The 72,089-nt window shown below is 46.0% G+C and overlaps 2 protein-coding genes across 2 annotated transcripts in view; both read left to right on the top strand.

Annotated features, from left to right (window-relative positions):
- LOC120997024 (WAP four-disulfide core domain protein 2-like) overlaps positions 1-4,505 on the top strand; it is a 15,596-nt gene extending 11,091 nt beyond the window's left edge. The window contains exons 2-3 of the mRNA XM_040426937.1: positions 3,113-3,256; positions 4,090-4,505. Of these exons, the coding sequence (XP_040282871.1) occupies positions 3,113-3,256; positions 4,090-4,238 (293 nt within the window). The 3' untranslated portion in view covers positions 4,239-4,505. The remainder of the gene's footprint in view (positions 1-3,112; positions 3,257-4,089) is intronic.
- Positions 4,506-43,846: 39,341 nt separating this feature from the next.
- Positions 43,847-69,885, top strand: LOC120997023 (auswaprin-a-like). The gene is made up of 3 exons (XM_040426936.1): positions 43,847-43,966; positions 60,301-60,444; positions 69,470-69,885. Exons 1-3 carry the CDS (start codon positions 43,876-43,878, stop codon positions 69,616-69,618), a joined length of 384 nt encoding a protein of 127 aa, XP_040282870.1. The 5' UTR covers positions 43,847-43,875; the 3' UTR covers positions 69,619-69,885.
- The last annotated feature ends 2,204 nt before the right edge of the window (positions 69,886-72,089 follow it).

Here is a 72,089-nt window from a genome sequence, read left to right as displayed (position 1 = left end):
GACCCGAGTGGTTTACACGCTGTGCCATCAGAGCCTGAAGCGAGGCATTAACGTTCTGAACCTTAGCACAACCTGCATGACCAGGCACCTGCATGGAAAGCATGAACTGCAGTGGAGTAAACACCTTAAAAACAAGGAAGTCACTCAGGCTCCCCCTGCTACCTCTTCTGCTGCTGCCGCCTCGGCCTCTTCTGCTGCTGCCGCCGCCTCGGCCTCTTCTGCTGCTGCTGCCGCCCCCTCGGCCTCTTCCTCCACCTCTGGAGGAACATTGGCACCTGCCGCCCAGCAAACAGAGGATGTACCACCAAACCACCACCACCTCCGTCACCAAGCATCTCAACCATGTCACACGGCAGCGTTCAGCTCTCCATCTCACAAACATTTGAGAGAAAGCGTAAATTCCCACCAGGCCACCCTCGATCCCTGGCCCTCAATGCCAGCATTTCTAAACTACTGGCCTATAAAAATGCTGTCATTCAGGCTGGTGGACACAGACAGCTTCAAACAGCTCATGTCGCTTGCTGTCCCACAGTATGTTGTTCCCAGCCGCCACTACTTCAAAAAGAGAGCCGTGCCTTTCCTGCACAACCAAGTATCCGATAAAATCAAGTGTGCACTGCGCAACGCCATCTGTGGCAAGGTCCACCTAACCACAGATACGTGGACCAGTAAGCACGGCCAGGGACGCTATATCTCCCTAACTGCACACTGGGCAAATGTAGTGGCGGCTGGGCCCCAGGCAAAGAGCTGTTTGGCGCACGTCCTTCCGCCGCCAAGGATCGCAGGGCAACATTCTTTGCCTCCTGTTGCCTCCTCCTCCTTCTTGGCTTCCTCCTCCTCTTCTTCCACCTGCTCATCCAGTCAGCCACACACCTTCACCACCAACTTCAGCACAGCCCGGGGTAAACGTCAGCAGGCCATTCTGAAACTCATATGTTTGGGCGACAGGCCCCACACCGCACAGGAGTTGTGGCGGGGTATAGAACAAAAGACCGACGAGTGGTTGCTGCCGGTGAGCCTCAAGCCTGGCCTGGTGGTGTGCGATAATGGGCAAAATCTCGTTGCAGCTCTGGGACTAGCCGGTTTGACGTACATCGCTTGCCTAGCGCATGTGCTGAATTTGGTGGTGCAGAAGTTCATTCGCAACTACCCCGACATGTCAGAGCTGCTGCATAAAGTGCGGGCCGTCTGTGCGCGCTTCCGGCGTTCACATCCTGCCGCTGCTCGCCTGTCTGCGCTACAGCGTAACTTCGGCCTTCCCGATCACCGCCTCATATGCGACGTGCCCACCAGGTGGAACTCCACCTTGCACATGCTGGACAGACTGTGCGAGCAGCAGCAGGCCATAGTGGAGTTTCAGCTGCAGCACGCACGGGTCAGTCGCACTGCGGAACAGCACCACTTCACCACCAATGACTGGGCCTCCATGCGAGACCTGTGTGCCCTGTTGCGCTGTTTCGAGTACTCCACCAACATGGCCAGTGGCGATGATGCCGTTATCAGCGTTACAATACCACTTCTATGTCTCCTTGAGAAAACACTTAGGGCGATGATGGAAGAGGAGGTGGCCCAGGAGGAGGAGGAGGAGGAAGAGGGGTCATTTTTAGCACTTTCAGGCCAGTCTCTTCAAAGTGACTCAGAGGGAGGTTTTTTGCAACAGCAGAGGCCAGGTACAAATGTGGCCAGACAGGGCCCACTACTGGAGGACGATGAGGATGAGGATGAGGTGGAGGAGGATGAGGATGAAGCATGTTCACAGCGGGGTGGCACCCAACGCAGCTCGGGCCCATCACTGGTGCGTGGCTGGGGGGAAACGCAGGACGATGACGATATGCCTCCCACAGAGGACAGCTTATCCTTACCTCTGGGCAGCCTGGCACACATGAGCGACTAAATGCTGCAGTGCCTGAGCAACGACAGCAGCGTTGCCCACATTTTAACGTGTGCGGACTACTGGGTTGCCACCCTGCCGTATCCCCGATACAAAGACAATGTGCCCATCTTACTTCCTGCACTGGAGCGTGATAGAAAGATGCGCGAGTACAAGCGCACATTGGTAGACGCGCTACTGAGAGCATTCCCAAATGTCACAGGGGAACAAGTGGAAGCCCAAGGCGAAGGCAGAGGAGGAGCAAGAGGTCGCCAACGTAGCTGTGTCACGCCCAGCTCCTCTGAGGGCAGGGTTAGCATGGCAGAGATGTGGAAAAGTTTTGTCAACACGCCACAGCTAACTGCACCACCACCTGATACGGAACGTGTTAGCAGGAGGCAACATTTCACTAACATGGTGGAACAGTACGTGTGCACACCCCTCCACGTACTGACTGATGGTTCGGCCCCATTCAACTTCTGGGTCTCCAAATTGTCCACGTGGCCAGAGCTAGCCTTTTATGCCTTGGAGGTGCTGGCCTGCCCGGCGGCCAGCGTTTTGTCTGAACGTGTATTCAGCACGGCAGGGGGCGTCATTACAGACAAACGCAGCCGCCTCTCTTCAGCCAATGTGGACAAGCTGACGTTCATAAAAATGAACCAGGCATGGATCCCACAGGACCTGTCCATCCCTTGTGCAGATTAGATATTAACTACCTCCCCTTAACAATATATTATTCTACTCCAGGGCACTTCCTCATTCAATACTATTTTTATTTTCATTTTACCATTATATTGCGGGGCAACCCAAAGTTGAATGAACCTCTCCTCTGTCTGGGTGCCGGGGCCTAAATGTGTGACAGTGGCCTGTTCCAATGGTGGGTGACGTGAAGCCTGATTCTCTGCTATGGGACCTCTCTCCAATTGATATTAGTTAATTTTTATTTTTTTAATTTTTATTTTAATTCATTTCCCTATCCACATTTGTTTGCAGGGGATTTACCTACATGTTGCTGCCTTTTGCAGCCCTCTAGCTCTTTCCTGGGCTGTTTTACAGCCTATTTAGTGCCGAAAAGTTTGGGTCCCCATTGACTTCAATGGGGTTCGGGTTCGGGACGAAGTTCGGGTCGGGTTCGGATCCCGAACCTGAACATTTCCGGGAAGTTCGGCCGAACTTCTCGAACCCGAACATCCAGGTGTTCGCTCAACTCTACTTGTGACACATCAAAATCTTTAATTACAGAGAAACCAGGAAGATGCCCACCATCTCCACAAATATTTTGTAATCCAACTCCTCTGGATCAGTGCGCCTCAGACACAGAATGTACAGGAAACCAGAAGTGCTGCAGGCTGGGATGCAATAAAAGTTGCACGGTTCCCATCATTGGTGAGTACAATAGAAACCAAATTAAACAAGTAGATGGAGCAGATTATTAGACAGGATTTGGCACCTGGTGCAGGAGTCTGACAGAGCGGTGGGTAACGGACCAGCTCCACCTGATCTGCCAAAACCTGCTTTCACACAAACACATCTCAGAGGTCTCAGAGGTCATCATATGATAGCTCCACAAGGTTCTCTGTGCTCATGTAGAAGTAATGTTTCTAGTGTCATTAAGTACATTTCTTTCAGGTACATAAATTATGTAATCTGTACTGATCCTGAGTTACATCCTGTATTATACTCCAGAGCTGCACTCACTATTCTGCTGGTGCAGTCACTGTGTACATACATTACATTACTTATCCTGTACTGATCCTGAGTTACATCCTGTATTATACTCCAGAGCTGCACTCACTATTCTGCTGGTGCAGTCACTGTGTACATACATTACAATACTTATCCTGAACTGATCCTGAGTTACATCTTGTATTATACTCCAGAGCTGCACTCACTATTCTGCTGGTGCAGTCACTGTGTACATACATTACTTATCCTGTACTGATCCTGAGTTGCATCCTGTATTATACTCCAGAGCTGCACTCACTATTCTGCTGGTGCAGTCACTATGTACATACATTACATTACTTATCCTGTACTGATCCTGTATTACATCTTGTATTTTACTCCAGAGCTGCGCTCACTATTCTGCCATTATCTTGATATCAGTGTCATTGATGTTGCTCTTCCAGTCACTCAGGATATGTAGTGTCGTTTGTTTAGGAAAAGTCTTTCTATAGTTATATCGGGAAATCTAATTAAATGACCATTTTTTTCTCCAGAGAAGCCCGGGATATGCCCACCACCCTGGTTCGTGTGCTCACCTGTGTCCTCTGATCGGCCACTTGGACAATGTGAAGTGGACAGTGATTGTGCAGGAAACAAGAAATGCTGCGTCAGAACTTGTACCCCAGAGTGCATCAGAGTGTAATAAGTGATGTGAGGCCGGCTGGATGCATCTCCGTCCCTCACAGCGGAGGACACATCGCTGATCAGCCTCAGTAATTCTCTCTTCTCGCGGCTTTTCCTTCTCTAGTTGCAGATAAACCTGGAGGTGATAGCGGTGAAGACACTCAGGGCCGGATCCGTTGCCCCAGGTGCTAAGTCTGAATACACCCCCATTAAAGGCAGATTTCTCCTCCTTCTCAGCGATCATAGTGACATTTATCAATGTAATAAAGCAGAAGATGAAAAATGAGACTGAGATGTATCATTGACCGTCCATTGTGATGCATTAAATTATTACCGGTGGCCGAGAAATGCAATTCCTGCTGATTGACCCTGAAATTAGACCCTGCAGTCTAGAGCAGGGCGAGGTCCTGGTGGTCAGAGGTGAGGACTGCGCTCAACCAGACTCATGTGCTGAACCGGTAAATACAAACAGAGCACAATGTACAAGTATCTGAAACAGCACAGAACACATACTAATACCTACATACAATGACTATATAACACCGCCATACTGTGACTGGATAACACCACTAGAGATGGTTCGACAAATTTCCCAAAAAGATTTGCTCTAAAGTTATTTGTGACAAATAGTGTTAAAAAAAACCTGCTATTTCCTGGCTGCAGAGAGCCTCTATAGGGGTGTAGAACACTGTGCCTGTATATGGGTGTAGAACACTGTGCCTGTATAGGGGTGTAGAACACTGTGCCTGTATATGGGTGTAGAACACTGTGCCTGTATAGGGGTGTAGAACACTGTGCCTGTATAGGGGTGTAGAACACTGTGCCTGTATAGCGGTGTAGAACACTGTGCCTGTATATGGGTGTAGAACACTGTGCCTCTATAGGGGTGTAGAACACTGTGCCTGTATAGAGGTGTAGAACACTGTGCCTGTATAGGGGTGTAGAACACTGTGCCTGTATAGCGGTGTAGAACACTGAGCCTGTATAGTGGTGTAGAACACTGTGCCTGTATAGTGGTGTAGAACACTGTGCCTGTATAGGGGTGTAGAACACTGTGCCTGTATATCGGTGTAGAACACTGTGCCTGTATAGTGGTGTAGAACACTGTGCCTGTATATGGGTGTAGAACATTGTGCCTCTATATGGGTGTAGAACATTGTGCCTGTATACGGGTGTAGAACACTGTGCCTGTATAGTGGTGTAGAACACTGTGCCTGTATAGGGGTGTAGAACACTGTGCCTGTATATCGGTGTAGAACACTGTGCCTGTATAGTGGTGTAGAACACTGTGCCTGTATAGTGGTGTAGAACACTGTGCCTGTATAGAGGTGTAGAACACTGTGCCTCTATAGGGGTGTAGAACACTGTGCCTGTATAGGGGTGTAGAACACTGTGCCTGTATAGGGGTGTAGAACACAGTGCCTCTATAGCGGTGTAGAACACTGAGCCTGTATAGTGGTGTAGAACACTGTGCCTGTATAGTGGTGTAGAACACTGTGCCTGTATAGTGGTGTAGAACACTGTGCCTCTATAGGGGTGTAGAACACTGTGCCTGTATATCGGTGTAGAACACTGTGCCTGTATAGCGGTGTAGATTACTGTGCCTGTATAGTGGTGTAGAACACTGTGCCTGTATATGGGTGTAGAACACTGAGCCTGTATAGGGGTGTAGAACACTGTGCCTGTATAGTAGTGTAGAACACTGTGCCTGTATAGGGTGTAGAACATTGTGCCTGTATATGGGTGTAGAACACTGTGCCTCTATATGGGTGTAGAACACTGTGCCTTTATAGGGGTGTAGATCACTGTGCCTGTATATGGGTGTAGAACACTGTGCCTCTATATGGGTGTAGAACACTGTGCCTGTATATGGGTGTAGAACAATGTGCCTCTATAGGGGTGTAGAACACTGTGCCTGTAAATGGGTGTAGAACACTGTGCCTCTATAGGGGTGTAGAACACTGTGCCTGTATATGGGTGTAGAACACTGTGCCTGTATAGGGGTGTAGAACACTGTGCCTCTATATGGGTGTAGAACACTGTGCCTTTATAGGGGTGTAGAACACTGTGCCTGTATAGTGGTGTAGAACACTGTGCCTGTATAGTGGTGTAGAACACTGTGCCTGTATAGTGGTGTAGAACACTGTGCCTGTATAGTGGTGTAGAACACTGTGCCTGTATAGGGGTGTAGAACACTGTGCCTATATATGGGTGTAGAACACTGTGCCTGTATAGGGGTGTAGAACACTGTGCCTGTATATGGGTGTAGAACACTGTGCCTCTATAGGGGTGTAGAACACTGTACCTGTATAGCGGTGTAGAACACTGTGCCTGTATATGGGTGTAGAACACTGAGCCTGTATAGTGGTGTAGAACACTGTGCCTGTATATAGGTGTAGAACACTGTGCCTCTATATGGGTGTAGAACACTGTGCTTGTATAGTGGTGTAGAACACTGTGCCTGTATAGGGGTGTAGAACACTGTGCCTGTATATCGGTGTAAAACACTGTGCCTGTATAGTGGTGTAGAACACTGTGCCTGTATAGGGGTGTAGAACACTGTGCCTCTATAGGGGTGTAGAACACTGTGCCTGTATAGGGGTGTAGAACACTGTGCCTGTATAGGGGTGTAGAACACTGTGCCTGTATAGCGGTGTAGAACACTGAGCCTGTATAGTGGTGTAGAACACTGTGCCTGTATAGTGGTGTAGAACACTGTGCCCGTATAGGAGTGTAGAACACTGTGCCTGTATATCGGTGTAGAACACTGTGCCTGTATATCGGTGTAGAACACTGTGCCTCTATAGGGGTGTAGAACACTGTGCCTGTATATGGGTGTAGAACACTGTGCCTGTATAGGGGTGTAGAACACTGTGCCTGTATAGGGGTGTAGAACACTGTGCCTGTATAGGGGTGTAGAACACTGTGCCTGTATAGTGGTGTAGAACACTGTGCCTGTATAGTGGTGTAGAACACTGTGCCTGTATAGGGGTGTAGAACACTGTGCCTGTATATGGGTGTAGAACACTGTGCCTGTATAGTGGTGTAGAACACTGTGCCTGTATATGGGTGTAGAACATTGTGCCTCTATATGGGTGTAGAACATTGTGCCTGTATATGGGTGTAGAACACTGTGCCTGTATAGTGGTGTAGAACACTGTGCCTGTATAGGGGTGTAGAACACTGTGCCTGTATATCGGTGTAGAACACTGTGCCTGTATAGTGGTGTAGAACACTGTGCCTGTATATGGGTGTAGAACATTGTGCCTCTATATGGGTGTAGAACATTGTGCCTGTATATGGGTGTAGAACACTGTGCCTGTATAGTGGTGTAGAACACTGTGCCTGTATAGGGGTGTAGAACACTGTGCCTGTATATCGGTGTAGAACACTGTGCCTGTATAGTGGTGTAGAACACTGTGCCTGTATAGTGGTGTAGAACACTGTGCCTGTATAGAGGTGTAGAACACTGTGCCTCTATAGGGGTGTAGAACACTGTGCCTGTATAGGGGTGTAGAACACTGTGCCTGTATAGGGGTGTAGAACACAGTGCCTCTATAGCGGTGTAGAACACTGAGCCTGTATAGTGGTGTAGAACACTGTGCCTGTATAGTGGTGTAGAACACTGTGCCTGTATAGTGGTGTAGAACACTGTGCCTCTATAGGGGTGTAGAACACTGTGCCTGTATATCGGTGTAGAACACTGTGCCTGTATAGCGGTGTAGGTTACTGTGCCTGTATAGTGGTGTAGAACACTGTGCCTGTATATGGGTGTAGAACACTGAGCCTGTATAGGGGTGTAGAACACTGTGCCTGTATAGTGGTGTAGAACACTGTGCCTGTATAGGGTGTAGAACATTGTGCCTGTATATGGGTGTAGAACACTGTGCCTCTATATAGGTGTAGAACACTGTGCCTTTATAGGGGTGTAGATCACTGTGCCTGTATATGGGTGTAGAACACTGTGCCTCAATATGGGTGTAGAACACTGTGCATGTATATGGGTGTAGAACAATGTGCCTCTATAGGGGTGTAGAACACTGTGCCTGTAAATGGGTGTAGAACACTGTGCCTCTATAGGGGTGTAGAACACTGTGCCTGTATATGGGTGTAGAACACTGTGCCTGTATAGGGGTGTAGAACACTGTGCCTCTATATGGGTGTAGAACACTGTGCCTTTATAGGGGTGTAGAACACTGTGCCTGTATAGTGGTGTAGAACACTGTGCCTGTATAGTGGTGTAGAACACTGTGCCTGTATAGTGGTGTAGAACACTGTGCCTGTATAGTGGTGTAGAACACTGTGCCTGTATAGGGGTGTAGAACACTGTGCCTATATATGGGTGTAGAACACTGTGCCTGTATAGGGGTGTAGAACACTGTGCCTGTATATGGGTGTAGAACACTGTGCCTCTATAGGGGTGTAGAACACTGTACCTGTATAGCGGTGTAGAACACTGTGCCTGTATATGGGTGTAGAACACTGAGCCTGTATAGTGGTGTAGAACACTGTGCCTGTATATAGATGTAGAACACTGTGCCTCTATATGGGTGTAGAACACTGTGCTTGTATAGTGGTGTAGAACACTGTGCCTGTATAGGGGTGTAGAACACTGTGCCTGTATATCGGTGTAAAACACTGTGCCTGTATAGTGGTGTAGAACACTGTGCCTGTATAGGGGTGTAGAACACTGTGCCTCTATAGGGGTGTAGAACACTGTGCCTGTATAGGGGTGTAGAACACTGTGCCTGTATAGGGGTGTAGAACACTGTGCCTGTATAGCGGTGTAGAACACTGAGCCTGTATAGTGGTGTAGAACACTGTGCCTGTATAGTGGTGTAGAACACTGTGCCCGTATAGGAGTGTAGAACACTGTGCCTGTATATCGGTGTAGAACACTGTGCCTGTATATCGGTGTAGAACACTGTGCCTCTATAGGGGTGTAGAACACTGTGCCTGTATATGGGTGTAGAACACTGTGCCTGTATAGCGGTGTAGAACACTGTGCCTGTATATGGGTGTAGAACACTGTGCCTCTATAGGGGTGTAAAACACTGTGCCTGTATAGGGATGTAGAACACTGTGCCTGTATAAGGGTGTAGAACACTGTGCCTGTATAGCGGTGTAGAACACTGAGCATGTATAGTGGTGTAGAACACTGTGCCTGTATAGTGGTGTAGAACACTGTGCCTGTATAGGGGTGTAGAACACTGTGCCTGTATATTGGTGTAGAACACTGTGCCTGTATAGTGGTGTAGAACACTGTGCCTGTATATGGGTGTAGAACACTGTGCCTCTATAAGGGTGTAGAACACTGTGCCTGTATAGGGGTGTAGAACACTGTGCCTGTATAGTGGTGTAGAACACTGTGCCTGTATAGGGTGTAGAACACTGTGCTTGTATATGGGTGTAGAACACTGTGCCTGTATATGGGTGTAGAACACTGTGCCTGTATAACAGTGTAGAACACTGTACCTGTATAGTGATGTAGAACACTGTGCCTGTATAGTGGTGTAGAACACTGTGCCTGTATATGGGTGTAGAACACTGTGCCTCTATATGGGTGTAGAACACTGTGCCTTTATAGGGGTGTAGATCACTGTGCCTGTATATGGGTGTAGAACACTGTGCCTCTATATGGGTGTAGAACACTGTGCCTGTATATGGGTGTAGAACACTGTGCCTCTATAGGGGTGTAGAACACTGTGCCTGTAAATGGGTGTAGAACACTGTGCCTCTATAGGGGTGTAGAACACTGTGCCTGTATATGGGTGTAGAACACTGTGCCTCTATAGGGGTGTAGAACACTGTGCCTGTAAATGGGTGTAGAACACTGTGCCTGTATAGGGGTGTAGAACACTGTGCCTGTATAGGGGTGTAGAACACTGTGCCTCTATAGGGGTGTAGAACACTGTGCCTGTATATGGGTGTAGAACACTGTGCCTGTATAGGGGTGTAGAACACTGTGCCTGTATAGGGGTGTAGAACACTGTGCCTGTATAGGGGTGTAGAACACTGTGCCTGTATAGGGGTGTAGAACACTGTGCCTGTATAGGGGGGTAGAACACTGTGCCTGTATAGTGGTGTAGAACACTGTGCCTGTATAGGGTGTAGAACACTGTGCCTGTATAGGGGTGTAGAACACTGTGCCTGTATAGGTGTGTAGAACACTGTGCTGTATAGGGGTGTAGAACACTGTGCCTGTATAGGGTGTAGAACACTGTGCCTGTATATTAGACGTGCTGTATAGAGAACACTGTGCCTGTATAGGGGTGTAGAACACTGTGCCTGTATATGGGTGTAGAACACTGTGCCTGTATAGGGGTGTAGAACACTGTGCCTGTATAGGGGTGTAGAACACTGTGCCTTTATAGGGGTGTAGAACACTGTGCCTGTATAGAAGTGTAGAACACTGTGCCTGTATAGAGGTGTAGAACACTGTGCCTCTATCGGGGTGTAGAACACTGTGCCTGTATAGGGGTGTAGAACACTGTGCCTGTATAGGAGTGTAGAACACTGTGCCCTATAGGGGTGTAGAACACTGTGCCTGTATAGGGGTTTAGAACACTGTGCCTGTATAGGGGTGTAGAACACTGTGCCTTTATAGGGTTGTAGAACACTGTGCCTCTATAGGGGTGTAGAACACTGTTCCTGTATAGGGGTGTAGTACCCTGTGACTCTATAGTGGTGTAGAACACTGTGCCTGTATAGGGGTGTAGAACACTGTGCCTGTATATCGGTGTAGAACACTGTGCCTCTATAGGGGTGTAGAAAACTGTGCCTCTATATGGGTGTAGAACACTGTGCCTTTATAGGTGTGTAGAACACTGTGCCTGTATAGAGGTGTAGAACACTGTGCTTGTATAGGGGTGTAGAACACTGTGCCTGTATAGGGGTGTAGAACACTGTGCCTGTATAGGGGTGTAGAACACTGTGCCTGTATAGAGGTGTAGAACACTGTGCCTCTATAGCGGTGTAGAACACTGTGGCTGTATAGGGGTGTAGAACACTGTGCCTGTATAGAGGTGTAGAACACTGAGCCTGTATAGTGGTGTAGAACACTGTGCCTGTATAGTGGTGTAGAACACTGTGCCTGTATAGGGGTGTAGAACACTGTGCCTCTATATGGGTGTAGAACACTGTGCCTGTATATGGGTGTAGAACACTGTGCCTGTATAGGGGTGAAGAACACTGTGCCTGTATATGGGTGTAGAACACTGTGCCTGTATAGGGGTGTAGAACACTGTGCCTCTATATGGGTGTAGAACACTGTGCCTGTATATGGGTGTAGAACACTGTGCCTGTATAGGGGTGAAGAACACTGTGCCTGTATATGGGTGTAGAACACTGTGCCTCTATAGGGGTGTAGAACACTGTGCCTGTATAGCGGTGTAGAACACTGTGCCTGTATAGGGGTGTAGAACACTGTGCCTGTATAGCGGTGTAGAACACTGTGCCTGTATAGGGGTGTAGAACACTGTGCCTGTATAGCGGTGTAGAACACTGTGCCTCTATAGGGGTGTAGAACACTGTGCCTGTATATGGGTGTAGAACACTGTGCCTGTATAGGGGTGTAGAACACTGTGCCTGTATAGGGGTGTAGAATACTGTGCCTGTATATGGGTGTAGAACACTGTGCCTGTATAGGGGTGTAGATTACTGTGCCTGTATAGGGGTGTAGAACACTGTGCCTTTATAGGGGTGTAGAATACTGTGCCTGTATAGAAGTGTAGAACACTGTGCCTGTATAAAGGGGAGAACACTGTGCCTCTATCGGGGTGTAGAACACTGTGCCTGTATAGGGGTGTAGAACACTGTGCCTGTATAGGAGTGTAGAACACTGTGCCCTATAGGGGTGTAGAACACTGTGCCTGTATAGGGGTTTAGAACACTGTGCCTGTATAGGGGTGTAGAACACTGTGCCTTTATAGGGTTGTAGAACACTGTGCCTCTATAGGGGTGTAGAACACTGTTCCTGTATAGGGGTGTAGTACCCTGTGACTCTATAGTGGTGTAGAACACTGTGCCTGTATAGGGGTGTAGAACACTGTGCCTGTATATCGGTGTAGAACACTGTGCCTCTATAGGGGTATAGAAAACTGTGCCTCTATATGGGTGTAGAACACTGTGCCTTTATAGGTGTGTAGAACACTGTGCCTGTATAGAGGTGTAGAACACTGTGCTTGTATAGGGGTGTAGAACACTGTGCCTCTATAGGGGTGTAGAACACTGTGCCTGTATAGGGGTGTAGAACACTGTGCCTGTATAGAGGTGTAGAACACTGTGCCTCTATAGCGGTGTAGAACACTGTGGCTGTATAGGGGTGTAGAACACTGTGCCTTTATAGGGGTGTAGAACACTGTGCCTGTTTAGGGGTGTAGAACACTGTGCCTGTATATCGGTGTAGAACACTGTCCCTCTATAGGGGTGTAGAAAACTGTGCCTCTATAGGGGTGTAGAACACTATTCCTCTATATGGGTGTAGAACACTGTGCCTGTATATGGGTGTAGAACACTGTGCCTTTATAGCGTTGTAGAACACTGTGCCTCTATAGGGGTGTAGAAAACTGTGCCTCTATATGGGTGTAGAACACTGTGCCTGTATAGGGGTGTAGAACACTGTGCCTGTATATGGGTGTAGAACACTGTGCCTCTATAGGGGTGTAGAACACTGTGCCTTTATAGGGGTGTAGAACACTGTGCCTGTATAGGGGTGTAGAACACTGTGCCTTTATAGCGGTGTAGAACACTGTGCCTGTATAGGGGTGAAGAACACTGTACCTGTATATGGGTGTAGAACACTGTGCCTCTATAGGGGTGTAGAACACTGTGCCTGTATAGGGGTGTAGAACACTGTGCCTGTAAATGGGTGTAGAACACTGTGCCTTTATAGGGGTGTAGAAATCTGAGCCTCTATAGGGGTGTAGAACACTGTGCCTCTATAGGGGTGTAGAACACTGTGCCTCTATCGGGCTGTAGAACACTGTGCCTGTAAATGGGTGTAGAACACTGTGCCTGTATATGGGTGTAGAACACTGTGCCTTTATAGGGGCGTAGATCACTGTGCCTGTATATGGGTGTAGTACACTGTGCCTCTATATGGGTGTAGAACACTGTGCCTGTATATGGGTGTAGAACACTGTGCCTCTATAGGGGTGTAGAACACTGTGCCTGTAAATGGGTGTAGAACACTGTGCCTCTATAGGGGTGTAGAACACTGTGCCTGTATATGGGTGTAGAACACTGTGTCTCTATATGGGTGTAGAACACTGTGCCTGTATAGGGGGGTAGAACACTGTGCCTGTAAATGGGTGTAGAACACTGTGCCTTTATAGGGGTGTAGAACACTGTGCCTGTATAGGGGTGTAGAACACTGTGCCTGTATAGAGGTGTAGAACACTGAGCCTGTATAGTGGTGTAGAACACTGTGCCTGTATAGTGGTGTAGAACACTGTGCCTGTATAGGGGTGTAGAACACTGTGCCTCTATATGGGTGTAGAACACTGTGCCTTTATACGGGTGTAGAACACTGTGCCTGTATATGGGTGTAGAAAACTGTGCCTCTATATGGGTGTAGAACACTGTGCCTGTATAGGGGTGTAGAACACTGTGCCTGTATATGGGTGTAGAACACTGTGCCTGTATAGGGGTGTAGAACACTGTGCCTGTATAGCGGTGTAGAACACTGTGCCTGTATAGGGGTGTAGAACACTGTGCCTGTATAGCGGTGTAGAACACTGTGCCTGTATATGGGTGTAGAACACTGTGCCTCTATAGGGGTGTAGAACACTGTGCCTGTATAGGGGTGTAGAACACTGTGCCTGTATAGGAGTGTAGAATACTGAGCCTGTATAGTGGTGTAGAACAGTGTGCCTGTATAGCAGTGTAGAACACTGTGCCTGTATAGGGGTGTAGAACACTGAGCCTGTATATCGGTGTAGAACACTGTGCCTGTATAGGGGTGTAGAACACTGTGCCTGTATATGGGTGTAGAACACTGTGTCTCTATATGGGTGTAGAACACTGTGCCTGTATAGGGGGGTAGAACACTGTGCCTGTAAATGGGTGTAGAACACTGTGCCTTTATAGGGGTGTAGAACACTGTGCCTGTATAGGGGTGTAGAACACTGTGCCTGTATAGAGGTGTAGAACACTGAGCCTGTATAGTGGTGTAGAACACTGTGCCTGTATAGTGGTGTAGAACACTGTGCCTGTATAGGGGTGTAGAACACTGTGCCTCTATATGGGTGTAGAACACTGTGCCTGTATATGGGTGTAGAACACTGTGCCTGTATAGGGGTGAAGAACACTGTGCCTGTATATGGGTGTAGAACACTGTGCCTCTATAGGGGTGTAGAACACTGTGCCTGTATAGCGGTGTAGAACACTGAGCCTGTATAGTGGTGTAGAACACTGTGCCTGTATATGGGTTTAGAACACTGTGCCTCTATATAGGTGTAGAACACTGTGCCTGTATATGGGTGTAGAACACTGTGCCTCTATAGGGGTGTAGAACACTGTGCCTGTAAATGGGTGTAGAACACTGTGCCTCTATATCGGTGTAGAACACTGTGCCTGTAAATGGGTGTAGAACACTGTGCCTCTATATCGGTGTAGAACACTGTGCCTCTATAGGGGTGTAGAACACTGTGCCTGTAAATGGGTGTAGAACACTGTGACTTTATAGGGGTGTAGAACACTGTGCCTTTATAGGGGTGTAGAACACTGTGCCTGTATATGGGTGTAGAACACTGTGCCTCTATAGGGGTGTAGAACACTGTGCCTGTATAGGGGTGTAGAACACTGTGCCTGTATATGGGTGTAGAACACTGTGCCTGTATAGGGGTGTAGAACACTGTGCCTGTATAGCGGTGTAGAACACTGTGCCTGTATATAGGTGTAGAACACTGTGCCTATATAGGGGTGTAGAACACTGTGCCTGTATAGGGGGGTGTAGAACAATGTGCCTGTATAGCGGTGTAGAACACTGAGCCTGTATAGTGGTGTAGAACTCTGTGCCTGTATAGGGGTGTAGAACACTGAGCTTGTATATCGGTGTAGAACACTGTGCCTGTATAGTGGTGTAGAACACTGTGCCTCTATATGGGTGTAGAACACTGTGCCTCTATAGGGGTGTAGAACACTGTGCCTGTATATGGGTGTAGAACACTGTGCCTCTATATCGGTGTAGAACACTGTGCCTGTATATGGGTGTAGAACACTGTGCCTCTATAGGGGTGTAGAACACTGTGCCTGTAAATGGGTGTAGAACACTGTGACTTTATAGGGGTGTAGAACACTGTGCCTGTATAGCGGTGTAGAACACTGTGCCTGTATATAGGTGTAGAACACTGTGCCTATATAGGGGTGTAGAACACTGTGCCTGTATAGGGGTGTAGAACACTGTGCCTGTATAGCGGTGTAGAACACTGTGCCTGTATAGTGGTGTAGAACTCTGTGCCTGTATAGTGGTGTAGAACACTGTGCCTGTATAGGGGTGTAGAACACTGAGCCTGTATATCGGTGTAGAACACTGTGCCTGTATAGTGGTGTAGAACACTGTGCCTCTATATGGGTGTAGAACACTGTGCCTCTATAGGGGTGTAGAACACTGTGCCTGTAAATGGGTGTAGAACACTGTGACTTTATAGGGGTGTAGAACACTGTGCCTTTATAGGGGTGTAGAACACTGTGCCTGTATATGGGTGTAGAACACTGTGCCTCTATAGGGGTGTCGAACACTGTGCCTGTATAGGGGTGTAGAACACTGTGCCTGTATATGGGTGTAGAACACTGTGCCTGTATAGGGGTGTAGAACACTGTGCCTGTATAGCGGTGTAGAACACTGTGCCTGTATATAGGTGTAGAACACTGTGCCTCTATAGGGGTGTAGAACACTGTGCCTGTATAGGGGGGTGTAGAACAATGTGCCTGTATAGCGGTGTAGAACACTGAGCCTGTATAGTGGTGTAGAACTCTGTGCCTGTATAGTGGTGTAGAACACTGTGCCTGTATAGGGGTGTAGAACACTAAGCCTGTATATCGGTGTAGAACACTGTGCCTGTATAGTGGTGTAGAACACTGTGCCTGTATATGGGTGTAGAACACCTTGCCTCTATAGGGGTGTAGAACACTGTGCCTGTAAATGGGTGTAGAACACTGTGCCTCTATATGGGTGTAGAACACTGTGCCTGTATATGGGTGTAGAACACTGTGCCTCTATAGGGGTGTAGAACACTGTGCCTGTAAATGAGTGTAGAACACTGTGCCTCTATAGGGGTGAAGAACACTGTGCCTGTATATGGGTGTAGAACACTGTGCCTCTATAGGGGTGTAGAACACTGTGCCTGTATAGGGGTGTAGAACACTGTGCCTGTAAATGGGTGTGAACACTGTGCCTTTATAGGGGTGTAGAACACTGTGCCTCTATAGGGGTGTAGAACACTGTGCCTCTATAGGGGTGTAGAACACTGTGCCTCTATCGGGGTGTAGAACACTGTGCCTGTATATGGGTGTAGAACACTGTGCCTGTATATGGGTGTAGAACACTGTGCCTTTATAGTGGTGTAGAACACTGTGCCTGTATAGGGGTGTAGAACACTGTGCCTGTATAGGGGTGTAGAACACTGTGCCTGTATAGCGGTGTAGAACACTGAGCCTGTATAGTGGTGTAGAACACTGTGCCTGTATATGGGTTTAGAACACTGTGCCTCTATATAGGTGTAGAACACTGTGCCTGTATATGGGTGTAGAACACTGTGCCTCTATAGGGGTGTAGAACACTGTGCCTGTAAATGGGTGTAGAACACTGTGCCTCTATATCGGTGTAGAACACTGTGCCTGTAAATGGGTGTAGAACACTGTGCCTCTATATCGGTGTAGAACACTGTGCCTCTATAGGGGTGTAGAACACTGTGCCTGTAAATGGGTGTAGAACACTGTGACTTTATAGGGGTGTAGAACACTGTGCCTTTATAGGGGTGTAGAACACTGTGCCTGTATATGGGTGTAGAACACTGTGCCTCTATATGGGTGTAGAACACTGTGCCTGTATAGCGGTGTAGAACACTGTGCCTGTATATAGGTGTAGAACACTGTGCCTATATAGGGGTGTAGAACACTGTGCCTGTATAGGGGGATGTAGAACAATGTGCCTGTATAGCGGTGTAGAACACTGAGCCTGTATAGTGGTGTAGAACTCTGTGCCTGTATAGTGGTGTAGAACACTGTGCCTGTATAGGGGTGTAGAACACTGAGCTTGTATATCGGTGTAGAACACTGTGCCTGTATAGTGGTGTAGAACACTGTGCCTCTATATGGGTGTAGAACACTGTGCCTCTATAGGGGTGTAGAACACTGTGCCTGTAAATGGGTGTAGAACACTGTGACTTTATAGGGGTGTAGAACACTGTGCCTTTATAGGGGTGTAGAACACTGTGCATGTATATGGGTGTAGAACACTGTGCCTCTAAAGGGGTGTAGAACACTGTGCCTGTATAGGGGTGTAGAACACTGTGCCTGTATATGGGTGTAGAACACTGTGCCTGTATAGGGGTGTAGAACACTGTGCCTGTATAGCGGTGTAGAACACTGTGCCTGTATATAGGTGTAGAACACTGTGCCTCTATAGGGGTGTAGAACACTGTGCCTGTATAGGGGGGTAGAACAATGTGCCTGTATAGCGGTGTAGAACACTGAGCCTGTATAGTGGTGTAGAACTCTGTGCCTGTATAGTGGTGTAGAACACTGTGCCTGTATAGGGGTGTAGAACACTGAGCTTGTATATCGGTGTAGAACACTGTGCCAGTATAGTGGTGTAGAACACTGTGCCTCTATATGGGTGTAGAACACTGTACCTCTATAGGGGTGTAGAGCACTGTGCCTCTATAGGGGTGTAGAAAACTGTGCCTCTATATGGGTGTTGAACACTGTGCCTGTATAGGGGTGTAGAACACTGTGCCTGTATAAGGGGGTAGAACACTGTGCCTGTATATGGGTGTAGAACACTGTGCCTCTATAGGAGTGTAGAACACTGTGCCTGTATAGGGGTGTAGAACACTGTGCCTGTATAGCGGTGTAGAACACTGTGCCTCTATAGGGGAGTAGAACACTGTGCCTGTATAGGGGTGTAGAACACTGTGCCTGTATAGGGGTGTAGAACACTGTGCCTTTATAGCGGTGTAGAACACTGTGCCTGTATATGGGTGTAGAACAGTGTGCCTTTATAGCGGTGTAGAACACTGTGCCTGTATATGGGTGTAGAACACTGTGCCTCTATATGGGTGTAGAACACTGTGCCTGTAAATGGGTGTAGAACACTGTGCCTCTATATGGGTGTAGAACACTGTGCCTCTATAGGGGTGTAGAACACTGTGCCTGTAAATGGGTGTAGAACACTCTGCCTCTATAGGGGTGTAGAACACTGTGCCTGTATATGGGTGTAGAACACTGTGCCTCTATATCGGTGTAGAACACTGTGCCTGTATAGGGGTGTAGAACACTGTGCCTGTATAGGAGTGTAGAACACTGTGCCTCTATAGGGGTGTAGAACACTGTGCCTGTATAGGGGTGTAGAACACTGTGCCTTTATAGGGGTGTAGAACACTGTGCCTTTATAGGGGTGTAGAGCACTGTGCCTGTATAGGGGTGTAGAACACTGTGCCTCTATAGGGGTGTAGAACAATGTGCCTTTATAGGGTTGTAGAACACTGTGCCTGTATAGGGGTGTAGAACACTGTGACTTTATAGCGGTGTAGAACACTGTGCCTGTATAGCGGTGCAGAACACTGTGCCTCTATAGGGGTGTAGAAAACTGTGCCTCTATATGGGTGTTGAACACTGTGCCTGTATAGGGGTGTAGAACACTGTGCCTGTATAGGGGTGTAGAACACTGTGCCTGTATATGGGTGTAGAACACTGTGCCTCTATAGGGGTGTAGAACACTGTGCCTGTATAGGGGTGTAGAACACTGTGCCTGTATAGCGGTGTAGAACACTGTGCCTCTATAGGGGTGTAGAACACTGTGCCTGTATAGGGGTGTAGAACACTGTGCCTGTATAGGGGTGTAGAACACTGTGCCTTTATAGCGGTGTAGAACACTGTGCCTGTATATGGGTGTAGAACAGTGTGCCTTTATAGCGGTGTAGAACACTGTGCCTGTATATGGGTGTAGAATACTGTGCCTCTATATGAGTGTAGAACACTGTGCCTGTATATGGGTGTAGAACACTGTGCCTCTATATGGGTGTAGAACACTGTGCCTGTATATGGGTGTAGAACACTGTGCCTTTATAGCGGTGTAGAACACTGTGCCTCTATAGGGGTGTAGAAAACTGTACCTCTATATGGGTGTAGAACACAGTACCTGTATAGGGGTGTATAACACTGTGCCTTTATAGGGGTGTAGAACACTGTGCCTGTATATGGGTGTAGAACACTGTGCCTCTATAGGGGTGTAGAACACTGTGCCTTTATAGGGGTGCAGAACACTGTGCCTGTATAGGGGTGTAGAACTTTGTGCCTTTATAGCGGTGTAGAACACTGTGCCTGTATAGCGGTATAGAACACTGTGCCTCTATAGGGGTGTAGAAAACTGTGCCTCTATATGGGTGTAGAACACTGTGCCTGTATAGGGGTGTAGAACACTGTGCCTGTATAGGAGTGTAGAACACTGTGCCTCTATAGGGGTGTAGAACACTGTTCTTGTATAGGGGTGTAGAACACTGTGCCTCTATAGGGGTGGAGAACACTGTGCCTGTATAGGGTTGTAGAACACTGTGCCTCTATAGGGGTGTAGAACACTCTGCCTGTATAGGGGTGTAGAACACTGTGCCTGTATATCGGTGTAGAACACTGTCCCTCTATAGGGGTGTAGAAAACTGTGCCTCTATAGGGGTGTAGAACACTATGCCTCTATATAGGTGTAGAACATTGTGCCTGTAATGGGTGTAGAACACTGTGCCTTTATAGCGGTGTAGAACACTGTGCCTCTATAGGGGTGTAGAAAACTGTGCCTCTATATGGGTGTAGAACACTGTGCCTGTATAGGGGTGTAGAACACTGTGCCTTTATAGGGGTGTAGAACACTTTGCCTTTATAGGAGTGTAGAACATTGTGCCTGTTTAGGGTGTAGAACAATGTGCCTTTATAGGGGTGTAGAACACTGTGCCTCTATAGGGGTGTAGAACATTGTTCCTGTATAGGGGTGTAGAACACTGTGCCTCTATAGGGGTGTAGAACACTGTGCCTGTATAGGGGTGTAGAACACTGTGCCTGTATATCAGTGTAGAACACTGTCCCTCTATAGGGGTGTAGAAAACTGTGCCTCTATAGGGGTGTAGAACACTATTCCTCTATATGGGTGTAGAACACTGTGCCTGTATATGGGTGTAGAACACTGTGCCTATATAGGGGTATAGAACACTGTGCCGGTATAGGGGTGTAGAACACTGTGCCTGTATAGGGGTGTAGAACACTGTGCCTGTATAGGGGTGTAGATTACTGTGCCTGTATAGTGGTGTAGAACACTGTGCCTTTATAGAGGTGTAGAACACTGTGCCTGTATAGAGGTGTAGAACACTGTGCCTGTATAGGGGAGTAGAACACTGTGCCTCTATAGGGGTGTAGAACACTGTGCCTGTATAGGGGTGTAGAACACTGTGCCTGTATAGAGGTGTAGAACACTGTGCCTCTATAGCGGTGTAGAACACTGTGGCTGTATAGGGTTGTAGAACACTGTGCCTGTATAGGGGTGTAGAACACTGTGCCTCTATAGGGGTGGAGAACACTGTGCCTGTATAGGGGTGTAGAACACTGTGCCTGTATATCAGTGTAGAACACTGTCCCTCTATAGGGGTGTAGAAAACTGTGCCTCTATAGGGGTGTAGAACACTATTCCTCTATATGGGTGTAGAACACTGTGCCTGTATATGGGTGTAGAACACTGTGCCTATATAGGGGTATAGAACACTGTGCCGGTATAGGGGTGTAGAACACTGTGCCTGTATAGGGCTGTAGAACACTGTGCCTGTATAGGGGTGTAGATTACTGTGCCTGTATAGTGGTGTAGAACACTGTGCCTTTATAGAGGTGTAGAACACTGTGCCTGTATAGAGGTGTAGAACACTGTGCCTGTATAGGGGTGTAGAACACTGTGCCTCTATAGGGGTGTAGAACACTGTGCCTGTATAGGGGTGTAGAACACTGTGCCTGTATAGAGGTGTAGAACACTGTGCCTCTATAGCGGTGTAGAACACTGTGGCTGTATAGGGTTGTAGAACACTGTGCCTTTATAGGGGTGTAGAACACTGTGCCTGTATAGGGGTGTAGAACACTGTGCCTGTATAGGGGTGTAGAACACTGTGCCTGTATAGGGGTGTAGAACACTGTGCCTTTATAGGGGTGTAGAACACTGTGCCTGTATAGAGGTGTAGTACACTGGACCTCTATAGGGGTGTAGAACACTGTTCCTGTATAGGGGTGTAGAACACTGTGCCTCTATAGGGGTGTAGAACACTGTGCCTGTATAGGGGTGTAGAACACTGTGCCTGTATAGGGGTGTAGAACACTGTGCCTGTATATCGGTGTAGAACACTGTGCCTCTATAGGGGTGTAGAACACTGTGCCTCTATAGGGGTGTAGAAAACTGTGCCTCTATAGGGGTGTAGAACACTGTGCCTCTATATAGGTGTAGAACACTGTGCCTGTAATGGGTGTAGAACACTGTGCCTTTATAGAGGTGTAGAACACTGTGCCTCTATAGGGGTGTAGAAAACTGTGCCTCTATATGGGTGTAGAACACTGTGCCTGTATAGGGGTGTAGAACACTGTGCCTTTATAGGGGTGTAGAACACTGTGCCTGTATATGGGTGTAGAACACTGTGCCTATATAGGGGTTTAGAACACTGTGCCTGTATAGGGGTGTAGAACACTGTGCCTTTATAGGGTTGTAGAACACTGTGCCTCTATAGGGGTGTAGAACACTGTTCCTGTATAGGGGTGTAGTACCCTGTGACTCTATAGTGGTGTAGAACACTGTGCCTGTATAGGGGTGTAGAACACTGTGCCTGTATATCGGTGTAGAACACTGTGCCTCTATAGGGGTGTAGAAAACTGTGCCTCTATATGGGTGTAGAACACTGTGCCTTTATAGGTGTGTAGAACACTGTGCCTGTATAGAGGTGTAGAACACTGTGCCTGTATAGGGGTGTAGAACACTGTGCCTCTATAGGGGTGTAGAACACTGTGCCTGTATAGGGGTGTAGAACACTGTGCCTGTATAGAGGTGTAGAACACTGTGCCTCTATAGTGGTGTAGAACACTGTGGCTGTATAGGGGTGTAGAACACTGTGCCTTTATAGGGGTGTAGAACACTGTGCCTGTTTAGGGGTGTAGAACACTGTGCCTGTATATCGGTGTAGAACACTGTCCCTCTATAGGGGTGTAGAAAACTGTGCCTCTATAGGGGTGTAGAACACTATTCCTCTATATGGGTGTAGAACACTGTGCCTGTATATGGGTGTAGAACACTGTGCCTTTATAGCGTTGTAGAACACTGTGCCTCTATAGGGGTGTAGAAAACTGTACCTCTATATGGGTGTAGAACACTGTACCTGTATAGGGGTGTAGAACACTGTGCCTGTATAGGGGTGTAGAACACTGTGCCTGTATAGGGGTGTAGAACACTGTGCCTTTATAGGGGTGTAGAACACTGTGCCTGTATAGGGGTGTAGAACACTGTGCCTTTATAGCGGTGTAGAACACTGTGCCTTTATAGCGGTGTAGAACACTGTGCCTGTATAGGGGTGTAGAACACTGTGCCTGCATAGGGGTGTAGAACACTGTGCCTGTATAGGGGTGTAGATTACTGTGCCTGTATAGGGGTGTAGAACACTGTGCCTTTATAGGGGTGTAGAACACTGTGCCTGTATAGGGGTGTAGAACACTGTGCCTGTATAGGGGTGTAGAACACTGTGCCTTTATAGGGGTGTAGAACACTGTGCCTGTATATGGGTGTAGAACACTGTGCCTGTATAGGGGTATAGAACACTGTGCCTGTATAGGGGTGTAGAACACTGTGGCTGTATAGGGTTTTAGAACACTGTGCCTTTATAGGGGTGTAGAACACTGTGCCTGTATAGGGGTGTAAAACACTGTGCCTTTATAGGGGTGTAGAACACTGTGCCTGTATAGAGGTGTAGAACACTGTGCCTGTATAGGGGTGTAGAACACTGTGCCTCTATAGGGGTGTAGAACACTGTGCCTTTATAGGGGTGTAGAACACTGTGCCTGTATAGAAGTGTAGAACACTGTGCCTCTATCGGGGTGTAGAACACTGTGCCTGTATAGGGGTGTAGAACACTGTGCCTGTATAGGAGTGTAGAACACTGTGCATCTATAGGGGTGTAGAACACTGTGCCTGTATAGAGGTGTAGAACACTGTGCCTGTATAGGGGTGTAGAACACTGTGCCTTTATAGGGTTGTAGAACACTGTGCCTCTATAGGGGTGTAGAACACTGTTCCTGTATAGGGGTGTAGTACACTGTGCCTCTATAGTGGTGTAGAACACTGTGCCTGTATAGGGGTGTAGAACACTGTGCCTGTATATCGGTGTAGAAAACTGTGCCTCTATAGGGGTGTAGAAAACTGTGCCTCTATAGGGGTGTAGAACACTGTGCCTCTATATGGGTGTAGAACACTGTGCCTGTATATGGGTGTAGAACACTGTGCCTTTATAGCGGTGTAGAACACTGTGCCTCTATAGGGGTGTAGAAAACTGTGCCTCTATATGGGTGTAGAACACTGTGCCTTTATAGGGGTGTAGACACTGTGCCTGTATAGAGGTGTAGAACACTGTGCCTGTATAGGGGTGTAGAACACTGTGCCTCTATAGGGGTGTAGAACACTGTGCCTGTATAGGGGTGTAGAACACTGTGCCTGTATAGAGGTGTAGAACACTGTGCCTCTATAGCGGTGTAGAACACTGTGCCTGTATAGGGGTGTAGAACACTGTGCCTTTATAGGGGTGTAGAACACTGTGCCTGTATAGGGGTGTAGAATACTGTGCCTGTATAGGTGTGTAGAACACTGTGCCTGTTTAGGGGTGTAGAACACTGTGCCTTTATAGGGGTGTAGAACACTGTGCCTGTATAGAAGTGTAGAACACTGTGCCTCTATCGGGGTGTAGAACACTGTGCCTGTATAGGGGTGTAGAACACTGTGCCTGTATAGGAGTGTAGAACACTGTGCCTGTATAGGGGTGTAGAACACTGTGCCTGTATAAGGGGGTAGAATACTGTGCCTTTATAGGGGTGTAGAACACTGTGCCTGTATAGGGGTGTAAAACACTGTGCCTTTATAGGGTTGTAGAACACTGTGCCTCTATAGGGGTGTAGAACACTGTGCCTTTATAGGGGTGTAGAACACTGTGCCTGTATAGGGGTGTAGAACACTGTGCCTTTATAGCGGTGTAGAACACTGTGCCTGTATAGCGGTGTAGAACACATTGCCTCTATAGGGGTGTAGAAAACTGTGCCTCTATATGGGTGTAGAACACTGTGCCTGTATAAGGGTGTAGAACACTGTGCCTGTATAGGGGTGTAGAACACTGTGCCTGTATAAGGGTGTAGAACACTGTGCCTGTATAGGGGTGTAGAACACTGTGCCTTTATAGCGGTGTAGAACACTGTGCCTGTATATGGGTGTAGAACACTGTGCATTTATAGCGGTGTAGAACACTGTGCCTCTATAGGGGTGTAGAAAACTGTACCTCTATATGGGTGTAGAACACTGTACCTGTATAGGGGTGTAGAACACTGTGCCTTTATAGGGGTGTAGAACACTGTGCCTGTATATGGGTGTAGAACACTGTGCCTCTATAGGGGTGTAGAACACTGTGCCTTTATAGGGGTGTAGAACACTGTGCCTGTTTCGGGGTGTAGAACACTGTGCCTTTATAGCGGTGTAGAACACTGTGCCTGTATAGCGGTGTAGAACACTGTGCCTCTATAGGGGTGTAGAAAACTGTGCCTCTATATGGGTGTAGAACACTGTGCCTGTATAGGGGTGTAGAACACTGTGCCTGTATAGGGGTGTAGAACACTGTGCCTTTATATGGGTGTAGAACACTGTGCCTCTATAGGGGTGTAGAACACTGTGCCTGTATAGGGGTGTAGTACACTGTGCCTGTATAGCGGTGTAGAACACTGTGCCTCTATAGGGGTGTAGAACACTGTGCCTGTATAGGGGTGTAGAACACTGTGCCTGTATAGGGGTGTAGAATACTGTGGCTTTATAGCGGTGTAGAACACTGTGCCTGTATATGGGTGTAGAACACTGTGGCTTTATAGCGGTGTAGAACACTGTGCCTGTATATGGGTGTAGAACACTGGGCCTGTATATTGGTGTAGAACACTGTGCCTCTATAGTGGTGTAGAACACTGTGCCTGTATATGGGTGTAGAACACTGTGCCTGTATAGCGGTGTAGAACACTGTGCCTGTATAGTGGTGTAGAACACTGTGCCTGTATAGTGGTGTAGAACACTGTGCCTGTATAGTGGTGTAGAACACTGTGCCTCTATAGGGGTGTAGAACACTGTGCCTGTATAGTGGTGTAGAACACTGTGCCTGTATAGTGGTGTAGAACACTGTGCCTGTATAGTGGTGTAGAACACTGTGCCTGTATATGGGTGTAGAACACTGTGGCTTTATAGCGGTGTAGAACACTGTGCCTGTATATGGGTGTAGAACACTGGGCCTGTATATTGGTGTAGAACACTGTGCCTCTATAGTGGTGTAGAACACTGTGCCTGTATATGGGTGTAGAACACTGTGCCTGTATAGCGGTGTAGAACACTGTGCCTGTATAGTGGTGTAGAACACTGTGCCTTTATAGGGGTGTAGAACACTGTGCCTGTATAGTGGTGTAGAACACTGTGCCTTTATAGTGGTGTAGAACACTGTGCCTTGCAGTAACACGCATAGGGAGTCTGCTGTGGTAGTGAAATAATACTGTGAGTCAGTATGACATGCAGCTGACAGGCGTCGCTCTTAGAATCACTGCACACTTCACTTATTTGGGCAGTCACGGGGCCAAAACTGACCCAATAAATGAAGTATGAACTCAGCCTTACAGGTCGATGTTAGTGTCAAGAAGAAGCGCACTCCTTTTACACCGTCGTCAGCTGATTCCACATAGATGTCTACTGAACCTGTTCTATTAAACGCTTATACAAGTAGAGCCCCCGACAGAGTGGAGAGGGGGTCAGCAGAAAGTCTGTGTTGACGTCACTGATTATTTTGCCCTTCCTCTGATCTGTCAGAACAATAACCCACAAAAAACGGATCCTGTCTGTGGAGCATCCGCCTTCCCTCGGTCAGTATTTGGTCAGTAATCCATCAGTTACTGCTAAGGGCAAAAAAAACAGGAATGGATCCAAAACAGAGAGGACACAGGATATCACAAATTGGTGAGGTGGCAACAGCATGAGGAGTCAACACAGTGGCCCAGTGACGGAGTGAGGAGGGTGGGGAGCAAAAACAGTGGCAGTAACAGCACAATATGGTGGGTGGCAGCAGGTGTGTGGCATCAGGCTGGTGGCAATATCCGAATACTGGCAGAAGCAGGTGGCCAGAAAAAACAGGTCTTGCTGACATTCTGCGACGTCCGCACTATGGGCTAGGGGACCCCTTTAACCACTTAAGGACCACAGGTTTATACCCCCCTAGTGACCAGACCCTTTTTTACAAATCGGCACTTCACAACTTTAACGCTTTATTGCTCGGTCATGCAACTTGGCGCCCAAATGAATTTTACCTCCTTTTCTTCTCACAAATACAGCTTTCTTTTGGTGGTATTTGATTGCTGCTGAGATTTTTCGTTTTTCTGATATTAATCAAAATAGACCGCAATTTTCTCAAAAAAAGTGTATTTTTAACTTTTTCTGGTAAAATTGTTCAAATAAAATTACATTTCAGGTCTACCCCACAGGTGACCCCATTTTGGAAAGAAGACACCCCAAGGTATTCCATGATGGGCATGGCGAGTTCATAGACAATTTTTTTTTTGGCACAAGTTAGCAGAAAATGATTTATATTTTTATTTTTTCTTACAAAGTCTCATATTCCACTAACTTGTGACAAAAAATAAAATTTTACATGAACTCGCCATGCCCCTTACGGAATACCTTGGGGTGTCTTCTTTCCAAAATTGGGTCACTTGTGGGGTATTTATACTGCCCTGGTATTTTAGGGGCCCTAAAGCGTGAGAAGTACAGGGTGGGCCATTTATATGGATACACCTTAATAAAATGGGAATGGTTGGTGATATTAACTTCCTGTTTGTGGCACATTAGTATATGTGAGGGGGGAAACTTTTCAAGATGGGTGGTGACCATGGCAGACATTTTGAAGTTGGCCATTTTGAATCCAACTTTTGTTTTTTTCAATAGGAAGAGGGTCAAGTGACACATCAAACTTATTGGGAATTTCGCACGAAAAACAATGGCGTGCTTGGTTTTAACGTAACTTTATTCTTTCATGAGTTATTTACAAGTTTCTGACCACTTATAAAATGTGTTCAATGTGCTGCCCATTGTGTTGGATTGTCAATGCAACCCTCTTCTCCCACTCTTCACACACTGATAGCAACACCGCAGGAGAAATGCTAGCACAGGCTTCCAGTATCCGTAGTTTCAGGTGCTGCACATCTCGTATCTTCACAGCATAGACAATTGCCTTCAGATGACCCCAAAGATAAAAGTCTAAGGGGGTCAGATCGGGAGACCTTGGGGGCCATTCAACTGGCCCACGACGACCAATCTACTTTCCAGGAAACTGTTCATCTAGGAATGCTCGGACCTGACACCCATAATGTGGTGGTCCACCATCTTGCTGGAAAAACTCAGGGAACGTGCCAGCTTCAGTGCATAAAGAGGGAAACACATCATCATGTAGCAATTTCACATATCCAGTGGCCTTGAGGTTTCCATTGATGAAGAATGGCCCCACTATCTTTGTACCCCATATACCACACCATACCATCAATTTTTTTGTTCCAACAGTCTTGGAGGGATCTATCCAATGTGGGTTAGTGTCAGACCAATAGCGGTGGTTTTGTTTGTTAACTTCGCCATTCACATAAAAGTTTACCTCATCACTGAACAAAATCTTCTGCGTAAACTGAGGGTCATGTTCCAATTTTTCTTTTGCCCATTCTGCAAATTCAGTGCGTCGATCTCGGTCATCCTCGTTGAGATGCTGCAGTAGCTGGAGTTTGTAAGGGTGCCATTTGTGAGTAGCTAATATCCGCCGAAGGAATGTTCGACTAATGCCACTCTCCAGTGACATGCGTCGAGTGCTACGCTGTGGGCTCTTGCTGAATGAAGCTAGGACAGCCACTGATGTTTCTTCATTAGAGACAGATTTCATGCGTCCACATTTTGGCAAATCCAACACTGAACCAGTTTCACGGAACTTAGCAAGCAGTTTGCTAACTGTAGCATGGGAGATGGGTGGTCTCGTAGGGTGTCTTGCATTGAAATCTGCTGCAATGACACGGTTACTGCGTTCACCAGACATCAACACAATTTCTATCTGTACCTCACGTGTTAACCTCGGCGACATGTCAATGGCTGTAAACAAAGAAAAACTTGTAAATAACTCATGAAAGAATAAAGTTACGTTAAAACCAAGCACACCATTGTTTTTCGTGTGAAATTCCCAATAAGTTTGATGTGTCACATGACCCTCTTCCTATTGAAAAAACAAAAGTTGGATTCAAGATGTCTGACTTCAAAATGGCCGCCATGGTCACCACCCATCTTGAAAAGTTTCCCCCCTCACATATACTAATGTGCCACAAACAGGAAGTTAATATCACCAACCATTCCCATTTTATTAAGGTGTATCCATATAAATGGCCCACCCTGTAGTTTGGAATCCAAATGTCTAAAAATGCCCTGTGAAATCCTAAAGGTACTCATTTGAATTTGGGCCCCTTTGTGCACCTAGGCTGCAAAAAAGTTTCATACATGTGGTATTGCCGTACTCAGGAGAAGTAGGGCAATGTGTTTTGGGGTGTATTTTTACATATACCCATGCTGGGTGAGAGAAATATCTCTGTAAATTGACAACTTTGTATAATTTTTTTTAAAAAGTTGTCATTTACAAAGATATATCTCTCACACAGGATGGGTATATGTAAAAAAAGACACCCCAAAACACATTGCCCTACTTCTCCTGAGTACGGCGATACCACATGTGTGACACTTTTTTTGCAGCATAGGTGCACAAAGGGGCCCAAATTCAAAGTACTTTTTAGGAGGGCATTTTTAGACATTTGGATTCCAGACTTCTTCTCACGCTTTAGGGCCCCTAAAATGCCAGGGCAGTATAAATACCCACTTGTGACCCCATTTTGGAAAGAAGATACCCCAAGGTATTCCGTGAGGGGCATGGCGAGTTCATGGAAGATTTTTTATTTTTTTTGCCACAAGTTAGCGGAAATGTATTTATTTATTTTTTTCTCACAAAGTCTCCCTTTCCGCTAACTTGTGACAAAAAGTTCAAGCTTTCATGGACTCAATATGCCCCTCAGCGAATACCTTGGGGTGTCTTCTTTCCAAAATGGGGTCATTTGTGGGGTGTTTGTACTGCGCTGGCATTTGAGGATCTCCGCAATCATTACATGTATGCCCAGCATTAGGAGTTTCTGCTATTCTCCTTATATTGAGCATACGGGTAATGAGATATTTTTTTTTTTTCGTTCAGCTTCTGGGCTGAAAGAAAAAAATGAACGGCACAGATTTCTTCATTCGCATCGATCAATGTGGATGAAAAAATCTCTGCCAAAAAATGTTAAAAAAAAAAAAAAGGGAAAGGCGTCTGCCAGGACATAGGAGCTCCGCCCAACATCCAAACCCACTCAGCTCGTATGCCCTGGCAAACCAGATTTCTCCATTCACATCAATCGATGTGGATGAATAAATCATTGCCAGAATTTTTTTTAATTAAAAAATGTTTGCCAATGCATATGAACACCGCCCCTCAGCTCATAAGCCTCGGCAAATCTCGTCTTGCAGCGCCGCATACACCGACTTTTGTGTAATCTGACAGCAGCGCAATGCTTCTGTCAGAATGCACATCAGTGCTGCAGCTGCTTGATCGCTTGGTCAACCTAGAAGGTAAAAAAAAAAAAAAAAAAATTGCAGCAACGCAATAAATTTATTAACATCAACTTTTATAAACTTTACAGGTTCTTCTCAAAAAATTAGCATATTGTGATAAAGTTCATTATTTTCTGTAATGTACTGATAAACATTAGACCTTCATATATTTTAGATTCATTACACACAACTGAAGTAGTTCAAGCCTTTTCTTGTTTTAATATTGATGATTTTGGCATACAGCTCATGAAAACCCCAAATTCCTATCTAAAAAAATTTGCATATTTCATCCGACCAATAAAAGAAAAGTGTTTTTAATACAAAAAAAGTCAACCTTCAAATAATTAAGTTCAGTTATGCACTCAATACTTGGTCGGGAATCCTTTTGTGGAAATGACTGCTTCAATGCGGCGTGGCATGGAGGCAATCAGCCTGTGGCACTGCTGAGGTGTTATGGAGGCCCAGGATGCTTCGATAGCGGCCTTAAGCTCATCCAGAGTGTTGTGTCTTGTGTCTCTCAACTTTCTCTTCCCAATATCCCACAGATTCTCTATGGGGTTCAGGTCAGGAGAGTTGGCAGGCCAATTGAGCACAGTAATACCATGGTCAGTAAACCATTTACCAGTGGTTTTGGCACTGTGAGCAGGTGCCAGGTCGTGCTGAAAAATGAAATCTTCATCTCCATAAAGCTTTACAGCAGATGGAAGCATGAAGTGCTCCAAAATCTCCTGATAGCTAGCTGCATTGACCCTGCCCTTGATAAAACACAGTGGACCAACACCAGCAGCTGACATGGCACCCCAGACCATCACTGACTGTGGGTACTTGACACTGGACTTCAGGCATTTTGGCATTTCCCTCTCCCCAGTCTTCCTCCAGACTCTGGTACCTTGATTTCCGAATGACATGCAAAATTTGCTTTCATCCGAAAAAAGTACTTTGGACCACTGAGCAACAGTCCAGTGCTGCTTCTCTGTAGCCCAGGTCAGGCTCTTCTGCCGCTGTTTCTGGTTCAAAAGTGGCTTGACCTGGGGAATGCGGCACCTGTAGCCCATTTCCTGCACACGCCTGTACACGGTGGCTCTGGATGTTTCTACTCCAGACTCTGTCCACTGCTTCCGCAGGTCCCCCAAGGTCTGGAATCGGTCCTTCTCCACAATCTTCCTCAGGGTCCGGTTACTTCTTCTCCTTGTGCAGCGTTTTCTGCCACACTTTTTCCTTCCAACAGACTTCCCACTGAGGTGCCTTGATACAGAACTCTGGGAACAGCCTATTCGTTCAGAAATTTCTTTCTGTGTCTTACCCTCTTGCTTGAGGGTGTCAATGATGGCCTTCTGGACAGCAGTCAGGTCGGCAGTCTTACCCATGATTGCGGTTTTGAGTAATGAACCAGGCTGGGAGTTTTTAAAAGCCTCAGGAATCTTTTGCAGGTGTTTAGAGTTAATTAGTTGATTCAGATGATTAGGTTAATAGCTCGTTTAGAGAACCTTTTCATGATATGCTAATTTTTTTAGATAGGAATTTTGGGTTTTCATGAGCTGTATGCCAAAATCATCAATATTAAAACAAGAAAAGGCTTGAACTACTTCAGTTGTGTGTAATGAATCTAAAATATATGAAAGTCTATCACAATATGCTAATTTTTTGAGAAGAACCTGTATATAACATTTGAAACAGAACATTAACTTTTTTGCTTACCTGTGATTTTTTTTTTTTTACCTTTATAGGACAAACCTCTCCTTCCCCATGGGACAATGTGCAAAGCGCAAATCGCCCAGAGATGTGGCGAAGTACATTATGCACTTTGTCCCAGGTGAAAGGAGAGGTTTGTAGCAGCTGTGTGTGAAAGGGCCCTAAGACCCCTGTGTGCCTGTCCTGTGTCATGTAATCCCTACACTAATAGTGTACCTGTGTGTGGTACTTGTGGAAACACTCCCCTATGCATAGGGCAGGCTGGTCAGGAGAGTCAGGACAAAAAAAGGTGGCATCACGTGTCACGCCTTATTCCAGCCCTGCTACAGACACTACATCTTTTTCTTGGGAACGCTGAGTTGGGGTACCAGGATAGACACTCGGGAAGTGTCTGCCATGTAGCCGGCTCACTACATCAGGTACTTGGTGCACGGACCCTCCTGGATACAGGCGTTCCGAAATGATCTCTTCCTGGAATTTTAGGAAGGATCCTGTTCTCCCAGCCTTATCGTAGAGAACAAAACTATTATATGCAGCCAATTGAATTAAATAAACAGACACCTTCTTATACCAGCGTCTGGTGCGGCGGGAAACTAAATTTGGAGCCAACATCTGGTCATTGAAGTCCACCCCTCCCATGTGAAGGTTATAGTCGTGGACAGAGAGGGGTTTCACAATGACTCCAGTTGCCCTTTCAATTTCTACTGTCGTGTCTGTGTGAATGGTGGACAGAAGGTAAACATCCCTCTTGTCCCTCCACTTCACCGCGAGCAGTTCTTGGTCACACAAGGCAGCCCTCTTCCCCCATGCAAGTCGGGTATTAGCGAGCCGTTTGGGAAGCCCCGGCGACTAGGTCGCGCGGTGCCACAGCATTGAATTATATGTAAGTGCCGAAAGAGGGCCACGCTTGTGTAAAAATTGTCCACGTATAAGTGGTACCCCTTGTGGAGTGAGGGTGACACCAAGTCCCAGACAATCTTGCCACTGTTCCCCAGGTAGTCAGGGCATCCGACCGGCTCCAGTTTTGAGTCTTTTCCCTCATAGACCCTAAAACGATATGTATAGCCTGTGGCCCTTTCACAGAGCTTATACAGTTTGACCCCATACCGGGCGCACTTGCTGGGGATGTACTGTTTGATGCCAAGGCGCCCGGTAAAATGTACTAGGGACTCATCTATGCAGATGTTCTGATTGGGGGTATACACATCTGCAAACCTGGATGACAAACGGTCTATGAGGGGCCGAATTTTGTGGAGCCGGTCATAAGCAGGGTGGCCTATTGGATGACAGGTTTTATTGTCAGTGAAATGCATAAAGCGCATGATGCCCTCAAAACGTGCCCTGGACATAGCAGCAGAGAACATGGGCATGTAATGTATTGGGTCCGCAATACATTTTTTTTTGTTAGACCCATGCTGAGAATAAGGCCCAAAAAAATTTTACATTCGGAAACTGTGACTGGTTTCCACCGGAAAGGCTGGGCATATCAGCTTTCCAGATTGGCGATTATATACTGTGTGGCGTAGCGGTTGGTTTCTGCCACAACAAAGTCATAGAGATCCGCGGTGAAGAACAGCTCAAAAAACTCAAGGGCTGATCCTTTCTAAATGAGCCGTCTCCACGCGAACTCCAGACTGGCCGGTGAAAGGGGGGAATACGGGTGCGGCGGAAGCAGGGGATTGCCAATTTGGGTTTGCCAGCACCTCTGGGAGACTAAGGGCTCTACGGGCCTGTGAAAGTGGTAGCTGCGACGGGGGAGTTACTGCACATGCCACCGTGCCAGCTTGAACTGCCCTTCTGGTGCTCGCCACTTCACCAGGGAATACGGCAGTGCTGGTAGAAGATCCAGGATGTGCTGCGCTGCTGGTGTATGCCGCACCATAAAAAAGATCAGCGCTAGCACCACTCTGCTGCAAATGAGGCTCATCATGCGGGGTATGCAGAACACTGAAATGGGGTCGGGTACGCCTGACCATAGCAGGGACCTTAACCTCGTCATCTTTGCTAGCGGTTAGAGTGCCACTGCTGTCTACAGGTTCATATTCTGAACCACTGGATTTAGCGGATGAGGCGTTCCCATCGCTTTCATCCATCACGGCCAGAATCCTGTAGGCCTCTTCAGCGGAATAACCCTTGTTTGACATTTTGGGCTAACTAAATTTAGGGGGTATTCCTCTGAGACTACCCAGGAAAAAGAGCAAACCTACCTAGTAAAAAGGAGTGCTTGCGAAGTAAAGCTGCGATCGCTAATAAAGATCCAGAAAGCTCAAAAGTGATCTTTATAGCGCCGCAGAGATTTTACGGTGTTTTTGCAGTGATCAGAATTTTATTTTTTATGTCACTGCGGTGGGGCGGACTGAACGCAAGTGTGGGCACAAGATCAGGCCTGATCGGGCGAACACTGCGTTTTTTGTAGAGCCTAAGGTGACCCTAATGTACTGATATAGATCTGATTGCGATCAGTCTTGATCACTTACAGATACTATATAGTACTAGTGCTGATTAGCGACAGCGATGACGCTAATCAGCGACTAATCAGTGACTGCGGTGCGGTGGGCTGGGCACTAACTACCTAACAAGTAGCTAACTAACTGGCAGTGATGAGGGACCCTTACAGGGGGGTGATCAATGACAGGGGGGTGATCAGGGAGTCTATATGGGGTGATCAGGGGTTAATAAGGGGTTAATAAGTGAAAGGGGGGTGGGGTGTAGTGTATGTGTGGTGCTTGGTGCTACTTCCAGAGCTGCCTGTGTCCTCTGGTGGTTGATCCAAGCAAAATGGACCACCAGAGGAGCAGGTAGCAGGTATATCAGACGCTATTTAGAAAATAGCGTCTGACATACCCATTTCATTGGTTCATATAAAAATCTACAGCCTGCCAGCCAATGATCAGCGCTGGCAGGCTGTAGTTCAACTTGTGAACTGTGCGATCCTGTGAACGTGCGCTCCTGTGAGCACGCGTTCACAGGAAATCTCAGGTCTCACGAGATGACGCCAATAGGCGTCGCTGAGACCTGAGAGCGCTGCCGCCCGGACGCCTATCGGCGTTACAGTGGCGGCAAGCGGTTAAAGAAAACCTCTCACCTGGATTTTGGGCTGCTAGATCGCCGCTAGCACATCCACAATATTCAGTCCCCATAGCTCTGTGTGCTTTTATTGTGTCGATAAGATGATTTTATATATATGTAAATGAGGCAAGTAAGAAGCCCAAGAAGCTGTTACTAACGTTTCCGGAGCCCGCCATCCACACTGTGAAGGAGCCCAGCACCGCCCCGCATGCTCTGAATCTCCTCCTTGCTCCCCGATGTCACAGAGCTAGAGAACCGTAATCTCATGATGCGCGAGCTAGCGCATGCGCATTGTCGGCATAGTGTTCCTTCCCTGTGCTGGCATCAGCCTCAGGGAACGAACTGAGCATGTGCTAGCTTGTGCATCCCGAGATTTCGGCGCTCTAGCTTTGTGACGTTGGGGAGCAAGGAGGAGATTTGGAGGATTCGGGGCGGTGCTAGACTCCTTCACAGTGGGCGTGGCTGGGCTCCTTCACAGTGGGCGTGGCTGGGCTCCTTCACAGTGGGCGTGGCTGGGCTCCTTCACAGTGGGCGTGGCTGGGCTCCGAGTTGGAGAACGCTGGACTCATCTCTGAAGCATGGTGGAGACAGGACTCATCTAAGGTTTATTTATATATTTATAAAATCGTTTTTTTGACACAATAAAAGCACACAGCGCTATGGGGACTGGGTATTGCGGATCTGCTAGCGGCGATCTAGCAACCCATGTCCTTAGCTCTATACCCAACATACAGGTGACAGGTTCCCTTTAGGTCTGTGTGTTTTTAGTGTTTTAATTTGTAAATCCACTTAAATTATTTTTGCCAATGAGTCACCTCCTCACCATTTTTTATTAACTTTTTATTTTTTATTTTATATTTCATTTTATGTTATTAACAGGATTTTGGAATATTGTGAGGAGGAGGTTTTGATTAAAAAAATAATATTTTAGGTTAATGTTTTTATAATGGGTTAGTTTATATGCTTGTATTTTATATGCTTGTATTTGTTTAATATATATGTGCAATAATACAGGGAGTGCAGAATTATTAGGCAAGTTGTATTTTTGAGGATTAATTTTATTATTTAACAACAACCATGTTCTCAATGAACACAAAAAACTCATTAATATCAAAGCTGAATATTTTTGGAAGTAGTTTTTAGTTTGTTTTTAGTTTTAGCTATTTTAGGGGGATATCTGTGTGTGCAGGTGACTATTACTGTACATAATTATTAGACAACTTAACAAAAAACAAATATATACCCATTTCAATTATTTATTTTTACCAGTGAAACCAATATAACATCTCAACATTCACAAATATACATTTCTGACATTCAAAAACACAACAAAAACAAATCAGTGACCAATATAGCCACCTTTCTTTGCAAGGACATTTAAAAGCCTGCCATCCATGGATTCTGTCAGTGTTTTGATCTGTTCACCATCAACATTGCGTGCAGCAGCAACCACAGCCTCCGAGACACTGTTCAGAGAGGTGTACTGTTTTCCCTCCTTGTAAATCTCACATTTGATGATGGACCACAGGTTCTCAATGGGGTTCAGATCAGGTGAACAAGGAGGCCATGTCATTAGATTTTCTTCTTTTATACCCTTTCTTGCCAGCCACGCTGTGGAGTACTTGGACACGTGTGATGGAGCATTGTCCTGCATGAAAATCATGTTTTTCTTGAAGGATGCAGACTTCTTCCTGTACCACTGCTTGGTAGGTGTCTTCCAGAAACTGGCAGTAGAACTGGGAGTTGAGCTTGACTCCATCCTCAACCCGAAAAGGCCCCACAAGCTCATCTTTGATGATACCAGCCCAAACCAGTACTCCACCTCCACCTTGCTGGCGTCTGAGTCGGACTGGAGCTCTCTGCCCTTTACCAATCCAGCCACGGGCCCATCCATCTGGCCCATCAAGACTCACTCTCATTTCATCAGTCCATAAAACCTTAGAAAAATCAGTCTTGAGATATTTCTTGGCCCAGTCTTGACGTTTCAGCTTGTGTGTCAGCCTTTCTTACCTTGGCCATGTCTCTGAGTATTGCACACCTTGTGCTTTTGGGCACTCCAGTGATGTTGCAGCTCTGAAATATGGCCAAACTGGTGGCAAGTGGTATCTTGGCAGCTGCACGCTTGACTTTTCTCAGTTCATGGGCAGTTATTTTGCGCCTTGGTTTTTCCACACGCTTCTTGCGACCCTGTTGACTATTTTGAATGAAACGCTTGATTGTTCGATGATCACGCTTCAGAAGCTTTGCAATTTTAAGAGTGCTGCATCCCTCTGCAAGATATCTCACTATTTTTGACTTTTCTGAGCCTGTCAAGTCCTTCTTTTGACCCATTTTGCCAAAGGAAAGGAAGTTGCCTAATAATTATGCACACCTAATATAGGGTGTTGATGTCATTAGACCACACCCCTTCTCATTACAGAGATGCACATCACCTAATATGCTTAATTGGTAGTAGGCTTTCGAGCCTATACAGCTTGGAGTAAGACAACATGCATAAAGAGGATGATGTGGTCAAAATACTCATTTGCCTAATAATTCGGCACGCAGTGTAGATAAAGGGCAGTTATCCCTTGAGGCGGTTGCCCTTTGAGTATTTGAACAAATAAATAGAACGACCTAATTGGGGTGGAATATACGCCCCTGACAAAGCGAAAGTGAAACCTAGGTCGGGCTACACCACGAGGGTGATCACCTATATGATAAGCCTTTTATTCTACTGTTTTTGTGAGAATAACAAATGCCAAGGGACTTTACGCTGTTGGTGGTACTTCACTATCTTTGCGCACCTTTCTGGTATCCACAGAAAAATTGACCCGGGCACTGGGAGCTTGCTGTGGACCACCGATGTTTGTTTATATCCAAATCTGGTTGCTGACATAACCTAGTGTAGGATATCTTCTGCAAAATTGAGAGCAGCGCGGTCCTGTATTGGAATTCTTACAATCCCTTGTATGCTGTATGGCTCATATATGCACAATCCACGTTTCTATGTCGGGTTTTCTACTTTGCAGTTTTTCTTTCATGTCTTGCTTCTTTTTGTACTGAAACCTACAGTTTTTTTTATATTTTCCAGCAATGGATCGGCTTGATGATTTTAATCTTCCTATTTCCTGAGAGACATTTTATGTATTTTATAACGAGTGCTGATCAGACCTCGCTTTACCTATTGTGTTTCCTGGGACCCAGCCCTGTGTTCATGCACCGTGCTACCGGTGGAGGTGAGCTGATTCAAATATTCTTATTCCTTCTTATCTCATATATATTGTGACAACTAAGGGTCAATTAGCTCTCCAGGATTGCTGTCTTCTCCGCATAGACAACACTGCAGATTTGGGCGCAAACAGGCTACAACCAGTCTTGTTGTCACTTTTACAGCAGTCCAAACAAATCATAAACACAAATCCTCGGCCGTCTGGCCACTGACTACAAAAGTAGTTTTCCCTCTCTATCGGGATCTGGGTCTACCAACTAGCTCCCCAAAACACAACTCAGTGCTTACCCCACACAGGGTTAGGGGGTCCAGGCTCCCACAGGCCTTGCACAGCCTGCTCCTTCCTCAGACTGGGAGCCCTGATTGAGGAGCTCAGCCCATCTTTACCTGAGCTCCTCAGACGGGTGCTAATTATCTTAATTACCAGCGTAGCTGCTACAGACAGTGTGAAAAACCTATTTTTCCTGCCTTTCTTGTTCTCACCCAGCTTCCTCTGTGTGAGATACACCATTTTAATGGTCCTCATATGGCCCTCTGGCAGCTCCAATGTCACAATATATTGTCTTGTAAATGTAAATAGAAATGTTCTTTTTTTTTTTTTATTCTTTTTATTGAGCATATAAATACATCAGGTATATAAAGTACACACAACGGTATGTACCGTACAAAAAAAACATAAATACAATATGTACCATGTCATGTTGATCACTCACGTTACCAAATACACATTTCCATATACATTATGCTTGCCTTCAGTACATTCAGTGCAATATTTTATTAAATAATTCACACTTGTCTAGATACAGCAGCTAGGGAATTAGATAGATCTTGACTAGTATACAATGATTGCGGTGAGGAACACCATTTTTCCCACACTTTAGCGGATTTGGAAGCACACCCTCTGTTCTTATACACAATATTTTCATATGGGATGATGATATTTACTAAATTTTTCCACTGTTTCAATGTGGGTCCTTTCTCCCCCATCCACCTAATTGCTATTGCCTTCCTTGCCTAGCATGCTCCATAATGTATAGAAATTTAGGTAGGACGACCAATTTGATCAAATTAATACGTCCTGCCACCGATAATGGTAGGCCTCCCCAGATCCTAAATTTATCTTTACAGTAGTCCAAAAGAGGCCTAACATTAAGAGCCTGAAAGGAATCAGCACTTTTTGTAATAGTGATACCCAGATATTTGAAGCTAGATACTATAGGTAAATCCCCGCTAGGGAGTTGTATAGGGTCCATGTCATATAAGGGGAAGAGTATCGATTTAGACCAGTTAATTGATAGTCCAGAGAATCGACTAAATCCTTCGATTAATGTTACAGCTCTAGGGAGAGTACTTTCCACCTCTGACATGAATAACACCATGTCATCCGCATATAAGCCTGCTCTATCTTCTCCCATTCCCAGACTCACTCCCTTGAAGATCTCATCCTGCCTGATACGTATAGCCAGGGGTTCAATAGCTAATGCAAAAAGCAAGGGGGATAGTGGGCAACAGTGCCGCCTGCCTCTTCCTAATGGAAAGCTACATGAATGTGTTCCATTTACTAGGATATTAGATTTCGGTTCCTTATATAATATGGAGATCCATTTAATAAAATTGGGGCCAAACCCAAACTTTTCTAGCGAGGTAAGTAAATATGGCCATTCTATTGAATCGAAGGCCTTGGACGCATCTAATGATGCCAAAGCCCACTTCTGTTCTCTAGCTAACCCTATTTGTGTAATCACCTGTACTCTTCTAATATTATCTGATGTAGATCTCCCAGGCAGAAACCCCGACTGATCCGGATGAATCAATGGGCCTACCACCCTGCCCAATCTTGATGCCAAAATCTTAGTTAGAACCTTGTAATCCAGATTCAGCAGGGATATCGGCCTGTAAGAGCCACATTCCTCCGGGTCCTTTCCTGGTTTCAATATAACCACAATTGATGCTTCATACAAGGATGGAGGCAAACAACCCTGCCTAAATGCCTCACTGTACATACTTATCAGAGATTGAGATAGAGAAGTAGCATATTTGGAGTAGACTTCCACAGGCAGCCCATCCGGGCCAGGTGATTTCCCTCTCGCAAGTCCGGCTATAGCCTCCGATATCTCCTGAGTTGTTATCTGGGCTTCCAATATGCTCCTTGATTCCTGTGACAATGTAGGGATTTCAATATCTGACAAATAACTTCTGACCTCATCAGTAGTGTAATCTGCCCTCCCAGTATACAGTGTCTGGTAATACTCTCGAAATCTATCAACAATGGCATCAGGCTCAGTCAATAGGGTACCATTTACGTCTCTAATCCTAAGTATCGCTGGGGACGCCTGATTTTGCCGGATTATATGGGCTAATAGTTTACTTGATTGATTCCCCAGCTCAAAGTAGAATTGTCTGGTGAAGAACAGCCTGCGTTGAGCCTTTTCTTTCAGGAGACTAAAATATTGACTTCCTTTCACCAGCCAATTCTGTTTATTCCGTTCCGTGGGATCATCAATATATAATCTCTCCAATACAGAGCACTCCGAAGTTGTCTCTTCCTCCAGTCTAGCTGAAGCTCTCTTCACAAAAGATATGGAGGATTTAAGGCAACCCCTCAAATAAGCCTTTAGTGTATCCCACTTCAGCAAGGGATCTACGTTGTCATCGTGAACCTCCACAAATGCTGCTAATTGATCCGGTATACGGTCATTGGATGAAAAAAGGGTAAGCCAGAAGGGGTGTATCTTCATTGAGTGACCTGTCCGTCTAAGATCTGGTAGTAGAGTTAAGAGTACCGGGGAATGGTCGGAGACCCCTCTCACTCCATACTCAATCCTATAATTAGCAGAGCACATATCAGAGTTCCCCATAATATAGTCTAATCTGGACAGGCTATTGTGACTGGAGGAATGACAAGAATAGGTTCTATCACTAGGGTGTTTAAGCCGCCACATATCCGCCCAGCCAACTTCTGTCATCAATTTAGCTAGGGAGGAACCATATTCTTCAGCGTCCTCCAATGACCCCCTCGGGTGGAACCTATCTAAGTTGTTAGACATGGTCATGTTATAGTCACCCATGCACAACACCCTAGCCGATGGGTAAGAAGCTGCAAAACTAATGGCCCGATGGAGTATTTGCAAAGAGGACGGGGGAGGTATGATATCCCTAGTAACACATACAGATTACCTTGAATGTATGCCGCTACAAATATGTACTGACCCGCGGGATCAATCTGCATTTGCTCAAGTTCCCACCGTAACGATTTATGTATCATTAAGGACACCCCTCGGGACATATTTGTATAACAGGAGTGCTGTATCCATTGTTGCCACGGCTTCCTCAACCGTCCGATCGTTTCTGTGGTTAAATGTGTCTCCTGCAGACACAATATGTGTGGCTTGAATTTCTGTATCTCAGAGAATACCATGGCCCTTTTCCGAACGCTCCCCAGACCCCGGATATTCCATGACATTACTCTCATATCCGCCATGTTATGATATCAAACTCAAACATACGGATCCATCGTTCATCCCAGATTCCCTCATCTCTCACGTCTGCCATCCCAGCAATCCCGTGACTTGGTAAACTCAATATCATATTTCTGACATAGTACATATCATTAAACAAATAACCATGAACCATAAAACAAGATATAGAGGCAGGACTTGGAATACGACTCATTCCAGGTAAACACTTTTCAGTCCTGCGACAATCAAGCAGTGTCAAGGCCCCGTGGCTACACTTAAACGGGGAGTACTAATTGTATATTTTACCAGTCGCACTGATGTTATTAGCTATAACATGAGGGATAAATACATACCCTAACTTTCAAATTAAGCATGTATATACGCACAACTTGGAATATTTTCTTATGCAATAGTGTCGTCAGTAAGAGCGCAATGGTCCTGGTGAGGCATCTTCCCCCACCGCACCCATATCGATGTCTGGCTATGTATATCATATTGCAGTAAAGCAATGCATTAGTTGTACCCAGAGGAGAGATGCCCCCCCCACCCACACACCCCCACAGCCGAACATGATCAAGCGCTCAAAACTTCACCACAGCACATCAAGTAATGGCATAGGATATAACATTAACGTTCAAGAACAGAGTGTCCTCTGATAGGTTTATACTTGCGAAATTAAGACATAGGTAAGGACAACTTGCAATCCAAATATAAGATCACACTTCCTATCGCCTCTCCTCCTCAACACAAGAAAAGTCCATCGCCCATAACTCAAGAATAAAGTTATCTGTGGTCTCTGGCGGGACGGGGTCTACTCTCCATCCAGGCGACAGCTTCCGCTGGTGAGTTGAAAAATCTGCTCCTCTCTCCATCAGTAATTTTCAGACGGGCTGGATACGCCATGGAGTAAGGTATGTCCAGTTCCCGAAGTCGCTTCTTCACTGCTACAAACGTAGCTCTGCTCTTTTGTAACTCCGCAGAGAAATCCGGGAAGATCATGACCGTGGCGTTTTCAAAGCAGATATTTTGCTTACGTCTCGCCAGTTGGAGGATACGATCTCTATCATTAGAATTCAGCAGTCGTGCCAACAACGGGCGCGGAGGAGCTCCTGGTGGTGGTACTTTGGCGGGAACTCTGTGAGCTCTCTCCACAATGAATGCAGTAGAAAAAGTAGCATCTGGAAAGGTAGACTTCAGCCAGGTGGTAACAAAAGTCCCAGGATCAGTGCCTTCTGCTCTTTCTGGAAGTCCCACAATGCGCAAATTATTGCGCCGCGTGCGATTCTCGTAATCATCGCATTTCTGCTGCCAGTATTCAACTTTCTTTTCAAATTCAGATATTTGCGCAGGTATCGGGTGCACTCTATCCTCAACATCAGAGATTCTCTGCTCCAATTCTTTTATGCGCTCGCGCATGCTCTGCATGTCGGCCCGCAGAAGGCCTATGTCTACCTTCACTTCTTCCATCTTTCCGGATAAGGAAGATCGGCAGGTAGTAATAGCCAGTAGTAGTTGCTCCGTCACTTGTTTAAGTGAAGGCTCGCTCTGGGTCGCCACCTCCGCTTCCAGTAGCGGCTCCCCAGAGGCCGACGATGCGCGTGACTGCTCTCCCGCTCCGCCGCCATCTTGGTGATCTGAGCGAGCAAACTCTTTAAGTTTTTCTGCGGCAGTAAGAGCTCCATTTCGTGACATTTTTGGCACGCGGGATCTACCCGATCTCTTGCTCCTCAGTGTGGAAATGTTGGCGTCTGTTAAGTTCAGGATTAACGAAAAGTTAGGGCATGAGGTCCGGAGCTCCTGCTAACCGCGTCCTCTCATGTCAGCTTCCGGCCACGCCCCCAAATAGAAATGTTCTTACACCACCAAAGATACAAGATGTTCCTGGCAATAATTATCAACCAGTCATAATTATAGTAGTGTCTTCATATGGTACTAAAGATTAGGAAATCCAAGATTGTGGAAGAGTATGTCTCACCCTGTATCTTCTCCTCCCTTCCTTCTACATCTCTATAAATGGTGAGTCCTTCACCTAGATTGTTCATGTCTCCATTGCTAAGCAGATATGGCACCGGTGACCGGCGCTCTCATTGTTCTCATTCTGTGCTGTGCAGGAGCATTAGCAGACATCATTGACAAACCACCACCACCATCAGGTAATCCTACTAAGCATGCTGACAAGTCACAGGGATGAATGGAGAACCTTCTAAGTGGCATCTAATGGCTGTTTCACATATTTTAGTTGTGTCTGGCTACTTTCCTGTACTGGATATAACTGGTGACCAGGCTGAGCTCCTGTCTGATGTCCATAGCTGCACTGAGAAATGTAGACTGCATAGTAAAAGGTCCAGTGGTGAAACTGATGTTTTTAGACACAAAAAAACCCAAAGGAAGCTAAAGGGTCAGTTGTGACATCACTTTCCCATTGAGGGCTTGTGTACTATGGGAAAATGGAGTTGGGGCTGGGGGTGGGGGGTGAATATATGTGAAAATGTGTAAAAGAGAGTTTCAAGGAGTTTTTTAAACTTGGTTCAGAGCAGGGGGTTTTATAAGTGACAGGAAATAATTTCACAATAATATCTTATTCACAATGCGCCACTCATTTGACTGGGATCAGAATGTAGCTCTGAAGATGGAGGACATATAAAAGGTAAACATGGGATTTTTCCTTTAGTTTACACACCCCCTGGCTCTGGGTGCTGCTCTCTGCTAAGATGTTAAAATCTTGTAAATCTTTGTTGTGATCTCTGTCATTGTTTCCTTCTCTTCATTGTTCTTCCTCTTTCTCTATTTCCTTTCATCTATTGAGCATCACAGTCAAGAATAACATGAACAATTTTTTTTCTTGGCATGATCAAGACTCCACTGGTTTTTCTTGTTTTCTCCTACAACCTTAAATGCTATGTACACCATTGGAGGTATTTTTTTATTTTTGTATTGAACTTATGTTGAGCTAAAAATCACTTGGTCATTTCAATTGGTCTTTATTAGAAATATGGAGCCTTTTTTCTGTACAGAGCTGAGATGCTCTAGTAACAGCTTCTGGATTTTCTCCTTTTTTCCGTTGGGGAGCTGGCCGGCTCCTTAACTCTTATCTCTGACCTTATAAACACTCTTCATAGCTCAGTCCTTATCTTACTGATAAAAATGTGATTCAAATAAGTGTTTATTAACTCTTAGAAGTTTAGAGATAAGGGTTGTTAGTAGAGATGAGCGAACCTGAACTGTAAAATGCAGGTTCATATCGAACATTGAGGGTTTAGACACCCGAACACAGACTTTGTCACTAAAGTCCATGTTCGGATGCTGAATAAGGCTACTTTCACACTCGCTTTTGGTGCGGATCCGTCATGGATTTGTACAAATGCTTCCATTCAGATAATACAAACGCATGCATCCGTTCAGAACAAATCCGTTTGTATTATCTGTAACATAGCCAAAACAGATCTGTCTTGAAGACAATTGAAAGTCAATAGGGGACAGATCAGTTTTATATTGTGCCATATTGTGTCAATGAAAACGGATCCGTCCCCATTGACTTACATTGTGTGTCAGGATCTGTTTGCCTCCGCATCGTTAGGCGGACGTTTTGGTGTCCGCCTCCAGAGCGGAATGGAAGCGGAACAGAGGCAAACTGATGCATGCTGAACGGATCCTTTCAGAATGCATTAGAGCAACCCTGAAACGGATCTCACAAACTGACACCAAAATGCAAGTGTGAAAATAGCCTAAAGTGTGTTGAAATCAACAAGCTTTTTAGCTGTGGGCACTTCAAAGCCATCACAGTCATGCCTAGTATTGGCATGGCTGTGATTGGCCGGAGCAGAACATGACCGAGCCTGTATAAATGCCGGAACACGCGTGGCACTGCCATTCTGTTCTAACTAGTATAAGGACAGGATGCAGCCAGAGTGAGGATCAGTGTTAGGCAATGAGTCTCTGGGTGCAGCCTAAAATACAGTAAAGCTCTGCATCCATGACACAGAAATAATATTGCTCATCTGGATGTTAATTCTGTGTCTGACCTTCTGTGTAGCTATCTTTGGGTGAGATACAACTTATTTTCACCCGTGACACAAAAATACAAATGATCAATTGTCTGTCAATTTTGTGGGTAACCTCAAAGAATAAGGAGAGCATCAAATAAGAGATGTTCCCGTGGTCTTGGTGCTACTGCTGTTGGTGTAGCTCCTGCTGCAGGGACAGGGCGTGGTCGATCTGTGCCAGCTATGCGCCCAAATGATATACCTTCCTCTGGTGCAGGTGACAGGATGTTCTGCGTCATTTTGTAGGCCCGAGAACTGCTGTACAAATGGTGAGTAGCAGATTGGATGGTTGAGAGTGCCTCCAGTTCCTTCACAGTGTCTTCAACCCGGTCCCCTGCTGAAAGCGCAAAGTTGGCACCGGTGGCCAATGGACACCTTTCTGAGCCCCAAGTTATGCAGTAGTCACTTATGCTTTTTGATGACTTTGCTGACGGGGGTTCGGTGGGCGATTCACCTAGCCCTGCCCCAGAAGTGGAAGAGATTGAGTGCAATAATGCCCAACCACTTTCATTTGAGGAAGAGGATGTGGGAGGATTTCTGCACTGTGCTGACCGGCAAGAAAGGCAGGGGTAAGGAGTAGGTGGAGGATGATGTGGAGGATGATGAGGTCCTAGACCCCACGTGGAATCAAAGTTATCCGAGTGATGTGTGCAGTTCAGAGGAAGAGGTGGTGGTCACAAAGCGAGGCACAAATGTTCTAAACCTGAGCCACTAGAGAGTACACTTTCTACTGCCCAATGCCCACTACGCCGAGGAACTGAGTACACCAAAGCCAGCTCAAAGGAGTTCCCTGAAGTGGCAGTTCTTCAGGCAATGTGCTGACGACACAGGTGGTTTGCATGCTGTGCAGACAGAGCCTGAAGCGAGGCAAACATTTTCTAAACATAAGCACCACCTACATGGCCAGGCATCTAAATGCAGAGCACGAGCTGCAGTGGAGTAGACACCTGAAAAACAATTAAAGATCTGAAGTTCCTCTTGCTCCCTCTTCTGCTGCGGTCTCGGCCTCTTACTCCCCCTCTCGAGCAACAGGGCCACCTGGCTCCTCGCAAAGAGAGGATGTGACAGCACCACCACCACCAGTGTTACCAAGCATCTCCACACTGCCCCATGGAAGCATTCAGCTGTCCATCCCCCAAACACTGGAGAGAAGGAGGAAGTACCCCTCTACCCATCCGCGAGCTCTGGGCCTAAATGCCAGAATTTCCAAATTGCTGGCCTTTGAAATGCTGCCATTCCGTCTGGTGGAGATAGACACTTTTAAAAACCTTATGGCACTGGCTATCCCACATTACTTGGTTTCAAGCCTCCACTACTTTTCCATGTGGGCCATCCCTGCCCTGCATGAAAAAGTGGCGGACAAAATCGGGTGTGCTCTGCACAATGCATTCAGTGGAAAAATCCACAAAACCACTGATACGTGGACGTTATGTCACCCTAACTACCCACTGGGTAAAATTAGTGCCAGCAGGGCCTGAGGCGGAAAGCGTTTTGGCGCATGTCCTACCGCCACCAAGGAGTGCTGGACCTTTCTTGTTGCCTCTGACTCCGCTTCCTCTTCTCCTGCCTCCTCATACGGTCAGCTTAACACCTGCAACACCAACTTCAGCACAACGAGGGGTAAACAACAGCCCTCTCTAAAACGCGTCCCAGGTGTAGGAAATGCAGAGTGGTGTAATGGTGTGGCCCAAATGTCTCTTTATGTGTGTTACGGTGCTCCTACCTGGATACCGCTGGACCCCAGGCTTTGGTTCCGAAGCAATAAATAGGGGGAATAATTGAGGAATAAAAGAATAATTTGAGTCCAGACCTTGAGATGAAGTTCAATGGCAGCTTTACTTGAATAAACGTTTCTCTGAAATAGTTTACAGGCTTTGTCTTGGTTCCAGCAGGCTTTAGCTTGAAACTGGCAGGCAAACTACACTCTGCTAAATCTGTTTCTCTCTGACTCTGCTGTACTGCAACCCTGGCTGTATAACTCAGTTTCTTCTGTATGCTGCACTTCACTTTGAAGTCTGACTCTAGGTTATGCCAGGGAACTTTCCTCCTGGCTCCTGAGGCTTTAAGCTTTGGCCTCCATGGCCAGCAGAGTTTAGGGTGCTCTGGCTGGCGTTGGCACATCCAGCAGAGAGACGTGCCCCTGCACACTTTTCCCCTAGCTGGGGGTAAGCTAGACTGGAACTAACTGGTCCCTACACTTCCTGCAGGAAGTAGGGATGGCCCACTCCTCTACAGAGGGGGGTTAGAATGGAATGGTAAGTTCCATCCTATCTAAGTACATCTCTGCCATGTTTGCTGCCACCTGATGGTGAACCAGGCACATTACATTACAGTTTCATAACATTAGAAATGCACAGTGTGGAGGACCTAGAATAAATGCATAAGATGACATGGGGTTAGACCAATAAAGACAATAGTAAGGTACAGAAGTGGTAACAGCACTCTGGGGTGTTACAGAGGTTAGTGAAGAATTACCCCGCTATCTCAGAGCTGCAGCAGAAAGTGCTGGCTATCTGAGCGCGTTTTTCAACATTGTCAAACTGCTGCTTGCCTGTCTGTGCTGCAGCGTAACTTTGGTCTTCCCGCTCCCCGATTATATGCAATGTGCCCACAAGGTGGAAATCTTCTTTGCACATGCTGCTGAGACTGTGCGAGCAGAAATAGGTGTTAGTGGAGTTTCAGCTGCAGCACGCACGGGTGACTCTCTCTGCGGAACAGCAAAATTTCACCACCGAGTGGGCCTCCATGAGTGACTTGTGTGCCGTGTTGCACTGCTTCAAGTACTCCACCAACATGGCCAGTGCTGATGACACCATCATCAGCGTTACTACCCTACTTGCATGTCTCCTTGAAAAAACGCTTATGGCGATGATGGATGAGGTGGTAGGAAGGAGGAACAGGGATCATTCATATGGTTATAAGGCAAGTTGTCCACATGTGGCTTGGAGGGTGGGCTCCTCCACGAACAGCGGACAGGTACACAATTATCCAGCCAGAGCACAGTTTTGGAGGATGATGATGATAAGCAGGAGGAGGAGGAACCATGTTCACAGCAGGATAGAACCAAAAGCAGCTCATGGGCATCTCTAGAGCGTGACTGGGGGATACAGAGGACACAGACAATACACCTCCCACCAAGGACAGGTTGTCGTTGTCTCTGGGCAGCCTGGCACACATTAGTGACTTCATGCTGCAGTGTCTGAGTTGCCCTCATTCTTACCATTGATGATTACTTATTGGCAACTCTGCTGGATCCCCACTACAAGGACAACATGACATCTTTACTTCTGTCACTGGAGCATGATTGGAAGATGTGTGAATATGAGTGCACGTTGGTAGACACAATACTGACGACATTCCCACCTGACAGAAGGGGCTCAGTGGAAGCACACCGTGGAGGAGGAGGAGGAAGTCACCAACACAGCTGGGGCACCGGAACTACCTCAGAAGGGAGGGTTAGCATGGAAAACCTTCGTCAGCAGGCCACAACTTCCAGCACCACCGTCTGATACAAACTATATTAGGCTACCTTCACACTCGCGTTTTGTGCGGATCTGTCATGGACGGATCCGTTCAGATATTACAAACCTCTGCATCTGTTCAGAACGGATCCGTTTGCATTATTTTTAACATAGCCAAGACGGATCCGTCTTGTACACCATTGAAAGTCAATAGAGGACGGATCCGTTTTCTATTGTGTTAGATTGTGTCAGTGAAAACGGATCCGTCCCTATTGGCTTACATTGTGTGTCAGGACCTATCCATTTGGCTCAGTGTCATCAGACGGACACCAAAGCGCTACAAGCAGCTGCCAGAGCAGAATGGAGACTGAACGGAGGCAAACTGATCCGTTTTGGACCGCTTGTGAGAGCGCCAGACTTAGCAGGACATGGTGGAAGAGTACATAGCCATACATCTGCACATACTGACTGTTGGGTCTGCCCCATTTAACTTCTGGATCTCCAAATTGGGCACATGGCCTGAGCTTTCCATTTACACTTTGGAGGTGCTGGCCTGCCCTGTGGCAAGTGTGTTGTCGGAATGTGTGTTTAGCACGGCAAAGGAGGTGATAACGGACAACCGCATCCACCTGTCCACAGCCAACGTGGACAAGCTAACATTTATTAAAATGAACCAGGCATGGATCCCACGGGACTTGTCCGTACCTTTGGCAGAGTAGAGAAGTATACCGGCCGCACCCAGCCATCGTTATACTCCACATAGTTTGTGCATTCTTTTTTGCCATTTCCCAATGTGTTGAGGCCTCCACAATAAAAAATAAAAATTACAAAACTCCACAAAAACAGTGTTGGCTACCTCCTCCGCCTCTTCCACTTACATCGCTAAGTCCACGGCATCCTCAACCTCCTACTCCACTTCGACCTCTGCTCCTGGTTCAATATTAATTTTTTATCTCTTCTATGTTATTTGAAGTCATTTCCCTATCCACATTTGTTTGCAGGTTAATTGTCCTGCTCTTACCCCCATTTTGCTTCCTTTCGCAGCCCTCCAGTCCTTTCTGAGACACTTTTATAGCCATTTTACAGCATTAAAGTTCAGGACCCCATTGACTTTTATGGGGTTTGGGTTTGAGTTCGGGTCAATTTCTAAAGTTCTACCAAACCTGTCGGACCCGAATATCCACGGGTCCGCTCATCCCTAGTTATTAGATGACCGGCACAAAGTGAAAGTATCAGTTTGAAATATCAGTTTGAAAATTGAAAATATGATTTTAGCCAAAAATGAGTAAAACACAATCATAAACAAAAATTGTCTCCGAATGTGTAAATAGCCTTTAAGTTAATTGAGGCTACATTGGCAGGTGCCCGGCATGAGGGACAGAGACCTCTAGACATTTTCATGTACTCCTACCCTGTTATGTCTCCAAGTCTACTCCACCATTTAACCTTTAACAGGTCATTATTTGGGTCTGTTCTAGCTAGATCAGGAATGATACCATGTGTCTGACCGGTCTAACTATTCACGCATATTTATGCCATAGAAATGAAGATTTTTAATATGTCTGGAGTCCAACCAACAGTTATTTTTTGGTGGCAATTCCAACAACAAAAAGTATTGTTGAAAGCATTGCAACCTCTCTAAGGCCTCTTTCACACGGGCGTTGTGGGAAAAGGTGCGGGTGCGTTGCGGGAACATGTGCGTTTTTTCCGCACGAGTGCAAAACATTGTAAAGCGTTTTGCACTCGCGTGAGAAAAATCGCGCATGTTTGGTACCCAAACCCGAACTTCTTCACAGAAGTTCGGGCTTGGGATCGGTGTTGTGTAGATTGTATTATTTTCCCTTATAACATGGTTATAAGGGAAAATAATAGCATTCTGAATACAGAATGCTTAGTACAATAGCCCTGGAGGGGTTAAAAAAATAAATAAATTATGAAACTCACCTTAATCCACTTGATCGCGCAGCCGGCATCACTTCTGTCTCCTTCTTTGCTGATTGCAGGAAAAGGACCTGTGGTGACATCACTCCGGTCATCACATGATCCATCACATGATCCATCACCATGGTAAAAGATCATGTGATTGACTATGTGATGACCGGAGTGACGTCACCACAGGTCCTTTTCCTGCAATCAGCAAAGAAGGAGACAGAAGAGATGCCGGCTGCACGAGCAAGTGGATTAAGGTGAGTTTAATTATTTTTAATTTTTTTTTAACCCCTCCAGCCCTATTTTACTATGCATTCTGTATTCAGAATGCTATTATTTTCCCTTATAACCATGTTATAAGGGAAGTCAATAGGTTTTGGAACCGCGCTGCAGGAAAATATGTATTCCGGTCCCAGGTGGATGATACAAGGGTGTCAGCCCCTCTCCTCGACAGCCGGAGAGTACGGTCCTCCTAGACCCCCTCCTCTACAAGATTTAAGGAGATAGGCAAGATAGTGAAGCACCCTTGAGAGTGTTATAATAAAAGATTTTATTCTACTTACAACAGGTCAGTAGACAAAAGGCATAAAATTACAAAATGATCGTCACGTTCCTGCCCGACCCGGGTTTCGCTACCTCGCTTCTTCAAGGGCGATGACTGAGCATGCTCACACACGAGCCCTTTAAATAGCCCAGCTGTCTCATTATTCAAGCGGGTATGGTTCCGATCCATATAAAGTGTTTTCAAAATAACAGTTTTACAACATATAACACAGAGTTCCATTCATTAATTCATTAATACAGTCACTTTTAAGATATAAACATAAAATACACAAAAATACACATAAAAATACATACTGGTGTAAATTGTTATTGCCAATTCAAAAATAAGCCCTTTCGGGTTACCGCTCATATCCAATATAAGGGAAAATAATAATAATCGGGTCTCCATCCCGATCGTCTCCTAGCAACCGTGCGTGAAAATCGTACCGCATCTGCACTTGTTTGCGGATGCTTGAGATTTTCACGCAACCCCATTCATTTCTATGGGGCCTGCATTACGTAAAAAACACACAAAGAGGAGCATGCTGCGATTTTCACGCAACGCACAAGTGATGCGTGAAAATCACCGCCCGTGTGCACAGCCCCATAGAAATGAATGGGTCATGATTCAGTGCGGGTGCAATGCGTTCACCTCCCGCATCGCATCCGCGCGGAATACTCGCCCGTGTGAAAGGGGTCTAATGAATGGTAGAAATAAAGGTTCACGAGGTTGCCTGAGAGGGGTTTTATTCTTGCTGATCCCCAACCCTCCTGTTCTGACATTTAACTAGTTCCCACTGGTCCAGTCTTCCCAGTCTGATGTTTCTATGCTGCGAAATGCCTGGACATGCCTGCTCATTCAATCACCTCTAACAATAATGATCTACCTCATTCATTAAGCAAACATTGCCTGGAATTTCTTTGGTAGGAAGCCGAGACCATTAGAAGTCAGTGAAGTGTCAGAGTGCGAGGGTATGTCCTCTTTTTAATTCTACTCTGAGCCCTTTCCAATGAATTTTCCCACCTGGACAACCCCTTTTGTTCTTTATGACTATTGTCCACAAAAGTTGTATGCCTTCAACAATACCTTCATGTTAGAAGAATCTCTAATAACCTGTTTGGACCCTCAGTGATCAGCTGTCATCTACAAGAGAACCTCACAGCAAGTGTGCAGATCTATTGTATAACTTCATTGTCAAAAAGAAACTGAAACATCACACTTGGTCATTAAAGTCAATACTCAGTCCTTGTAAAACACTGACATGCTGGGTCCTTCATAGATAGACAACCTGTTCTACTTCATGATCAATATTGACTTACTCGGATGGAAGAATTCTCCTCCGGCTAGCCTTACCAAACCCCTTTTCCTACCAATAACCAGACAGAAACCTTCTTGCTTTGGCAAAATGACCATTACGGCCAACTTTATTATACACACACAATAATAATAATAACAATAATACCAACAAGCATTTTAACACATCCTTCAACCTTATGAGCCACTGTACCGTAACAAGGATCCTGGAGGGCAACCCAACAAGCGGTATCTTCCTTAAACATCTCTCCTTGTACTTCAAGGTTACCCTTGGCCGCACTCACCGACCCAAGGGCACCAAATCCTTGAAGTATCCATGTATCTCCTCCTGTAGGCCTTTCAGCCCAAACAGGAGCCCCATCCTCGGCAATCACCATCCACATGAGATACAGGCTCCAACATGTCCTGCATCTCTTAAAACCATTGTATTGCTCCCCCAGGATCCCATATCAATCAGCCACCATCACACCTCCATTAATTATACCCTTCTCTACCCAAACAAGGGCGGGAGGGCGGGAAACACTCTAGCTTACACTGGCAACTGCCTCACTAGCTCCACCCATAACCTATATACAGCCCGGGAAATTGCTACTCCTCCCCGTTCACCTGAACCTAACCCCCAACACACTTCCAACCATTAACCCTCTCCTAGCCTGCGGTCTTCCCCCCAAGTCAAGACGCACTCCACTATGTCTGCGCCTCGCTCCGTTGCTATTCTGACTTACTCGGATGGAAGAATTCTCCTCCGGCTAGCCTTACCAAACCCCTTTTCCTACCAATAACCAGACAGAAACCTTCTTGCTTTGGCAAAATGACCATTACGGCCAACTTTATTATACACACACAATAATAATAATAACAATAATACCAACAAGCATTTTAACACATCCTTCAACCTTATGAGCCACTGTACCGTAACAAGGATCCTGGAGGGCAACCCAACAAGCGGTATCTTCCTTAAACATCTCTCCTTGTACTTCAAGGTTACCCTTGGCCGCACTCACCGACCCAAGGGCACCAAATCCTTGAAGTATCCATGTATCTCCTCCTGTAGGCCTTTCAGCCCAAACAGGAGCCCCATCCTCGGCAATCACCATCCACATGAGATACAGGCTCCAACATGTCCTGCATCTCTTAAAACCATTGTATTGCTCCCCCAGGATCCCATATCAATCAGCCACAAGAAGACCACCGGTGACACCTCACCTGTGGGCGTCACGCCACACCCTCAGGGCCGTTTCCAGACCCTCCTGAATACCTAACGCCCACATATCAATCCCGATATCATTAAGATGCACACCATCGGATCTCAAGAATTGAGGCGATGCAGCCTCCAATTCCCGATGTCGAACCACCAGACCACCCTGTCTGCGAACAAAGCGTCCCACCTCCTTATTCAACTTGGCCCGCGCTTTATTGAGCCGCTCAACCGACCTGGCAAACCGCCAACTACTCCTCGCCACCACCTCTGACCACACCACCAGCAACTCCGGAAAATCTGACATCAAACGCAAAACGTCTAACTTAATATCCCGTATCACATCACGGGACCGCCGAACCCCCAAATCATTACCACCCGCATGAAGAACTAAGATATCAGGCGGGCGATCTAACAGTACATTGGTATGGATTTCGGGCAAAACACGCCCCCAGAGGAGCCCCCTCAAACCAATCCACCTGACCAGCAAATCCTCCATCGGAAAACCCAATTGACGACCGTTCCGCCGCACATCCGCTCGCAAGGCCCCCCAGTAGACGTACGAATGCCCGAAAATCCATGCCAAGCAAGGCGCCGCCCCTGCAAAAAACGAACATAGTCAAAAAAAACAGCACTGCAAAAAACAAATTTAATAAAGAACAGACACAAACCCAACTCCTCCTTGTAACACTATAACAGATGAGGCCTGACATATGATCGAAAACAATCGGACTCCCAACGCCCGATTCGCTTTATAACCTTCTCCCCTAGGCCCCACCTGGAAGCCTCAGTCGCGGCCCCAATCCTGAATGAGTGAGATGCAAAGTCCTTTGCAGGAAGACCCGCGGCAGCCAAACATTTTCTGAAAACAGCCACAAATTGGAAACGCGACAACCGCGAACCATCCCTATGAACCAGCAACGCACCCGGACCGCCAGGACGCAGCTCCAAAAATTCCTTCACACAATGCACTGGACAAAAAACTGACCCCAATAGCGGCCTAAGCCACAAAACCACACCCTTACCATCCTGATCAGTCTTAGACTTGCGGAGCGTACATCTCAAAGCCCCCTCTACAATCCAAACATCCTCCCACAACAAACCACCATCACCCATGCGACTAGCTGCAACCAATTCCGATATACGAAAAGCCCCGAAAAAAGCTAACGCAAAAGCCGCCCTAAACAGACATACTTCATATGCCGACACACAAACAGACTCAGCCACCTTCCATAGCATCTGCAACACATCAAATGAAACCGGCCTACGACTATCCTTCCGTAACGCACTACGACGGTAACCCTTTAAAGCTTGCCGCACCATAAAACATTTAGACACGTCAGCCAGTCCCCGCAGGCGCAACCAGAAGGCAACAGCCGCTACCCTCTTAGATGCAACCGAGAATGACAAACCCGCAGCATAAGACTGACCCACCCAAAAAACCAATAACGTCTGAAAATCCTCTAATGAACTACTGCCCCCACCTACCTGCTCGATCAACTCCTCCCACAACGCCCACACTGATGAATAGGCCGACCACGTACCTCTACTAAGAGACTGCCTAATCAAGTCCGCCGATACCCCAAGGCCACGCTCCAGAGCCACTGGGGGCAAGGCAACCCCTGTAACTCGGCACCCGGCGCCAAGCTGCGGAAACGGTCCCACTGAAAACGAGAAAGGGAATCGGCGAGTGAGTTATCAACTCCAGGAACATGAACCGCAACAAAACATGCATTCAACTGCAAACCCCGCAATACAAGATGCCTCAGTAAATTCAACACCGGAGGCGAGTTCGCCGTTTGGCTATTGATCGCCTGCACCACACCCATATTGTCACAGTAGAAACGAACTCGCCGATTCCTGAGCCAGGTCCCCCACAACTCAGTAGCCAAAACAATCGGAAAAAGCTCCAACAGAGCCAAGTTAGTAAGAAAACCCGCCTCCCTCCATTCAACCGGCCACGCCCCAGCACTCCATTGTCCTCTACAGAAAACACCATATCCACACGAACCTGATGCATCTGAGAACAATTCCAAATCCACATTACTAATCACTGCCTCCATCCACATAGACCGCCCATTGTACTCCGACAGAAACGTCTCCCACACCGCCAAATCATCCTTCACTGCTGCTGGTAAACGCAAGTAGTAAAACGGGGAAGTAACCCCCGCAGTCGCAAGCGCCAAACGACGACAAAAAACCCGCCCCATCGGCAATATGCGACACGCAAAGTTCAATTTACCCAGAACCGATTGAACCCGCTTAAGCTGAACCTTCTTTGCCTTCCGTAAGTACACAACCTCATCCAACAAATCCGACACCTTGTTGTCAGGCAAGCGACATTCCATAGCCACACTATCAATTTCGATGCCCAAAAACCTCATAACCGTGGAAGGGCCTTCCGTCTTTTCCGCAGCTAACGGGATACCGAAGCGCGCAGCCACCCTTTCCATGGTATGTAACAAAACAGCACACACTCTGGACCCAGCCGGACCCAAAAACAAAAAATCATCCAGGTAGTGCAAAACCGAACTCCATCCTGCCTCCTGTTTCACCACCCATTCCAGAAAAGAACTAAACGATTCAAACAATGAACACGAAATCGCACAACCCATCGGCAAACAACAATCAACATAATAACTGCCATCCCACTGAAAACCAAGTAAATGCACGCTATCGGGATGAATAGGCAACAAACGAAAAGCGGCCTCAATGTCCGTTTTCGCAAGCAGGGCGCCTCGCCCAAAACGCCGGACCCACCGTACCGCCTCGTCAAAAGACGTGTACGAAACGGAGCATAACTCGTCCGCTATACCATCATTCACTGACCCACCTAACGGATAGGACAAGTGATGAATAAGCCGAAATTTATTAGGCTCCTTCTTAGGGACTAAGCCCAAAGGGGAAACCCACAAATCCGGCAACGGACACACAGAAAAAGGACCCACCACCCTTCCGGCAGAAACCTCACCATCAATCTTATTTCTCACAACTGCCGGATGGCGAAGAGCCGATGACAAATTCCGGGGTGCCCGTTGCGGCCCAACCAATCCGCACGGAATGACAAAACCCTTCGTAAACCCTGCCAACAACAGCTGCGCTACCTCCTTATCTGGATACTTCTTTAAATAGGGCTCCATCTCTTCCACCCTCACCGGCGTCACCCCTCTTCTGCACAACCTCGGGTCCCTTACCTTTGCCGCGCTTGAAACACCGCGACAAACTATGGGAGCCGCCACAACCGGAGCACTCATGCTTGTACCGGCAATCAGACAAGAACCTGCAATGCCCTTCGTTGTACTGCCAGCAACACCCCTTTCTATTACCCCCATGCGACTCAGAGGCCGAGGTGCCCCCGGCCGTTCCACGAAAGGGCTGAGGGCCCATCCTAGGTGCCGCCATCAACCGCATCCACAGACCAATGTCCTTATGGTCCCAACGAATGCTAGGCCTGACCGCCTTCCGCTGCCGGAACTGCTCGTCATACCTAAGCCACGCAACACCCCCATACGTCCGATGCGCCTCACCAATAGCATCCATATAGCAAAAGAGCGCGGAGCAGTGCTCAGGCGCCTTTTCCCCAACTACGCTAGCCAAAATTGCAAAGGCTTGAAGCCAATTTTGAAAAGTACGCGGGATAAGCCTGTACCGCCTCCTCTCTTCCTCCTCTTTCTTACTCTCGTCCGGCTTTCCCCTATCTAAGTTAAATTTTTCCAATGGAAGCAACGAAAAAATTTCAACGTATTCATCCTTCCATATCTTATCCTTCATCTCCTGCTTCAAGTGAGCCCCCAGCGGCCCCTCAAAACACACATAGATCTCCCCTTTCGCTGCATCCGCCAACCGCACGCCATCACCCATGTCACTCCTAACACCCGCAACCGCCCCAGATCCCTGGGTACCAACCGCCACACCGTCTTCCACTGTCCCCATTAAACCCCGCACCGGCCCCTGTTCCAACGAACCCGCTTGCGCCGGAGCCCAGACTGGCACCGGGGACGCAACAGATCCCGTACCCAGCCGTGACAACAATGACATCATGCCTGACAACACCTCCTGCACCAAAACATCAGAACCCCCCGCATTATGAGACACAGCAACCCCACCTCCCCCAACAATAGTCTGACCCGTAGATCTCTCACCTGGCCGTCCCCGGATAGCACCTCCGGCAGCCGCAGAACTCCTCCCAGGTGTCCTCAGTAGCGCATCCATCCTGCACGGCACGGCGTCAACATCCAGCGGAAAGTCCAAAGCGCCTGCCGCCAATTCTTCGTTTGGGCCGACTTCTCCTTCTTCCAATGGTGACATCCCCCCGTCACCCTGCGAATGCAGGTGACCGTCATCCGCTAAATCGACTGCAGCACAGGCCTCATCACCAGGCCGCATATTTTCTCCTCTGTCACCCATCGAAATTTCGGGCCCCACAGCAGGAGGGCTGTGAGCCGCATCCAGCGACAAAATGCCAGGAGACGAAGCAACAGCCACAGTCCCTGCCATGCCGCAATGTCGCCGACCCACCGCCAGGGGGCGCGACGCACACTCACTCCTACCAGCTCCTTCCTGCTCACTGGACCCGGCGCTTGCCTGCCGCCGACCGGAAGCCACCGGCCGCGGCGCAGAAGACCTCTCCTCCCCGACTGATGGAAGGCCCAGGCCGCCGGACCGCCCGACCGTACTGCTCCTCCTCTCCGACGGTAAGGCCGCCATGGTTCGCTCCTCACAACGCCGCACCTGTGAAGAGACACCCGCCTGTCTGCGCTCTCTTCCTCTCACCGCCGGGGAGACCGGGCCGGGGACATCCCGTCCCTCACCCGCTGACCTGCTTCGCGCCGACACACTCCTCCCGCTGCGTCTGGGCGCCAAACCGGGCACAGGCACCGCAGACTGCAGCGGAGGGGCCATAGGGGGGCTTCTAAGGCGACGACGCACCCGAGGTGTAGCCTCTGGACTCAGGCGCTCTGGGGGAACCGACCTCCTGGTCCTGTGTGGACGCGCCGGCAAGGCCGCCGTAGACGGGGGGATCAAAGCAGCCTGTATGGTCTGCTGCAAGCGCTCCGCTCCATGTACCTGAACCGCAGCACGGACCGCTTCCAATAACTCCTCCAGAGACGACATCTTGACCCTAAAACACTCTAGCTTACACTGGCAACTGCCTCACTAGCTCCACCCATAACCTATATACAGCCCGGGAAATTGCTACTCCTCCCCGTTCACCTGAACCTAACCCCCAACACACTTCCAACCATTAACCCTCTCCTAGCCTGCGGTCTTCCCCCCAAGTCAAGACGCACTCCACTATGTCTGCGCCTCGCTCCGTTGCTATTCTTCTCAGTATGTCTTCTCGCTTGTTCATTCCCACAAGCCTTTTCCAACTAGAGGAGACTGAGCTAATAACCATGTTAAAGTTTAGACGGAGAGGGTAGACATGTTGAGAAATAAGAGTGAGGATATATGTAAATGTGTAGATGTCACATTCCTAGTGGTGGACATCTGCCAACACATTCATGCCCTTTAACTCCAGACATAATGAACTCTATGGAGCAGGAGTAATGGACAACAGAATTCAAAAGATTTTTTTATTCCCCTCCATATACAGATTGTGTCATTGCTCAGAACTAGTGCACTTGATGGCCCCATGTACAATCCAAGAGAAGAGAAAGTCAGTGAATTACATGTATATTCAACCAGCACTTTCATAGTAGGGTGAGGGTTCAGTGGTTGTTTGAAGCCATATAGACAAAGCTATGGGGTGTCTACTGTCCTAAATGTAAACAGCATGATCTTCAGGTTTTGGTTTTATGGTTATAATTAGGATCCTTCTGGAGGAGACAGTTCTGTCCATAGAAGGAAAATCTTCCCAACAGAGGAAAAGCCGGTCACAGAAGAGACAACCTGACCAGCAAACTGATAGCTGAAATATCTCACTTTTTGAACCTGGTTGATAAGAGCTCAGTAACTGTGTGAAAAGCTTGTGACACATCAAAATCTTTAATTACAGAGAAACCAGGAAGATGTCCACCATCTCCATATAGACCGTGTATTCCACATACTCCGTATCAGTGCGCCTCAGACACAGAATGTGAAGGAAACCTGAAGTGCTGCAGGCAGGGATGCAATAAAAGTTGCAGGGTTCCCATCATTGGTGAGTACAATAGAAACCAAACCAAGTAGATGGAGCAGATTATTAGACAGGATTTGGCACCTGGTGCAGGAGTCTGACAGAGCGGTGGGTAACTGACCAGCTCCACCTGATCTGCAAAGACCGGCTTTCACACAAACACATCTCAGAGGTCTCAGAGGTCATCATATGATAGCTCCACAAGGTTGTCTGTGCTCATGTAGAAGTAATGTTTCTAGTGTCATTAAGTACATTTCTTTTAGGTACATAAATTATGTAATCTATACAGATCCTGAGTTACATCCTGTATTATACTCCAGAGCTGCACTCACTATTCTGCTGGTGCAGTCACTGTGTACATACATTACTTATCCTGTACTGATCCCATTACATCCTGTATTATACTCCAGAGCTGCACTCACTATTCTGCTGGTGCAGTCACTGTGTACATACATTACATTACTTAACCTGTACTGATCCTGAGTTACATCCTGTATTATCCTCCAGAGCTGCACTCACTATTCTGCTGGTGCAGTCACTGTGTACATACATTACATTACTTATCCTGTACTGATCCTGAGTTACATCCTGTATTATACTCCAGAGCTGTACTCACTATTCTGCTGATGCAGTTACTGTGTACATACATTACATTACTTATCCTGTACTGATCCTGAGTTACACCCTGTATTATACTCCACAGCTGCACTCACTATTCTGCTGGTGCAGTCACTGTGTACATACATTACATTACTTATCCTGTACTGATCCTGAGTTCCATCCTGTATTATACTCCAGAGCTGCACTCACTATTCTGCTGGTGCAGTCACTGTGTACATTACATTACTTATCCTGTGCTGATCCTGAGTTTCATCCTGTATTATACTCCAGAGCTGCACTCACTATTCTGCTGGTGGAGTCACTGTGTACATACATTCCTTATCCTGTACTGATCCTGAGTTACATCCTATATTATTACAATTACATTGGACCCGCTCGCACGTGTTGAGACTTGAACGCTATATTTTCAATTGGTCAGAGACCACTAATTGTCTCTAGGTTGACACGTGCTCTGGGTTAACAGTATTAAAATTTAACGTTTATTATGTACCCATAAAATAATATCTAGAACTCACACATTAAAATTGTCAGTGGTGCCTGTCTTATTGCACTGTTCTATAGTATAATTGTGCTGTTAGGCCACTAGGGGGCACTAGAACTCTTTTCTCCAGTGCTACCTGGGGTCGGATTTTACTAGTGGTCACAGTTATTTATATTGCGCACTGTTGGTTCCACAGTGCGCTCCTTCAACTACGAGCGTCCTCCCTGGGCACTAGGTACTGACATACGTATCATTCGTATTGGCTTGACATGGCACTTCACTGCCTAAAATAACATATACAACACTCTGCCCCCCGACATGTTTCGCCAAGCTCCCTTGGCGTCTTCAGGGGAATGGGCAGTGTTTGTATTGGGGGCGGGACTGGGCTTTTAAAACCTCCCAGTGTTTGTCATGACTGCATGGGCCAATAACCATCTCTATTACATATCCCCATGTTCTCCCAGCCAATCGGTACTGACGTGACATGGGATGTCCACCTGCGAGACCTTCCCACCTCTTTTTATTCACACCGGCAATCAGCTGCGCACACCGTCCGTGCGCATAGACTTAGTAGCGATCGTGAGTGCTCCCTCAACGCGCATGCCCAGGCACTCTAATGATGTTATCATTCTTGTTTCTTAATGAGGCGCCTGCGTCTGGACTAATGCTGGTAATACTTACCATATGTTCTTTTCAATATACTCAGGGACTTAATAATTGGTCCGTCTTACTTTGGGGTCATTAGTGCGCATGCGCCCAGACTTTGTGCCGATCATAGATACTGGCTATTCACTGGGCATGCTCAGACACTTGATTTTTCGTCCTGGATCGTTCTAATAGGTCTGGTTTTCATCGCTTAAATACAGTCTACTTTCTGATTACTCATTCCATATATGGATTGTACATGCTGCTGTTCTGTTAGACCTTCTTATTTCTGGACTGACCTCCCTACTTCTGATATTCGGCGCCTTAGGTGGGAATATTTTGCTGGTCTTGCATATAATGTTGGACATATGTATTAGCTATGTGATGCTCCCCATATTTTAATTAACTATACATCTGCATACTATTGGGGGGGGGGGGATACCTATTCTTATCTTTCTTATAGCACCTAGGTTTCACTTTCCCATCTATATTATTTTTATAATTATTTTTATTTTATGATATATGATTTGGTAAGTTTATGCAAAGTTTACAGTGGGGTATTGCTATTTGCTGTACCTATATGTGGGATTATTAGATGCTCCACTTATGCTAATGTTAGCAATTTATTTCCTTTTGGATCCATTATTCCGATAGTAGCTACTTAGCCTATAAAATGCCTCCTACCAGTGTCCTATGTGTCTACACTCACCAAACTAATAATGTGTATAGTATATAATTCTTATTATTAATATTATTCTTGTAATTCCTGAACGGAAGTGTATACTCCTACTAATCTCTAATTTTTTCCCCCAGTGTTGTTGAACGATCCTACAATTATATAATGTAATTGTAATATATTTAAGAGGGGGGAAAACCCCTAATCAGTGACCCCAAAAATAAGAATCTCGTAAATAAGTTAAAAATAAGGTGAGTTTAGGAGGATGGCTAGTTTCCTATCTAACCAACCCACCACTTCAGTATTTCTATCTGAAGCTAGTAGAGTTTTCTCCACACAAGATCTCCCAGTGAACGCTTTAGATATCAATTTTGCGTTTAAGGAATTAAACAAAACTTATAAACAATATATAAGATCTATATGGGAAGTAACAAGTCTGGAGACTTACCTGCAACAAAATATTGTGTACAGAGGGATCAGGATCAATATAAGACCAAATTCCCATCAAGACGATCCTGAATTCCAGAAAGGCTGGGAAGCCCTGCTAACAGAGAGCTCCCTGCGGATGCAGGCATACCTGTTAGAGTATGAAAAAAAGATACTGAGCAAAACCGCGTCACAACTTGAGAAAGCAATTAATGATATTCAGGTATTTCGTACCCAGACTGAGTTCACAAACCTAGAAATAAAACTCCAGAAAAATATTGAATATCTACAAAGCGAAGTAAAAGAAAGGAAGCACCGTAAATATAATAGGGACAAAAAAGATTTTGAAACAGGAAAAATCTATATAACAAAAAATAGTCAAACAAACTATCGCGGAAATTATAACCGCAACGAATATACCGACATATCAGAATCAGATATCTCAGAACCTGAGAGTAACACCCCTGCATACAGCACAGGCTATAGACCTAGACACAAACGCAGAGGCTATAACAGATCCAATTACAACCAAGCGAGATATCAAGGTAACTCTCAAAATTTCTTGAGATGTCCCAATCCGGTGTCAACAAACACAAGTGGAGTAACCAGTGGAGGAGAAGGACAGTCATCTACAGGACAGCCATCATCCTGTTTATTGTTACCTCAAGCATCAGGAGGAGTCCCAGCAGGAACCACTACCCAAGCAGGGAACACTACACAGACATTCATGCCTCATTTTTTAGTACCTGGGGTACAGCTCAGGGATCGAGACAAGTGGGGATATCGTCAGGGGACATAGCCACTGGTTCACCCAATAAAGGAATGCAAATCATCAACCTTACGGACCTGACACTAACACCTGAACATGAAAATGTACTTAGCAAGGGCCTATCATTTACACCCTTACCCTATTTCGATTGTTTTAGCTGGGTAAAAGATATTAATCTGTTTGCTAGGAAGCTCGCCTTACACAAAGAACATAAAAATTTGGAAAAAGATCCAACCAAATTTAATACAAAAGAAACACAAGCAATACAAATTTTAGAGGATTTGGAAAGAGAGCATAGGGGAGAAATAGTGCCAATGAGAGCACCACATAGTACTCTAACCCCGCAATCCAAATATACCCCACCATTCACGAAATACGGTAAAATTGAGTCCTTCGTAGATCTAGTCACTAAAGACCTTCAGGAAATAAAGACCAAAAAAATCACGATTGGGATCCAATTTAAACCCGCAGGAAAAAGTGGCTTTAGATAATCTGATGGAAAATAGGGATATAGAGATCAAACCCTCAGATAAGGGTGGCAACATAGTGCTCCTTAAAAAAGACGACTATGTACGTATGGTGATGGCTCTCCTAGAGGATAATAATACATATCAACTATTGAAAGAAAATCCCACGGAGAAATATAAAAAAGAACTAAAAGCCATTCTGGACCAAGCAAAATTGAAAGACCTTATTACTAAAGAAGAGATGAAAGTACTCTATAATCCCCATCCCATGATAGCCACGTTTTATGCTATCCCAAAAGTGCATAAAAAACGTGACCCAATACCAGGTAGGCCCATAGTGTCGGGTAACCAAAACTTGTGTGAAGGGATCAGTGGCTATGTGGACCAGATGATATCCCCATTTGTACCCAGTTTGTCCTCTTACCTTAAAGATACCAAAGATACGTTGATGAAGCTCCAGGATATCCAAGTTAATGATACCACATTGATAGCGAGTCTGGATGTAGAAGCTCTCTACACCAGTATCCAGCATGACTTAGGCCTAGAAGCAATCAGATACTATTTAAACACAAAAGGCACACAATATCAAGAGCACAATACATTTGTTTTATCACTATTACAATTTCTGTTAACACACAATTATTTCTTGTTTGATGGGAAGTTTTATTTACAGATCACCGGGACAGCTATGGGGACGATTTGTGCCCCTAATTTCGCAAATTTATTCTTAGGGTGGTGGGAAGAACGCACTGTATTCACTGATGAAAATTACCAATTTACCAAAAACATATTATACTGGGGTCGTTTCATAGACGACGTTTTAATACTTTGGGACAGCACTAGTACACACTTCCTTAAATTTGTCAAGGAATTGAATGACAACCTTCTAGGCCTTAAGTTCACCGCAGAAATAGACAAAAGAACTATTAACTTTTTAGATCTTACGATCACATTAGAAAATGATGGGAGCGTCAACACTACCATATATAGGAAGCCAACCTCTACAAACAGTCTTTTGCACTGGCAAAGTCACCATCCCACGTCCCTTAAAAAGGGCATTCCAATAGGGCAATATATTCGAGCAAAACGAAATTGCTCCACTGTGGAGAGTTTTGATGAAGAATGTAAGCTCCTATATAATAGATTCTTAGCAAGAGGATATCCGAAGAAAACTCTACACTATGCGTATAACAGAGCTAAAAAAAGTGACAGAACCATTCTACTTCACGGTGGCGAACAACGTTTAAGCCAAAATAGAGAAGTGGTACGATGTATAGGGAACTATGATGGACAGCACGAAAAAATACGCAACATCTTGGGACGACACTGGCACATCTTGCTCTCAGACGGTGAACTAAAAGAAATCCTAACCCCGAGACCAGCCATCACGTATAGGAGAGGGCAAAATCTAAGAGAGAAATTGGTGCACAGCCATTTCATGCAAGACAAAAAACAAGATAGACCTACCTGGCTCCATACGGTAGGATCATACCCATGTGGTGACTGTAACTTCTGTGGGAGGATGATACCGAAAAAAGAATTTCAAAACCCAGCCGATAACAAAAAGTATCGGATTAAAGAGTACATAAACTGTGAATCGATGGGGGTAATATATGCCATTCAAAAATGTATGTGGGGAAAACCACACAAGAGCTTAGAAGGCGAATCTCCAAACACCTTAGTACCATTAACACCCTCAGTGATACACCCCTTGCAAGACACGTGCAAAATATACATCATGGAAACACCCAGAGTTTGGAAGTATGGGGGATCCAAAAATTAAAATTAGGCCCAAGGATGGGTAATTTGGATAAACGACTACAACAGGAGGAAGCTCGGTGGATATACCGCCTACATAGTCAAACCCCGCACGGTCTAAATGAGGGTTTTACGTACGTATCATACTTATGAAAGAGATTCTAAATAACACTTATAAGAAGTAATATTGTAAAAACGGATTATTATAGAACTTCATTAAATAGATAGGGGTAGCAGGGAAGTAGGTACCTCACAATGACTGGATGACACTATGCTTTGGAATAAACCATATTCTGTGAGCGAGCTCCCCATAAATAGTACCAAAAATGCAAGTCAATAGAGGGACCTATTCATGAATAAAAACAAAAGAAAATAATACACATATTTATAAAATAAAATAAATAAAATAATATATAAAAAAGCAAAAAAAGTATATACAAACCTGGTGAGAGCTGGACTGGATGGAGAGCTGTGGGTGATGGAAAACGGTAGTAGACAGATACCTATAATAAATACAACAAAAGTTATTTAGTATAGGATTAGCAAGCACTATCACTAATAGTGGCACACATTCAACAGTTGCACAAGTTTGATCATGGAAGACTAATAGGAGATTCACTACAATTCTCTTCTCACCAAATGAACAAAAATAAAAATAAAATAAAAATAAAAATGAAAAAATAAAAATAATAATAAATAACATCAAAAATAAAAAAATAAAAAAATAAAAATAAAAACTATATAAAAAAATAGAAATAATCAAAATAAATAAAAAATAAAAAATAAAAATAAATAATATTAATTTAAATAATTGTAGGATCGTTCAACAACACTGGGGGAAAAAATTAGAGATTAGTAGGAGTATACACTTCCGTTCAGGAATTACAAGAATAATATTAATAATAAGAATTATATACTATACACATTATTAGTTTGGTGAGTGTAGACACATAGGACACTGGTAGGAGGCATTTTATAGGCTAAGTAGCTACTATCGGAATAATGGATCCAAAAGGAAATAAATTGCTAACATTAGCATAAGTGGAGCATCTAATAATCCCACATATAGGTACAGCAAATAGCAATACCCCACTGTAAACTTTGCATAAACTTACCAAATCATATATCATAAAATAAAAATAATTATAAAAATAATATAGATGGGAAAGTGAAACCTAGGTGCTATAAGAAAGATAAGAATAGGTATCCCCCCCCCCCCAATAGTATGCAGATGTATAGTTAATTAAAATATGGGGAGCATCACATAGCTAATACATATGTCCAACATTATATGCAAGACCAGCAAAATATTCCCACCTAAGGCGCCGAATATCAGAAGTAGGGAGGTCAGTCCAGAAATAAGAAGGTCTAACAGAACAGCAGCATGTACAATCCATATATGGAATGAGTAATCAGAAAGTAGACTGTATTTAAGCGATGAAAACCAGACCTATTAGAACGATCCAGGACGAAAAATCAAGTGTCTGAGCATGCCCAGTGAATAGCCAGTATCTATGATCGGCACAAAGTCTGGGCGCATGCGCACTAATGACCCCAAAGTAAGACGGACCAATTATTAAGTCCCTGAGTATATTGAAAAGAACATATGGTAAGTATTACCAGCATTAGTCCAGACGCAGGCGCCTCATTAAGAAACAAGAATGATAACATCATTAGAGTGCCTGGGCATGCGCGTTGAGGGAGCACTCACGATCGCTACTAAGTCTATGCGCACGGACGGTGTGCGCAGCTGATTGCCGGTGTGAATAAAAAGAGGTGGGAAGGTCTCGCAGGTGGACATCCCATGTCACGTCAGTACCGATTGGCTGGGAGAACATGGGGATATGTAATAGAGATGGTTATTGGCCCATGCAGTCATGACAAACACTGGGAGGTTTTAAAAGCCCAGTCCCGCCCCCAATACAAACACTGCCCATTCCCCTGAAGACGCCAAGGGAGCTTGGCGAAACATGTCGGGGGGCAGAGTGTTGTATATGTTATTTTAGGCAGTGAAGTGCCATGTCAAGCCAATACGAATGATACGTATGTCAGTACCTAGTGCCCAGGGAGGACGCTCGTAGTTGAAGGAGCGCACTGTGGAACCAACAGTGCGCAATATAAATAACTGTGACCACTAGTAAAATCCGACCCCAGGTAGCACTGGAGAAAAGAGTTCTAGTGCCCCCTAGTGGCCTAACAGCACAATTATACTATAGAACAGTGCAATAAGACAGGCACCACTGACAATTTTAATGTGTGAGTTCTAGATATTATTTTATGGGTACATAATAAACGTTAAATTTTAATACTGTTAACCCAGAGCACGTGTCAACCTAGAGACAATTAGTGGTCTCTGACCAATTGAAAATATAACATCCTATATTATACTCCAGAGCTGCACTCACTATTCTGCTGGTGCAGTCACTGTGTACATACATTACTTATCCTGTACTGATCCCATTACATCCTGTATTATACTCCAGAGCTGCACTCACTATTCTGCTGGTGCAGTCACTGTGTACATACATTGCATTACTTATCCTGTACTGATCCTGAGTTACATCCTGTATTATCCTCCAGAGCTGCACTCACTATTCTGCTGGTGCAGTCACTGTGTAAATACATTACATTACTTATCCTGTACTGATCCTGAGTTACATCCTGTATTATATTCCAGAGCTGCACTCACTATTCTGCTGGTGCAGTCACTGTGTACATACATTACTTATCCTGTACTGATCCTGAGTTACATCCTATATTATACTCCAGAGCTGCACTCACTATTCTGCTGGTGCAGTCACTGTGTACATTACATTACTTATCCTGTACTAATCCTGAGTTACATCCTGTATTATACTCCAGAGCTGCACTCACTATTCTGCTGGTGCAGTCACTGTGTACATACATTACATTACTTATCCTGTACTGATCCTGAGTTACATCCTGTATTATCCTCCAGAGCTGCACTCACTATTCTGCTGGTGCAGTCACTGTGTACATACATTACATTACTTATCCTGTACTGATCCTGAGTTACATCCTGTATTATACTCCAGAGCTGCACTCACTATTCTGCCATTTTCTGGATATCTCTCTCATTGATGTTGCTCTTCCAGTCACTCAGGATATGTAGTGTCGTTACTTTAGGAAAAGTCTTTCTTTAGTTACATTGGGAAATCTGATTAACTGACTATTTCTTTCTCCAGAGAAGCCCGGGACATGCCCACCACCCTGGTTCGTGTGCTCACCTTTGTCCTCTGATCGGCCACTTGGAGACTGTGAAGTGGACAGTGATTGTACAGGAAACAAGAAATGCTGCAACATAAAATGTACACGACAGTGCATCATAGTGTAATAAGTGATGTGAGTCCGGCTGGATGCATCTCCGTCCCTCACAGCGGAGGACACATCGCTCATCAGCCTCAGTAATTCTCTCTTCTCGCGGCTTTTCCTTCTCTAGTTGCAGATAAACCTGGAGGTGACAGCGGTGAAGACCCTCAGGGCCGGATCCGCTGCCCCAGGTGCTTAGTCTGAATACACCCCCATTAAAGGCAGATTTCTCCTCCTTCTCAGCGATCATAGTGACATTTATCAATGTAATAAAGCAGAAGATGAAAAATGAGACTGAGATGTATCATTGACCGTCCATTGTGATGCATCAAATTATTACTGGTGGCCGAGAAATGTAATTCCTGCTGATTGACCCTGACATTAGACCCTGCAGTCTAGAGCAGGACGAGGTCCTGGTGGTCAGAGGTGAGGACTGCGCTCAACCAGACTCGTGTGCTGAACCGGTAAATACAGATAGAGCACAATGTACAACTATCTGAAACAGCACAGAACACATACTAATACCTTCATACAATGACTATATAACACCGCCATACAGTGACTGGATAACACCACTAGAGATGGTTCGAGAAATTTCCCAAAAAGATTTAATCCAAATTCATTTGTGACAAAGCGCATTATAAATCATCTATTTCCGGGCTGCATAGAGCCTTTATATGGGTGTAGAACACTGTGCCTGTATAGCGGTGTAGAACACTGTGCCTGTATAGCGGTGTAGAACACTGTGTCTGTATAGTGGTGTAGAACACTGTGCCTGTATAGGGGTGTAGAACACTGTGCCTGTATAGGGGTGTAGAACACTGTGCCTGTATAGCGGTGTAGAACACTGTGCCTGTATAGTAGTGTAGAACACTGTGCCTGTATAGGGGTGTAGAACACTGTGCCTGTATATGGGTGTAGAACACTGTGCCTGTATATGGGTGTAGAACACTGTGCCTGTATATGGGTGTAGAACACTGTGCCTGTATATGGGTGTGGAACACTGTGCCTGTATAGGGGTGTAGAACACTGTGCCTATATAGGGGTGTAGAACACTGTGCCTGTATAGTGGTGTAGAACACTGTGCCTGTATAGGGGTGTAGAACACTGTGCCTGTATAGGGGTGTAGAACACTGTGCCTGTATAGTGGTGTAGAACACTGTGCCTGTATAGTGGTGTAGAACACTGTGCCTGTATAGTGGTGTAGAACACTGTTCCTGTATAGTGGTGTAGAACACTGTGCCTGTATAGTGGTGTAGAACACTGTGCCTGTATAGTGGTGTAGAACACTGTGCCTGTATAGTGGTGTAGAACACTGTGCCTGTATAGTGGTGTAGAACACTGTGCCTGTATAGTGGTGTAGAACACTGTGCCTGTATAGCGGTGTAGAACACTGTGCCTGTATAGGGGTGTAGAACACTGTGCCTGTATAGGGGTGTAGAACACTGTGCCTGTATAGCGGTGTAGAACACTGTGCCTGTATAGCGGTGTAGAACACTGTGCCTGTATAGCGGTGTAGAACACTGTGCCTGTATAGTGGTGTAGAACACTGTGCCTCTATAGGGGTGTAGAACACTGTGCCTGTATAGTGGTGTAGAACACTGTGCCTGTATAGTGGTGTAGAACACTGTGCCTGTATAGTGGTGTAAAACACTGTGCCTGTATAGTGGTGTAGAACACTGTGCCTGTATTGCGGTGTAGAACACTGTGCCTGTATAGTGGTGTAGAACACTGAGCCTGTATAGTGGTGTAGAACACTGTGCCTGTATAGTGGTGTAGAACACTGTGCCTGTATAGTGGTGTAGAACACTGTGCCTGTATAGTGGTGTAGAACACTGTGCCTGTATAGTGGTGTAGAACACTGTGCCTGTATAGTGGTGTAGAACACTGTGCCTGTATAGAGGTGTAGAACACTGTGCCTTGCAGTCACACACATAGGGAGTCTGCTTTGGTAGTGAAATAATACTGTGAGTCAGTATGACATGCAGATGACAGATAAATCATCTATTTCCGGGCTGCATAGAGCCTTTATATGGGTGTAGAACACTGTGGCTGTATAGCGGTGTAGAACACTGTGCCTGTATAGCGGTGTAGAACACTGTGTCTGTATAGTGGTGTAGAACACTGTGCCTGTATAGGGGTGTAGAACACTGTGCCTGTATAGGGGTGTAGAACACTGTGCCTGTATAGCGGTGTAGAACACTGTGCCTGTATAGTAGTGTAGAACACTGTGCCTGTATAGGGGTGTAGAACACTGTGCCTGTATATGGGTGTAGAACACTGTGCCTGTATAGCGGTGTAGAACACTGTGCCTGTATATGGGTGTAGAACACTGTGCCTGTATAGGGGTGTAGAACACTGTGCCTATATAGGGGTGTAGAACACTGTGCCTGTATAGTGGTGTAGAACACTGTGCCTGTATAGGGGTGTAGAACACTGTGCCTGTATAGGGGTGTAGAACACTGTGCCTGTATAGTGGTGTAGAACACTGTGCCT

The sequence above is a fragment of the Bufo bufo genome, chromosome 4, assembly GCF_905171765.1.
Source record: "Bufo bufo chromosome 4, aBufBuf1.1, whole genome shotgun sequence".
Lineage (NCBI taxonomy): Eukaryota > Metazoa > Chordata > Amphibia > Anura > Bufonidae > Bufo > Bufo bufo.
Note: the sequence above shows the minus strand (reverse complement) of the source record. Positions and strands in the feature narration are given on the sequence as shown.

Coding starts and splice junctions, on each gene's coding strand:
- LOC120997023 (XM_040426936.1), top strand. CDS start 43,876: ATGGCACCGGTGACCGGCGCTCTCATTGTTCTCATTCTGTGCTGTGCA. Junction 43,967..60,300: donor CAAACCACCACCACCATCAG/GTAATCCTACTA, acceptor CTTTAATTACAG/AGAAACCAGGAAGATGTCCA. Junction 60,445..69,469: donor TTGCAGGGTTCCCATCATTG/GTGAGTACAATA, acceptor TTCTTTCTCCAG/AGAAGCCCGGGACATGCCCA.